Genomic DNA, 66,243 nt, shown 5'->3' with positions numbered 1-66,243 from the left:
TAAATAATTAGAATTGAGAAAGTAATCGAGCCACATTTTTCCAAAGACAAACAAAAAGTCTTAGACCATCCATTAATTCGATTTTTGCGAAATCAAATGAAAATTGGTAAAACTGAACAGGTGCCTGAGGAAACATCATATGTTACATTTGAAGGCTATTCATCAAAAATTGAGCGATTAATAGCAAAATCGGGGAAAGATATATATGGGAGCTATATCCAAATCTGTAATATGTTTGGGTGTCACCGTGGTGCAATGGTATGCACACCCGCTTTGTACGCTAAAGGTCGTGGATTCGATTCCCAGGCCAGGCAGCATCAAATTTTCAACGGTGGCAAAATACCCCTCAGTGATGTTGGCGACATTTCCTGAGTATTTCAGCCATGTAAAACTTCTCTACAAGTGGTGTCTAAGGACACTCCGTTCGGTCTCGGCAATAAACAATAAATCCCATATCATTGAGCTAATATGAATCGGGGTGCACTCATTGATATGAGAGAAGTCCCCCTTGTCCCATGTGGGATGTTTGTGGAACAATTATTATTATATCCAAATCTGAAATTATTTTTACGAAAATCTGTGAAACTACTCAGGGGCCTGAAGAAACATCTTACGTTAAATTTGAAGGCTATTCATTAAAAATTCATCACGAAAATCGGTGAAGCTACTCAGGGGCCTAAGGAAATATCACATATAAAATTTGAGGGCTATTCGATCAAAATTGAACGAGTTGTAGCAAAATCGGGAAAATATATATATGGGGGGCTATATCCAAATCTGAACCGATATGGACCAGAGTTGATATGGTTCATACCTGTGCCCTCATATCTACTTGAACTTTTGCTCATCAACCTAGGTCAACGCCTTCTATTTTTGTCCACTTTTGTATGGAAGCGGCAACACTGTGCTCCGTTCGGACTCGGCGATAAACAGTAGGTCCCATATCATTGAGCTAATATGAATCCGAGGTACACTCATTGATATGAGAGAAGTCTCCCTTATTCCTTGTGGGATGTTTGTGGAACAATTATTATATTATTTTATTGTGAATTGTTAAAGTCAAAATTTCGAATTTACCGTTTCGACAAAAATCTGCAAACAATTTTTAACAACATCTGTCTCGCTTAAAGAGAAGTTTTTATGTATTTAAAAAGCTCGACAAATATATGAAGGTCTATTCATTTTCGAGCTATCGTTGGCGCCGACTTCAAAAATATCATTTCGACAAAAACGCGTTTTAAGTTTCGCATCTACACACAAAACACAACGGGTTCTTCACTTTGAAGGTCATATCTCAGCCAATGTACATAGGCGTAACCCGTTTGGAGATTTTGGGTAGTCATTCAGAGCAGCAGCTTACTTACTTACTTAATTAGCTGGCCCATTACAGAACATTTGTTCCATAGGCCGAACTAAGAAAAGATCTCCAATTCTCTCTATTTGTTGCTTCGCACTCTGGAATACCGCGCCTTTTCATCTCATCATCCACTTGTTTGCGCCATCTATTCCTTAACCTGCGTGCACCGCCAATCGGTTCGTATTTATACGCCTCTTTAGCGGGTTCATCTTCGCCTATTCTTATGATATGGCCTAGCCAACGCAATCGCTGCATCTCGATACGTTTAACTATATTGATGTCGTTGTACGAGTATAGCAGATACAGCTCGTGGTTCAAACGACGTCGATATTCACCGTCAACGCAGATTGGTCCGTAGATCTATCGAAGAATTTTTCTCTCAAACACGCCAAGCACTGCCTTATCTGCTTGCGCAGGTACCCAGGCTTCGGAACCATACATCAGCACGGGTAGTGTCAGTGTTTTGTAAAGCGTTATTTTTGTTTGACGAGTTGTGGCTTTGTTTTTGAAGTGCTTACTTAAGCCAAAGTAGCATCTGTTGGTCAATACAATTCTTCTTTTTATTTCACAACTGATGTCGTTTGTTGTGTTTACGGCGGTGCCGAGGTACACGAAGTCTTTTACTACCTCAAAATTATAGGAAGCAACTTCAACAGTTAGTACGATCTCAATGGACGCATTGCGCGTCGGCACCATCAACTTGGTTTTGTCGCCGTTTACCGCCAGACCCACTTTAGCAGATTCTCCTTCGACCTTCATAAAGGTATCAGTCACTTCTTTTACTGATCGTCCCATGATGTCTGTATCATCAGCATAAGCAAGTAACATGTGGCTATTGGTGTAGATTGTGTCACTTCTTTTGACGTTTGCCTCTCGTATAACCTTTCCAGCAGGATGTTAAAGAGATCACACGAAAGGCTGTCTCCTTGTCTGAAACCTCTTTTGGTACCAAACTCTTCAGAGAGGTTCTTTCCTATTTTAACTGAAGAGCCGAATGAGCTTTGCGGGGATACCAAATTCAGACATGGCTTGAAATACCTTTGAACGTAGCGGGCTGTCAAAGGCTGCTTTATAATCAACAAAAAGGTGGTAGGTGTCGATCTGCATTTCTTAGGTCTTCTCCAGGATTTGCCGCAGGGTAAATATCTGGTCGATGATGGACTTGCCAGGTCTAAAGCCGCATTGGTAAGGTCCAATTATTTCGTTGACCATGGGCTTTAGTCGTTCGCACAATATCGCTGACACTATCTTGTAGGCGATAGGGAGAAGACTTATGCCCCTATAGTTGGAGCATAAAGTCTAATCTCCTTTCTTATGGACGGGACACAGGATGCTCAAGTTCCAATCGTCGGATAAGCGTTCTTCCTGCCAGATGGCGCTAACTGATGCATGCGCCTCATCAGCGTGTCGCCTCCGGGTTTAAACAGCTCGGCTGGTAGGCCATCAGCTCCTGCTGCCTTATTACTCTTCAGCCGGTTTATTGCTGTTTTTACCTCATCTTGACCGGGTGGTAAACATTCAGTACCATCTTCTGGGATTGGATCTGTGGTATCTTCGTCGACTTCGTTGCTACTGGATACCAACAGTTTGGGAAAATGCTCTTTCCATATCCTTTCCATATGGATATATAGGCGGATACTTAAAATTCCTTGGACTGCCCATGTTTCAAATGCTGAAGTATTGAGGAAAATGCATTGCGAAAGAGAGCTAATATCAAACATAAAAAGGAGAAAAACTGCGTATTTGGGACATATCATGAGGAACCAAAAATATAAATTATTACAAAACATAACCCGCATAAAAATTGAAGGAAACCCGATTAGAGGAAGGAAGGAGTTAACATGGCTTGATAACATCAAAGAATAGACTGGTATTCGAGATGAGACAAACTTATTCAGCATGGCGAGACACAGAGAAGGATTTGCGGATTTAATAAATAATTTATGAAATCAAATTATGTACAATTTTGAAATGTAACTAAATTGTATTGGTCGCTAATATTCGGAAAACGAATTTGAATAAAGAAGAAAGATATCCTTAGCACACTATCTGTATCAGTTACCAAATACCTTGCTGGTCTTTACAGGAGGATGTGCCAGTGCCATCAGTTTGATGTTTCACTCATTGGTAGAAGTTTTGGACTTCATTCTGTCTCTTGTACATCTCGATTTGTTCACACTCCCGCTTTTTCATCTCTCTCTTTTTCCTGCGGAATAGGCGTTTCTCCTCTGTCCTTTTCTCCCGATACCTCTCTCGTGCGCTACGCGTAGCTACTGATTGTAAAGTAGCGCTGTATGCCGCATTTTTCTCTTCGGTAGCAGCACAACACTACTGGCCATACCATGGATTCCTTAGTGGAGGTCTCTGGTATCCAAGTGTGGATTTTGCGCCTGTTTGAATGGAGTGGGCAATGTTTTGCCATTGTTCTGATATGTTATCGGGACGAGGAGTGCTTTGATTAAGCAATTGGGCCAGTTGAGTGGTATTGGGCCAGTTGAGTGGAATATACTGTGGCTATCTGTTGTGATTGCAGCTTACCTATGTTGAACTTCCGTGTTGTGTCTGTTCGCACTTTGTTTGCTACGTTTATTCTGGTACGTATCTTTGCTTCAACAAGGTAGTGGTCCGAGTCTATGTTTGTGCCTCGAAACGATCGTACATCCAACACGCTCGATGCATGTCTTCCATCTATCACAACGTGATCAATCTGATTTTTTGTTCTTTGATCTGGCGACAGCCACGTGCCCTTATGAATATCGAGATGCTTAAATCTGGTACTGCTAACCACCATGTTTTTTGCAGCTGTAAAGTCTATCAGCCTCATACCGTTGTCAAATGTTTCGCTGTGGAGACTGAATTTACCGACTGTTTAATGCCAAAATTGGAAAGTAGTATATCTTTGGATACTCCCTTCCAATTTTGGCATTAAAATCGCCTAGTATAATTTTAATGTCATGGGCAGGGCAACGGTCATATGTTTCTTCTAAGAGCTCGTAAAATATATCTTTGGTCTGTTCGTACTTGTCTTCAGTGGGAGCATGAGCGCAAATAAATTCATTCACTGGTGTAAAGCTGGAGACCAGGCGTTTTAACCTCCGATCAACTACAAATCCGCAACCAAACTCCTGCTTTATGTCATGGCAGCTATAATACAGTGCGTCACCTTTAGGTGTTGTTGTGACGCCTTTCCCATTCCATCGTATTTCCTGTATGGCAGTAATGTCGGCCTTGTACTTTTCAAGTACATCTGCCAATGCGTAAACTGCACCTTCTTTATAAAGAGTGCGAACATTCCAGGTGCAGATTCGCAGATCATGGTGCTTAAAACGTTTGCGGGGGTCGTCAACTTTTGAGGGATTTGTTTTTCTTTCCCTTTTGTTTTTTCATAGTAGGCTGCTTTTTCTAGGGGAGGGTTACTAACCCTGCGCCCAAACCCAAGCGTTCTTATGGGTGAACGCGCGGCACCTTAACTAAATTTAAATGAAAACCGCTTACACCAGAGATTAAATATCAATAAAAAATGACGAAACGTCGGGACCAATGAAATAAAATCAAATGGTATATTAAATTTTATCTACAAAAACTTAAGTCGAAAAAATAAAAATTAATTTCGATTCCAGCAAGATAATATCGTTGATATACTTTACATCAAGATATAATTAAAATAATTGAAATCAAATTTGAACTTCATAGTAATTTCAGGTTTCAGCTTTATAAGGTGCAAATATTTTTTTATTAATTTTACTTATTACTAATGATAAGAAAAATCCCAACCGCAAAACCACAATTTTAAGATTTGTAATACAAAAGTAAAATAAACAAGTAATTATAATAAATTGTAATAAGTAATAGCAATTTATTTATGGGAAATGTAAATATTGAAATCTCAACGAAAAGTTTGCAACACCTACATTTGCAAGGTTGAGAGTTTTCTTAGTATTTCCAATTAATTCCCATCCACATAAAAATAACTGCATGGAAATAAGCCACTAATTAGCAATTTTTTAAACTAAAACATGATACATTCTAAGTAATCAGATTTATTAAAATTATTATACATTACAGTATTGCTAACAATTAACACCTCTTCAGTGTAAATTATATGTAAATTAATTAATAAATTTTAATGCCACATATTCACAGAAATTCCTCTAATTCAATTGTACAGTAGAACATCGATAATTCGTAATCCAAGGGACCTGCAATTTTATACGAGTTATCGAGGATTTCGAATAAGAGAGGTTAAAATGCGAAAGTAATGGCTTCAATTGACCGACAGCTTATACGAATTTTTAGATTTTCGATTTATCTAGGTATCACGATTCTACTGTATTTGAAAATACCTTACACATTCTCTTCAACCCAAACGTCCTAATGATCCACGGGCACCAACAATACCAGGACCACGACTGCTGCCCAAACGACCAGTTAATCCTTGAGCACCGACTAGACCCAGACTGCCTCCACTTCCTCCTGAATTGAGTAAACGCTGGCCATTGCCTAACCAAATCAAGCAGCTTAGTAGCAGAAATAAACAAATAACGTAAAACTTCATGATAATATTGGGCTTGCTGTTGTTGTTGCTTCAATGTTTATGACTGAAATGTTAGTGTTTTCCATGAAAAGGGATACCTTTATATATCCTCTCTTAACTGTGCGTTAACCTATATTTGCATTGCTGTGTTTTTATTCTAACCTCTAATTAATTCCTAGGCCAATCTACAACAATTAGAATTAAAATAAATGTTTAAATGATGTAAAATCTACAACTATTTTGTGGTGGAGTGAATCTTTTCTAATCTAATTAGTGTTTAATAAAACAGACAACTTAATTTAATATTGAAAACATTTAAGAATCAATCATCAACTAACTAACTAAGTCTCAGGTGTTACATAATTCCCGCCTGGGAGGTTAAATAGGTTAACACACTGTAAACTGTTTTATTTTGTGAAACCTCGTTTTGGTATTGAAGGGTGCGGAGAGATTCTATGCAATTTTAACTACTGATGATTATTTGCAGTTATTGTTCAAAAGAGTTCAGATAAAATATGCAACATTTAGTTTTTTCAGACTTACCATTTCATTTGATTGTGGTTTTGTATATTTGTATCCAAAGTCAAATATTCTGCAACCTGGTTTGGCTGCGTCCATAAAGACTCAAGATCAGGTGAGTGGGTTTGGCTGGACAGCTAAACAAACGCAACGTACGTGCGTGCGATCCCAATCCACATGCACGGCATGTTTTAGGTATCGTGCCCTAGATTCGGGCCCAAATGTGAATTAAGGCGAATGCATCGTGCGGATTTTAACTGTGTTAGTAGCTGGCGTTCTTCTGCTGTGATGGATGCAGGAGGGTCTCTGAGTACAGCACTCATACTGTACCTTTGTACTGCCTGCGTAACTGGATGAGTATGAATGCTACTAGCCTGTCCAATAGGCTGGTTGATATCTTTTTCTCCGTAAATCACGAAGATCTCTCCTGACTTGCATGTGCACTATATCATGGCAGGTATGCTCATGGCGGTAACACCTTAGCAGGTAATGAATGGCAGGTTTGAATATTCTTCCACTGCATAGCGCTAACATTTGCATACCACCCTGACGCAGCATAGCTTACCACAGACCGGCCTATTGCTTTATAAGAGGTCAAAACGGTTTCTTTGTTAACACCTCAAGTGCTGTCGGCCAGCGAACCTTGTTCCTACTTCTGATCTTGTCGCACATAACTTTGGCTTGCGCGGACGACCTAACCATGCTGTGAAAAGTTACAACCAATATCTTGGGTAGTTAGTGGTCGGAATTAAGGCATATGTTCAATCATACGGGGTGACGTAGGGGATGAATGATACCAAGCAACGGTCTTGACCGGCTTTAACATGACAAAGCACAGGATTTATCTTGGTCCCTCTTTCATCTCAAGTGGACACTGACCTCCCCGTGGTGTCACCTGGGGAACTGCCTTTAACACCCGTTAAAGGTAGTGAGCTAACATGTGCCGCGCGTTCACCCATAAGAACGTTAAAAACTTGGGTTTGGGCGTCGGGTTAGTAACTCTCCCCTAGAAAAAACATCCTACTATGAAAAAACGAAAGAAAAGAAAAACAAATCCCTCTAAAGTTGACGAACCCCGCAAACGTTTTAAGGACCATGATCTGCGAATCTGCACCTGGAATGTTCGCACTCTTTATAGAGAAGGTGCAGTCTTCGCATTGGCCGACGTACTTGAAAAGTACAAGGCCGATATTACTGCCATACAGGAAATACGATGGATTGGGAAAGGCGTCACAACAACACCTAAAGGTGACACACTGTATTATAGCTGCCATGACGTAAAGCATGAGTTTGGTTGCGGATTCGTAGTTAGTCGGAGACTAAAACATCTAGTATCCAGCTTCACCCCAGTGAATGAAAGACTTGCTGCAATTCGAATAAAAGCTAAATTCTTCAACATCAGCTTTATTTGCGCTCATGCTCCCACTGAAGAAAAGGACGAACAGACCAAAGATATATTTTACGAGCGCTTAGAAGAAACATATGATTTTGGCCCAACAGTCGGGAAATTCAGTCTCCACAGTTTAACATCTGACAATGGTATGAGGCTGATAGACTTTGCAGCTGCAAAAAACATGGTAGCTAGCAGTACCAGATTTAATCATCTCGATATTCATAAGGGCATCTGGCTGTCTCCAGATCAAAGAACAAGTAATCAAATTGATCATGTTGTAATAGATGGAAGACATTCATCCAGCGTGTTGGATGTACGATCGTTCCGAGGCGCAAACATTGATTCGGACCACTACCTTGTTGCAGCAAAGGTACGTACCCGTCTAAACGTTGCAAATAAAGCACGAACAGACTCAGCGCGGAAGTTGGACATCGATAGGCTGCAAACACAACAGATAGCCACAGCATATTCCACTCAACTAACCCAATTGCTTAACGCGAGCACTCCTTGTCCCGATAACATAACAACACAATGACAACATATTGCCCACTCCATGCAAACAGCCGCAAAATCCATACTTGAATTCCAGAGACCTCCACAAAGGAATTCATGGTATGACCAGGAGTGTCGTGCTGCTACCGAAGAGAAAAATGCGGCATATAGAGATACTTTGCAATCAGTAGCAACGCTTAGCGCGCGAGAGAGATATCGGGAGAAAAGGAGAGAAGAGAAACGTCTTTTCCGCAAGAAAAAGAGAGAAATGGAAAAGCGGGAGTGTAAAAAAATCGAGATGTACAGGAGCCAGAATGAAGTCCGAAAATTCTACCAAAGAGTGAAACATCAAACAGATGGCTTTGGTACAGGCACATCCTCCTATAGAGACCAGCAAGGTAATCTGGTATTAGATACAGAAAGCGTGCTCAGGATATGGAAGGAACATTTCTCCAATCTGCTGGTTTTCAATAGTAGCGAAGACGATGATACCACAGATCCAATCCCAGAAGATGGTATAGAATGTATACCGCCCGGCCAAGATGAGGTAAAAACAGCAATCAACCGGCTGAAGAATAATAAAGCAGCAGGAGCCGATGGCTTACCAGCCGAGCTGTTTAAAACCGGAGGCGACGCGCTGATAAGGTGTATGCATCAGCTAGTTAGCACCATCTGGCAGGAAGAACGCGTACCCGACGATTGGAACCTGAGCATCCTATGTCCCGTCCACAAGAAAGGAGATAAGACTGTATGCTCAACCTATAGGGGCATAAGACTTCTCCCTATTGCCTTTAAGATAGTGTCAGGGATATTGTGCGAACGACTAAAGCCAATGGTCAACGAAATAATTGGACCATACCAATGTGGCTTTAGACCTGGCAAGTCCACCATTGTCCAGATATTTACCCTGCGGCAAATCCTAGAGAAGACCCAAGAGATGCAGATCGACATATTTCACCTTTTTGTCGATTATAAAGCAGCATTCGACAGTCCCCTCCGATCAAAGGTATTCCACGCAATGTCTGAATTTGGTATCCTTTGTAAGATGACTTTAACTGATACTAGGTCCTCAGTGAAAATTGGAAAGAACCTCTCCGAAGAATTTTGTACCAAAAGAGGTTTCAGACAAGGAGACAGCCTTTCGTGTGACCTATTCAACATTTTGCTGGAAAAGTTAATACGAGATGCAAATGTCAAAAGAAATGACACAATTTACACCAATAGCCACATGTTACTTGCCTATGCTGATGACATAGACATCATGGGACGATCAGTAAAGGAAGTAACTGATACCTTTAGTAAGGTCGAAGCAGAATCTGCGAAAGTGGGTCTGGCGGTAAACGGCGAAAAGACCAAATTGATGGTGTCAACGCGCAAAGCGTCCATAGAGCTCGGACCAACTGTGGAAGTTGGTACCTACAATTTTGAGGTAGTTAAAGACTTCGTCTACCTCGGCACTGCCATAAACACAACAAACAACATCAGTTGTAAAATAAGAAGAAGAATTGTATTGGCCAACAGATGCTACTATGGTCTAAGTAAGCAATTTAAAAACAAAGCCACATCTCGTCAAACAAAAATAACACTATACAAAACGCTGATACTACCCGTGCTAATGTATGGCTCCGAAGCATGGGTACTTGCGCAAGCAGATAAGGCAGTGCTTGGTGTGTTTGAGAGGAAAATTCTTCGAAAGATCTACGGGCCGATTTGCGTTGACGGTGAATATCGACGTCGTATGAACCACGAGCTATATAAGCTATACAAAGACATGAATATAGTTAAACGTATCGAGATGCAACGATTGCGTTGGCTAGGCCATATCATAAGAATGAGCGATGATGAACCCGCTAAAAAGGCGTATGAATACATGCCCCATGGCGGTGCACGCAGAATCGGCAGGCCTAAGCTTCGATGGAGCAAACAAGTGGATGAAGAAATGGAAAGGCGCGGTATTCCAAAAAGTCAAGCGAAAAACAGAGAGGAATGGAGATCTTTTCTTAGTTCGGTCTATGGAACAAATGTCCTGTAATGGGCCAACTAAGTAAGTAAGTAAGTAAGTTCAATCATACGTGTGCATTACGATCTCTATGTCGTCTGGAGCGTGTGGAATTTTAAAAAGGTAGAGGTTAAAGAGGATGTGGAATTTTAAAAAGGTAGAGGGTGACGTAGGTTATGGAAGATACCAAGAAACGGTCCTGACCAGCTTTAACATGGCAAAGCCCAGGATTTATCTTGGTCCCTCTTTCTTCTCGAATGAACACTGACCTCCCCGTGGTGTCACCTGGGGAGCTGCTTTTAACACTCGTTAAAGGTAGTAAGCTAACATGTGCCGCGCGTTCAACCATAAGAACTTTAAAAACTTGGGTTTGGGCGTCGGGTTAGTAACTCTCCCCTGAAAAACGAAAGAAAAGAAAAACAAACCCCTCTAAAGTTTACGAACCCCGCAAACGTCTTATAGAAAAGGTGCAGTTTACGCATTGGCAGATGTACTTGAAAAGTACAAGGCCGACATTACTGCCATACAGGAAATACGATGGATTGGGAAAGGCGTCACAATAACAGCTAAAGGTGCCGCACTGCCATGACACAAAGCATGAGTTTGGTTGCGGATTTGTAGTTGGTCGGAGGTTAAAAAATCTTGTCTCCAGCTTCACCCCAGTAAATGAAAGACTCGTTGCAATTCGATTAAAAGCAAAATTCTTCAACATCAGCTTTATTTGCGCTCATGCTCCCACTCAAGACAAGGACGAACAGACCAAAGGTATATTTTACGAGCGCTTAGAAGAAACTTATGACCGTTGCCCTGCCCATGACATTAAAATTATTCTAGGCGATTTTAATGCCAAAATTGGAAAGGAGAATATCTTTGGCCCAACAGTCGGGAAATTCAGTCTCCACAGTGAAACTTCTGCAAAAAACATGGTAGTTAGCAGTACCAGATTTAAGCATCTCGATATACATACATAAGGGCACCTGGCTGTCTACAGATCAAAGGACAGGTAATCAAATTAATCACGTTGTGATAGATGGAAGACATGAATCGAGCCTGTTGGAAGGTAAGCTGCAAACACAACAGATAGCCACAGCACATTCCACTCAATTAGCCCAATTGCTTAATGAAAGCACTCCTCGTCCCGATAACATATCAGCACAATGGCAAAATATTACCCACACCATGCAAACAGCCGCAAAATCCATACTTGGATACCAGAGACCTCCACCAAGGAATCCGTGGTATGACCAGGAGTGTCGTGCTGCTACCGAAGAGAAAAATGCTCCATATAGGGGTACTCTACAATCAGTAGCAACACGTAGCGCTCGAGAGTGGTATCGGGTGAAAAGGAGAGAGGTGAAACGTCTTTTCCGCAGCAAAAAGAGAGAAATAGAAAGACGGGAGTGCGAAAAAATCGAGTTGTACATGAGCCAGAATGAAGTCCGAAAATTCTACCAAAGAGTGAAACATCAAACTGATGGCTTTAGTACAGGCACATCCTCCTGTAGAGACCAGCAAGGGAATTTAGTAAGGAGCCGATGGCTTACCAGCCGAGCTGTTTAAAACCGGAGGCGACACGCTGATAAGCTGTATTTATCAGCTAGTTAGCACAGTCTGGCAGGAAGAACGAGTACCCGACGATTGGAACCTGAGCATCCTGTGCCCTGTCCACAAGAAAGGATATAAGACTGTATGCTCTAACTATAGGGGCTAAGTCTTCTTCCTATTGCTTACAAGATAGTGTCAGGGATAATGTGCGAACGATTAAAGCCTATGGTCAATGAAATAATTGGGCCATACCAATGCGGCTTTAGACCTGGCAAATCCTCCGCTGACCAGATATTTACCCTGCGGCAAATCCTGGAGAAGACCCAAGAGATGCAGATCCACACTTACCACCTTTTTGTTGATTACAAGGCAGCCTTCGACAGCCCCCACGTTCAAAGGTATTCCAAACCATGTCTGAATTTGGTATCTCTACAAAGCTCATCCGGCTTTGTAGAATGACATTAATTGATACTCGATCGTCAGTTTAAATAGGAAAGAACCTCTCAGAAGAGTTTGGTACCAAAAGAGGTTTCAGACAAGGTGATGGCCTCTCGTGTGATCTTTTGGAAAAGGTTATACGAGAAGGTGAAAAGAAGTGGCACAATATATACAAACAGCCATATCGCTCATTTACTCAAAGATTGGCATAACTCAAAAAATATGTTTTCCGAGTTAATAATTTCTATTTTTTCTACGACTTCTTCTTTACCTTGTATCAAATTTTCATGTTGATATCTCTAAAACTCAACGAGTTACAGCTCTTTTGCTACGAGTTTCGCATAATTAAATATAAAAGTTTTTTGAGTTTATGAAGCACCAAAATACTTCAAATCATGCTTGATCTTGCACAGACTTTCAACATTGATATCTGGCTAGCTGTTTGCAAAATATGGTCCAAGTAGTTACTTTGGTTTTTGTGTAATAATCTTTTTAATTTGGAAAGTCAAATTTCAATCGCCAACTTAAAACGCTTTTATCTCGAAAGTGGATTTTTTGAGATGTGTCACTCTTTGAGTAAATGAGCGATATGTTACTTGCTTATGCCGATGACATTGACATCATAGGTCAATCGGTAAAGGAAGTAACTGATACCTTTGAAAAAGTTATGAGGGAATCTGCTAAAGTGGGTCTGGCGGTAAACGGCGAGAAGACAAAGTTAATGGTGTCGTCGCACAATGCGTCCTTAGAGATCGGGCAACTGTTGACGTTGGTTTCTATAATTTTGAGGTAGTAAAGGACTTCGTCTACCTCGGCACCGCCGTAAACACAACCAACAACATCAATTGTGAAATACGAAGAAGAATAGTGTTGGCCAGAAGATGCTACTTCGGGCTGAGTAAGCAGTTTAGGAATAAAGCCACAACTCGTCAAACAAAAACAACGCTTTACAAAACACTGATACTAGCCGTGCTGATGTATGGTTCAGAAGCCTGGGTACTTGTGCAAGCAGACAAGGCAGTGCTTGGTGTGTTTGAGAGAAAAATTCTTCGAAAGATCTATGGACCAATCTGCGTTGACGGTGAATATCGACATCGCCTGCTATACAACGACATCAGTATAGATAAACGTATCGAGATGCAACGATTACGTTGGCTAGGCCAGATCATAAGAATGAGCGATGATGAACCCGCTAAAAGATCTATGGACCAATCTGCGTTGACGGTGAATATCGACATCGCCTGCTATACAACGACATCAGTATAGATAAACGTATCGAGATGCAACGATTACGTTGGCTAGGCCAGATCATAAGAATGAGCGATGATGAACCCGCTAAAAAGGCGTATAAATTCGGGCCGTATGGTGGTGCTCGCAGAATTGGCAGGCCAAAGAATAGATGGCGCAAAGTGGATGAAGAGATGACAAGGTGCGGTATTTCAGAAAGCGAAACACTAAACAGAGTGAGTTGGAGATCTTTTTTTAGTTCGGCTTATGGAACAAATGTTCTGTAATGGGCCAGCTAAGTAAGTAAGTAAGATGTTAAACAGTTCGCTCCACAGGGTTTGGACTTTTATTTCTATATACTATGAATGACTGACGTCATTTGGTTGATTATCCAACGTTTCAAACACGGCTGTAGGAAAGTCTTCTCTATATACTCGAACAGCTTGGTATGGTTGACGTATTCAGTCGCACGGCCTCCTCTGGTACAATCCTCGACTGATATGTGTGGATATGCCGTGTCATTCTATTGTCGTGATGTGCATTTTCCGGAATCTATGCTGATGTTGGGCAACTAGCAAACTGTTTTTCATCATGGGCAGGATTAGTGCCTATAGAATCTTTGTTAGTGGCATCAAAAGAGAGACCGGCCTGTACGATTCACCTCTGCTGGCATCCTTGCTGGCTTCAGTAGTGGTCCACCCTGTTAACTTTCCATGCGTCTGGTACAATATACGTGGATAACAATAGATTGACGATACTTGTTAAATTTTCAACCCCGGGTTCATCCAATTGTCTAAGCATTACGATTGAAATTCAGTGTGGGCACAACCCATTGATTTTGCGTTTCGAATGACATCTGCAACATGCTCAAACTGTGGTCGTAACTCCTCGACTGGGAGGTTAGTTATACGGACGGAATGCCAAAGCCAATGTCATCTATCACCAGAGCCAAAAGCGAACTAATGTCGGACATATAAGGCAAGGCACAGCAAATCTACCTTGGCAATTTTACACTTTATTGCTACTAAAGTCAGACTTAAGCGAACTAGGTATGTATTAAACAGACTGTTCTATAAGGAAGGCAAGTCATCCTCCGCTTCTTGTGCGATCCTTTCGCATCCACGTTGTAACATCCGCAACATTGCAAATTACAGGTAACGGTGAGCTTTGATTCCTGAATCGCGACGGCCATGCTGTTCCTCCGGCTCATAAAGTCTACGATTTCGCCGACTTTGTTCCGGTGATCGTTGCAATTGAATTTTCGGGTCGCTGAACAACAAGTGGTGGTAGATGCTGCGTTTATTATTTTTCTTATTGAGTGTCTAGGAGTGTCTCGTGTTCTGTCGATGACTTTGATTCTGACGGCGAAGTTGGGAGATGCGCTGCAGCAGCAAGCAACAACATAACTCCTTTCGCAGTATTCCTGGAAGCGTCTAAGACGCGATCAACCTTGGAAGTGCACTCATTCCATACATCCATTACATCTCACCGATGACGGCACGGACCAAAGAAGCACGGAACAGGCATTCCCGGATATATTGCCGCTCCCATGGAACAAAACCAGTTCGGGGAGGTACCTGAAGGAGTGGACCAATATGGCTTATCTTGGAACTTAAACTATGCTTGTACAAAATATTACGAAAGCCAAATTATGGATCGAATCGGTTGATCCGTTCGAGAGTTATAGTGCGCTCCAACCAGCCAGACAGACAGGTGGACAGACGGACGGATTGTTGACGGTTGATTTAGCCATTCAACGGCTAAAATTTATATAATATGGCAATTTTCTTTCTTTTTTCACTAAATAGCATTTATCTTCTCACAGTCTATGGCGTTTCTTTGCAACATTTCCCCTTACAAATCTTTTTCCAACTTACCAATACACCTATCAATTTCAAAGCAAAGCTAATCAATTTATGAATTTAAAATTAGCTTTCAAACAATTCCTAGAAATTGTATTAAACAAATGTGATTCCAAGGTGAAAAGATAATGTATGTATATGCATGTATGTTCTCAAGAAAACACAAATCACCTTCATTTGTACTGACTACCATATATATAGACCACAAAAGTTTCAATTGCTATTCATATTCGTTGCAATTGCAGGCACTCAATAGAGATAATATGAAATTTTACATCGTTGGCGCTGTCATTCTAGGCTGTTTAGCTTTGCTGGCTAATGGCCAATATCCCAATGGTGGTGGTGGCGGACCCTATGGCGGAGGCGGTGGTGGTGGAGGAGGACCATATGGCGGAGGCGGTGGTGGTGGAGGTCCTGTTGGTGGTGGCGGTGGAGGTCCATACCCTCAACGGGGTTAAGTTAACCTCTTGCTCACCTTAGATACATATTTTAAATGCATTTCAATTAACTTTTAATCCAGCTGATTTTATTGGCTGCCTTGTAATTATTTGTAAACGTTTGTTATTGTTTATTTTATTTGAAAATATGTGCTAATTGTTGTGTCATAAAATGTATCAAGTTAATTGTTTCAATAAAGAAAGTTATTATTTTTTACTTTGTAGAAAATTTCTAATTGATTTTGAAACAATGAATGTAATAGCCCGTTTAGACTAGTCATTTTAAATCGACTCGATTTCTAAATCCAACTTTCAAATCCTAGTTGTTTAGACTAGTCTAAAATGATATAAGATGCCAGTCAGCTGATCTTTGTTAACGTATACATTCGCAAATTTGCAAAAAGAATAGCTTGAAAATTAAAAATGTAATGTAATACTGCAAAAAATAATCTGACAAATTGCTATTAAATATGTTGTTTACAATTTATATTAAATTAAAGCTACATCCATTTTATTTTTATTTAATATTTTTTCTATTTTTCCGCTTCTGTTTGTTTTTGTGTGTTTGTTTTTACAGTTATTTGAAAAATGTAAATAATAGGGTTATGACTTTTTTACAACCTCACATCCCTGTGTCATATTTTGATGAGCTTTTGCATAAGATTAGACAAAATCTTAATTACAAGGTGATCCGATAGAAAAAAGCTCACGCACAAAAAGGTTTTAAATTTTTATAGATGAGCTTTTTGGAACAAATTTTGGAGTCACTTTAAGCACATAAATAACTCAAAACAATCGTTAAAGTCACACGACATATCCAGAATGCAATAAGCTTTTGTTTCTCACCAATTTCATCGCATATTATTACATATATATCATTTTATATCATATATAGCTTAATTCCATGTATCACATAAATTGAAAGTGCTTTGTGCGGGACCTTTTTCAATATTTAAATGGAATAAAAATTATTTTAGTCATTAATAGGCAAAATGTCACTTATTCGTTCAACAGGAAAAAAAATTTTGGAGCAAATTTTTAATAGGCAAAAGTTCATTCACTCTCGCTACAGGAAATCATTTTTGAGAAAAAAAGAAGGTCAAAAAGTCATAACCCTAGTAAATAAACGACACATGAACATAGTTGCCAATATTGGTACAGACTGCAATAGTTGCATTTTTAGGAGCAAAAAGCAGTGTTGTATATCAAAATATTTCGATTTAACATTTGATTTAAAACAAATCCAAGTTTTTAGTTGATTTAATTTTGTATGGTAAATCAGGTTGGATTTGGGTGGATTAAGCACTTAAATCGAGATAATGCCCTTAATCATCGTATAAGGGTATAGTCTAAACGGGCTATAAACAAACAAAACGATTCCCGTACCAATCACACAACGCCACGAACTTTTCAGCTTCCCTGAATCGTTTCATTCTCACAACCAAAACAAAACCACAAACTTTTCAATGTAAAAAGATGAAAACCGAACGATTGCTCAAATGTACTTCGGCTATGCTTTGCCGAGTTGTTTCATTCACCACCGAAACAAAAAGATTTTTTGGCCAACGTTTGCCGTGCGTTATGGTCAATGACACACACAGGCACACACACACACACATGTAATTGCATAACAACCCTATAAACCAGAGTGAGGCAGAGAAAATTTTTGGGTCTCTCTTGTGCTCTCAATGAGCGTAAATTTGTTGTTGTTCACAACGTGTTAGCATCTACACAGGCTGTGAGCGATAACAAATTTACACTCACTTAGAGCACATGGGATCTCTTGTGAGTCACAATTCCTACCCTTGCTATAAACCAACATCAACATACCACGGTGAATATTTTATAAACCACCAAACGTTTTTGACTTATTCACATATGTTTAGTACTATTTAGTTTTTTATCTGCTCTTGTGGAGTTGAGTACTTTTCGCTAATCGTTTTGTTCGCACTCGCGAATGTAAACAAAACGAAACTAAACAGCGAACTCCGCCAGCGTGGGTTATGTTTCGTTTTGTATTGTTACTATGGAAAATACGAAACGAAACGATTGGAAATGTTATTTAAAGTATTTTTACGTACGCTGTTTTGAAATCCCTTTGTTGTAGAAGTGCTATTTGAAATCTTGGGTAGTTTTATAATAGTGCTGTTCAATTAGGGGCACACGTGCTGTCGGTGTGTGTCAATTTGATCACTCACACAACTAAAAAAGAGAGCTTCTTTTGAAATGAAAATTTTCAACACACATTTTTTTCCATTACAAAAGACAACCCAACAAACCAACATTACTCGAAAAAACATTATATTAAAAAAATTATAAATTCCTGTGTAGCCACTGGAGAATAAACGAAACTTGATGCTCTTGTAAATAATGAATGTGTATGCTAATTATTAGCTTATCCGTGTAATTGTAGAATGTATTTATGCGAATTATTTTTCGTAAATTTTATGAAATCAAAGTGAATGGTATGTTGGGAAACTATGAAAATGTGTTTCAAAACCAACACAATAACAAAATATTTTTGTATTTGTATTAGCAGCCCTATTTTATAATCAGATCTAGCTTAGTTTAGGGTGAAAAGAGGGGTGCCACATACCCTAGTAGACATATACTTCAGCCTAGTCAGAACTTAGTAGCCGAAACCAAAGTTTGTTGGTATACATATGATGCACAAAAAGACTTCTAGATGAAATTTTGTCTAGTAAAGACCTCCAAAATAAATTCGTATTATATATCTTTACTTACTTACTTAGCTGACCCATTACAGAACATTTGTTCTATAGGCCGAACTAAGAAAAGATCTCCATTCCTCTCTATTTGTTGCTTCGCACTCTGGAATACCGCGCCTTTTCATCTCATCATCCACTTGTTTGCGCCATCTATTCCTTGGCCTGCCAATTCTGCGTGCACCGCCAAGCGGTCCGTATTTATACGCCTTTTTAGCGGGTTCATCATCGCTCATTCTTATGATATGGCCTAGCCAACGCAATCGCTGCATCTCGATACGTTTTACAATATTGATGTCGTTGTATAGCAGATACAGTTCGTGGTTCATGCGACGTCGATATTCACCGTCAACGCAAATTGGTTCGTAGATCTTTCGAAGAATTTTTCTCTCAAACACACCAAGCACTGCCATGTTTGCTTGCGCAAGTACCCAGGATTCGGAGCCATACATCCGCACGGGTAGTATCAGTGTTTTGTAGAGCGTAATTTTTGTTTGACGAGATGTGGCTTTGTTTTTAAACTGCTTACTTAAACCAAAGTAGCATCTGTTGGCCAATACAATTCTTCTTTTTAGTTCACAACTGATGTCGTTTGTTGTGTTTACGGAGGTGCCGAGGTAGACGAAGTCTTTTACTACCTCAATATTATAGGAAGCAACTTCCACAGTCGGTCCGAGCTTAATGGACGCATTGCGCGTCGACACCATCAACTTGGTCTTCTCACCGTTTACCGCCAGACCCACTTTAGCAGGTTCTCCTTCGACCTTCATAAAGGTATCAGTTACATCTTTTACTGATCGGCCTATGATGTATATATCATCAGCATAAGCAAGTAACATGTGACTATTGGTGTCGATTGTGCCACTTCTTTTGACGTTTGCCTCTCGTATAACCTTTTCCAGCAGGATTTTAAAGAGATCACACGAAAGGCTGTCTCCTTGTCTGAAACCTCTTTTGGTACCAAATTCTTCGGAGAGGTTCTTTCCTATTTCAACTGAGGACCTCGTGTCAGTTAAAGTCATTTTGCAAAGACGGATGAGCTTTGCGGGGATACCAAATTCAGACATGGCTTGGAATACCTTAGAACGCAGCGGGCTGTCGAAGGCTGCTTTATAATCGACAAAAAGGTGGTAGGTGTCGATCTGCATCTCTTGCGTCTTCTCCAGGATTTGCCGCAGGGTAAATATCTGGTCAATGGTGGACTTGCCAGGTCTAAAGCCGCATTGGTATGGTCCAATTATCTCGTTGACCATAGGCTTTAGTCGTTGGCACAATATCCCTGACACGATCTTGTAGGCAATAGGGAGTAGACTTATGCCCCAATAGTTAGAGCATACAGTCTTATCTCCCTTCTTGTGGACGGGGCACAGGATACTCAGGTTCCAATCGTCGGGTACTCGTTCTTCCTGCCAGATGGTGCTAACTAGCTGATGAATACTTCTTATCAGCGTGTCGCCTCCGGGTTTGAACAGCTCGGCTGGTAAGCCATCGGCTCCTGCTGCCTTATTATTCTTCAGCCGATTTATTGCTGTCTTTACCTCATCTTGGCTGGGCGGTATACATTCAATACCATCTTCTGGGATTGGGACTGTGGTATCTTCGTCGTCTTCGCTGCTATTGGATACCAACAGTTTTGAAAAATGTTCTTTCCATATCCTGAGTACACTATCTGTATCAGTTACCAAATTACCTTGGTGATCTCTACAGGAGGATGTGCCTGTACCAAAGCCATCAGTTTGATGCTTGACTCTTTGGTAGAATTTTCGGACTTCATTCTGGCTCCTGTACATCTCGATTTTTTCAGCCTCCCGCTTTTCTATTTCTCTCTTTTTCCTGCGGAAAAGACGTTTCTCCTCTCTCCTTTTCTCCCTGTATCTCTCTCGTGCGCTACGCGTTGCTACGGATTGTAAAGTAGCCCTAAAGTAGTCCTGATCATACCATGGATTCCTTGGTGGAGGCCTCTGGTATCCAAGTATGGATTTTGCGGCTGTTTGCATGGAGTGGGCAATGCTTTGCCATTGCGCTGATATGTTATCGGGATGAGGACTGCTTTGATTAAGCAATTGGGCTAGTTGGGTGGAATATGCTGTGGCTATCTGTTGTGATTGCAGCTTACCGATGTCTAACTTTCGTGTTGTGTCTGTTCGTACTTTGTTTGCTACGTTTAAGCGGGTGAGTACCTTTGCTGCAACAAGGTAGTGGTCCGAATCAATGTTTGCGCCTCGGAACGATCGTACATCCAACACGCTCGATGAATGTCTTCCATCTATCACAACATGATCAATTTGATTTCTTGTTTTCTGATCTGGAGACAGCCAGGTGCCCTTATGAATATTGAGTTGCTTAAATCTGGTACTGCTAACTACCATGTTTTTTGCAGCTGCAAAGTCTATCAGCCTCATACCATTGTCAGATGTTTCACTGTGGAGGCTGAATTTCCCGACTGTTGGGCCAAAGATATTCTTCTTTCCAATTTTGGCATTAAAATCGCCTAGAATGATTTTAATGTCATGGGCAGGGCAACTGTCATATGTTTCTTCTAAGCGCTCGTAAAATATATCTTTGGTCTGTTCGTCCTTTTCTTCAGTGGGAGCATGAGCGCAAATAAAGCTGATGTTGAAGAATTTAGCTTTTATTCGAATTGCAGCGAGTCTTTCATTCACTGGAGTGAAGCTGGATACCAGATGTTTTAGTCTCCGACTAACTACAAATCCGCAACCAAACTCATGCTTTACGTCATGGCAGCTATAATACAGTGCGTCACCTTTAGCTGTTGTTGTGACGCCTTTCCCAATCCATCGTATTTCCTGTATAGCGTAATATCTGCCTTGTACTTTTCAAGTACGTCTGCCAATGCGAAGACTGCACCTTCTCTATAAAGAGTGCGAACATTCCAGGTGCAGATTCGCAGATCATGGTCCTTAAAACGTTTGCGGGGTTCGTCAAATTTAGAGGGGGTTGTTTTTCTTTTCTTTCGTTTTTTCATAGTATGCTGTTTTTTCTAGGGGAGGGTTACTAGCCCTACGTCCAAACCCAAGTTTTTAACGTTTTTATGGGAGAACGCGCGGCACATGTTAGCTCACTACCTTTAACGGGTGTTAAAGGCAGTTCCCCAGGTGACACCACGGGGAGGTCAGTGTCCACTTGAGATGAAAGAGGGACCAAGATAAATCCTGGGCTTTGCCATGTTAAAACCGGTCAGGACCGTTGCTTGGTATCTTCCATCCCCTACGTCACCCCTTATATATATCTTTACGAATACAAAATGCTCCGCCTCGCATCATAGACTCCGAATACGCAGCCCTGTTTATATTGTGGAATATATATATTACTTTCATTTGACGTAGCACAGTGGTTCAGAAATCGGTTTTCCTGACCGAAACCCCAATTTTTTGTCGTCATCGATTGTTAATTTCTATATGGGATTCCATAGTAAACATATTGAAACAAAAATTAATTCAAACTATTGGAAGGCGTGGGTTCATAAAGATGACCATTTTATCGCAATTTTGGAAAATACGTAATTTTCGCACATTTCTGGAGAAAGAAATAGCTGTTTCTCGAAAATTATAATTAGGGTTTTGGGTAGGGAAATCCAGCACCGGGAATTCCCGGGATTTCTCGGGAAATCTATTTAGCACAACTGATATTCAATGAATGAATGAAAATTAAAACTAAATAAAACTGAAGAAAAGTTCTTCTACTGGCACCCTTTTCACGTGTGAAAATCTTTAAGTTTTGAACATAGCTTCAGGGTTTCGGAGTCGAGGTATTTTTGGCTCGACTGCAACTCCAGACGAGTTTTTTTCACGACTCCGACTCCGGGTCGGCTCCGAGAGTGAATTCCTATACCACTAAAAATGAAGAAAATGTGCACAATTTTTTTAACTTTTTCCCATATTTTGGCCTATATAGGCTAATGTGTTAGTTTTTACTTACATAATCGTTAGAAGGGCCATTCGTTCGAATACTTTCGAACATATCAATATTGCTTCTGCCGAATCTTACATGGAAAAGAAAGTTTTTGTCGGTTTTAATTTTTTTCAAGGAATTTTTTCGCGTGAGAAAATTTAAGCTTTCAAAATATGTGAAAATGAAGGGGCAATAAAAATCATTAGTGCCACATGCAATAAAAGTGATAAGCAATTCATGACCAAGTTTAAAACTGGATGTAAACCAACATGTTAGTGTGCTTAACCTTAAAAGGAGACCCCCAGTTGTAATGTTGAATAAAAGCCATTTTTCATAATTTTTTTGTTCGAGAAAACTACTTAACTTTTTGGCAGATTTTTTTCTTCATCTGAAAGAAAAAAATATTACGAAGTTTTGAGGTCGTCTACGAAACCCTGTTTTGCGGTGCCAACTCTATCTCGAAAACTAACCTAAAAGAAAACTAAACCAATTGTCATATATTTTTGTGACCGATTTCGAAAAAAAAAACAAGTAAAAAAGTATCAGTCGGCTTTGCCGACAGAGATATACCCTCAGCCTGTGCAAAATTAAACACTTTTTTCACAAAAAAACTTATGTATTTAGGGGGTTTCAAATTTTTAGCCGTATGAACCGACAAAAATGTTGATTAGGATTAAAGTTCAAAAATTTTGTGGAAAAGGTACTTAAAAGAATGGACCGACATAGACCATGGGGGTGCCATAGGGGGTTTTTACACCCTTCGGACTGTTTTCTCAAGAAGTATGGACTTGCCCCTGAAACAACTTTTACCATTGTAATTGAGGCAGCGAATGTAAGTTGCTTCAACAAAAATCAAAGTGATTCAATAGCAGGTCTTAAAGTGAACTTATCCAAAATTTTGTGTGGGAGGTACGGCATGAAGTGGACAAATATAGTCTATGTTCGAACCAGATCTATATCTGGTAGATATTATGAGAATGTGTAAGGTATGGACCAAATCGGTCACTCCCATCAAGAGTTATCGTGCACACAATTTTTCCGAATATTTTTGAACTTTTGTGGGGTAAGTACCTGATGGAGTGGACCGATATGGCTTATCTACGAACTTAAACTAAGTTTGGAAACAATATTACTAAGGCCAAATTTTGGCCGGAATCGGCATATCCGTTCGAGAATTATCTTACGGTTCCACCTATAAACATGGTGTCATAGGGTTTGTTTTTCAACTTTCAGGCTACTTTTTCAGGAAGTATGGACTTGCCCCTGAGGAAACTTGTACCTTCGTATAGGGGACAGTGAATACAAGATGTTACAACAAAAACCAAGGCGATTCGAGAGCAGGTCCTAAACTGAACTCTTCCGAAATTTTGTGTGGGAGGTACCAGAAGGAGTTTACCGATTGAGTCCATATTGGAACCTCATCTAAGTCTGGTAGAAATTTCATAATGTGCAAAGCATGGACCAAATCGGTTACTCCCTTCAAGAGTTATCGTACGCACAAATTTTCCGAACATTTTCGAACTTTTTTGGGGGAGGTACCGGAAGGAGTGGACCGATATAATCCATCTTTGAACTTGAACTAAGTTTGGACAAAATATTACGAAAGCCAAATTTTGGACCGAATCGGCAGATCCGTTCGAGAGTTATCTTGCGCTCCAACCACTACGCACGGTGTCATAGGGTTTTTTGTAACTTTCAGGCTATTTTCTCAGGAAGTATGGACTTGCCCCTAATAAAACTTACAGCGTCGTATAGAGGACAGCGAATACAACTTGCGTAAACAAAAATCAAAGCGATTCGAGACCAGGTCCTAAACTGAACTTTTCCGAAATTTTGTGTGGGAGGTACCCGAAGGAGTGGACCGATTGAGTCCATATTAAAACCTTATCTAAGTTTCGTAAAAATTACACGATGTGCAAAGTATGGACCAAAGCGGTTATTCCCTACAAGAGCTATCGTGCGCACAAATTTTGCGACAATTTTTGAACATTTGTGAGGGAGGTACCTGAAGGAGTGGACCTATATGGCCCATCTTCGAACTTAAATCGAATCTGGACAAAATATTTCGGTACCCAAAATTTGAACCGAATCGATTGATCCGTTCGAGAGTTATCGTGCGCACCAGCCAGCCAGACAGACAGACGGACGGACATTGCTAGATCTACTCAAAATTGTCTGAAACGGATATCGTACAAACATACTTGGGGTCTAAAACCATTATTTCGATGAGGCACATTTTTGGTCGTATCAAAGTGTAAATACCCTCTTTAGCCTAAAGGCTGAGGGTATAAAAACGCAGTTTATATGCTGCATACAAAATTAAATAAATTGTTCCCATCCAACGCTCATATAAGGCAATATGTTCCGATCGACTTAAAAATTTGAACACATATTCTATGCTGTTTATACTTTCTACTTTTTCTGAAATTTATACGTAAGGATCACCCCTTAAACTAAAATTCAGCGCTCACATTTTGAACTTTGGTGTGGAGTGGATAATTTTATTGAAATATTTGAGATATATTGTCTACACCACCCAGCACGTAGGCAGATGGATGTTTTCTGGAACTGAAAAATTAGCAATCGATGAAATTTCGTTCAAAAGTTACAGAGTTTTGACCAGGAAAAACGATTCTGAACCACTGTGCGTAGGGAGTGGAAACACGAAGCATAAACCTTCATCGGCTTTAACATTGCAAAGGTCATGACTTATAATGATTCCTCTTCTATTTTAAGCGGACACTGAACTCTCAAAATCTTTAAGTACACACATATCGAATACTAAATACCAATTTTGACAACATAACGTGACTAACATCATCAAAATACCGAAATTCAGGATGCACCGTTCTATGGCGACTATATCGAAACGTATGCCTGTAGCGACCAATATTTCCGGGAATGTTTTATAACCCCAACGTAGACCAAATACCAAATTCCAGGCATTTCGGTGAAATAATGGGACTAAATCTTTGGATATACTGGAAATCCGGAGGTACCGGAGGATACATCAAAACATAGACCGATATAGATCGTTCTCAATACCAAACATCCTAGGAGTAATTGAAACATCTGTACCAAATCATAAAGGTATATCTTAGATATTGCGAGGTGATTTTTGATTTCAACTGCCAGACGAAAGAACAGGCAGACAGACATCCTTATTTCGACTTAGAATTGTATGCTGATCAAAATATATATACTTTATAAAACATTTAAAGGATCATGATCTGCAAATATGTACCTGGAATATCCGGCATATTTGCGCACTGGCAAGAATTGTGATGGAATCGGGCTGCCATGCTGCGAAACATGAGCTAGGTGTTGGATTAATGGTAAATTGAAGACTTAAAAACCTGCTCTTCAGATTCACTTCGGTGATGAGAGAGAGTGAGAGTTTTATCACAAAAAAAAAAAACAAATGTTATTTAACATCAACCTCATAAAGTGGATGTCCCAACATGCAAAAAACCTGAAAGCATATCGATCATGTTGTGTTAAACGGAAGAACTTCTCCAGTTTTTTAGATGTCCGATCGATTCGAGGAGCGAACATCGATTCGGACCATTTCCTTATAGCATCCAAGGTACGCATTCGTCTAAATATTGCGATATAACACTGGATGGAAATACAACAACAGATATCACAAGTCTACTCCACTCAACTAACCCACAAACTAGAAAACGGCACAATTTTCCCCGGAGTGGCAAATATAGCCCAGATTCTGCAAACTGCCTCAAAATCTATTCTTTTTACTTAAAACGAGCGTGAAGAGCTTCATAGTACGAACCCTGAAGACTCAAAAGTTAGAGAACTTGCTCTGAAAGTCAATAAGCGGAAAAAGTGGCTAGACCACCTGAAGCAATGCAAATTGGCACAGGATAAAGTAAATTGTGGGCAGCGGTTAAATCAATCTCAAATCCGGAAAAAAAGAATAATAGAACAGCTGTTACTTTCAACAAAGTGACAGTGAAAGGTAGAAAGAGATACGAGTGTTATTTTAACCTGAAATTTTTAGAGCACCCCGAGAGTGATAACGTCTCAGACGATGATGTACCACCACAATTTACGAAGACCAATGTTGTTTATATCATCCAAACGGAAATTAGCCACCCATATTTTAACAGAAGCCTGGAGAGTTGGCGGGGAAGCTCATGATGAAAAGCTTTTTCCCATATCACTATGGATTCCGGAAAATCCACAGTTCCAAAACAGCATTACACATCATACCCACACATATCAGCCGATGACTGAACCAGAACTAGCTGAACACTCATGGTCGTGTCTATTGATCAATCGAAGATCTTCTATGCCGTCAACGCTGCCAATCTGTTTGAGGACATAGAGGAAACGTTGGATAATCAACAATCTGTGTGGATGCCAGTCGTTTCAGTGGAATTCAGATATAAGAAGTTGAAGACTCGTAGATTGAAGCAGAGAGTTTTAACGCAAGGCGGGTTGATATCTCCGGAACTGTTTAACCTGTACCTTTTGAAATTGATATCTCCGGAACTATTTAACCTGTACCTTTTGAAATTCCACACCCTCCAAACGGCATAGAGACAGCATGGTATACGTTCTTGGCTTCGGGTCCAATATATACATCGCTGGCATAGCAGAGTTCTTCCATCCAAGAAATAAGAAATGTATAATGCAAAAGACAGTTTATCTATTTAAATTAATTTTATAACGTTGCTAAAAGTTTTTATTTATTATTTATTTATTATTTTTATATATTATTTTTATTTGTTATTGATCATGGTGAGTATTTAAAAAGAAAAAAAAAATCTGGCAACGTTTGTTTACAATAAGAATAAAAGATCTGGTACATAATGAAAAACAACACAAAAAAACGATGAACAAACAAATGGGTCAACGGTAAATTACAACAAAACCGACCATAATTTGCAAAATTAAAAAATAATAAACGTAGAATGTGATCAGATAAAATAAACAAAACAATTCAGAGCTAATTTTATTTAATTTCACCTATCGCAAAGTTTTTATACGAAAAAAATGGGTCGCGCGAAACATTGCTCAGATGCTAGCGTTCTGTTATTAAAAATTTAAAGAAAAAAAGCAAAAGTCAACGGGAAATTGCAAAAACCATTGGCAGATCGCAAAATTTTGTTTTCAACGCATTAAGCCACTTACAAATTTTACAAAATCGAATATTTCTTTATGGGCTCATTTTAAAGTACAAGTAGAATATGTTTCGAGTCGATCAGACAAAAATTAGCTGAGATATAAACGTAAGAAAGAGAAAATTCATTGTGATTTGTATGTAACATCGAAGTTTGAAAAGGTTCGGTTTTTTCAAAATGGCATTTTGGAATTCGGTGCCCACTGTACCTCGAAAACGGATGATCCCAGCAAAATTTGAAGGAAGGGGTTCTATGCGATGACGTGATTTCATGTCATCTTTTGCATTGGTTCAAACCAAGACCTGCAAGATCCGATCTTTTCATTAGCATTTGAACCCATGTAAAGGAAGTCGTGAAAGATCCAATTTTTTCATTATCATTTGAACCCATGCAAAAGAACCCGTGAAAGATCCGATGTTTTCATCAGCATTTGAACCCATTCCATCGATCCAATAAAGATGATGTTTGTGTTTTTATTTACACACCTTTATATTTTCTTTTATGCTTAAAGCTATACAAGGTTTATTATTTACAATAGGCTTGATGTTGTCGGAGACTCGAAATCACGACCAAAGTTGTTATAATTCTCGTCGATATGTTGTCTTACATTTCTTGTATGTCATAAAAGTACGACTTCTAAACAATTGGTGTTGTACCTAGCTCGAAACTTCGTTCAGACACTGCAATAAAAAGTAAGTCCCAATCATCGAGCTAAAAATAGAATCAGACTGCACTCAGACTGGTGAGCGAGAGTAAATTTACGCTCACGTGAGTCACATTGCTCTAGAGATCCCTAAAAAGCAAGTCGATTTGTAGATCTCTACGTATCGATATCATTTCTTCCCGAAATAAAAGAGTACCTATAAATTTCCATTTTTATACTCTCAGCCTTTAGGCTAGAAAGGGTATATATATACTTTGATACGACCAAAAACGTGCCTCATCGCAATAACGGTTTTAGACCCCAAGTATGTGGATCAAGCGATTCGAACCAAATTTTTCACTTCGTAATATTTTTCTCAAACTTAGTTTAAGTTCGAAGATGGGCCATATCGGTCCACTCCTTCGGGTACCCTCCCCGCAAAAGTTCAAAATTTTTCTGTAAAATGGTGTGAACGATAACTCTCGAAGGGAGCAATCGATTGGGTCCAAACTTTGCACATCGTATTATTCCTTCCACGTATATATCGGGCTCGAATATGGACTATAGTGGTCCACTCCTTCGGGCACCACCCAACCACTACACACGGTGTCATAGGGATTTTTTACACCTTTCAGGCTATTTTCTCAGGATGTATGGACTTGCCCCTGATGAAACTTGTACCGTCGATCGTTGCAAAAAAAAATCAAAGCGATGAGAGCAGGTCCTAAACTGAACTTTTCCGAAATTTTATGTGGGAAGTACCCGAAGGAGTGGACCGATTGAGTGGAGTGGACCATATTGGAACCTCATCTAAGTCCGGTAGAAATTGTACGATGTGCTAAGTATGGATCAAATCGGTTACTCCCTTCAACAGTTATAGTGTGCATAATTTTTCCGAATATTTCGATAGTTATCGTGCGCTCCAGCCAGACAGACGGACGGACATGGCTAAATCAACTCCAAATTGTCTGAAACGGATTTCGTCCAAACACACTTGGGGTTTAAAACCACTATTTCGATGAGGCACATTTTGTCAGTATGAAAGTGTATATCAGGAAAAATGTCTAAAGTCGTCTTTTCCATTTCAAAAAAATCAAAAAAATTTTGATACTGCATCAATGATTTTTGGTACATAGATTAAGAAAAAATCGTAATTCCATAATCGTCATAATTAGAAAAAAATCTAAATAATCGCGGTTTAATATAGTAAGCTGTTATTATATTCTATTATTGTTAACTGAATTCGTACCCTTTGCGACGATGCAAAAACTTCCCAGGTGTAAACACCTTCCATTTAAAGTTGCTTTCGAAAATGACAAGTAGAAGTAACTACTTAAATCGTTATTGAATAATTTTTATAAACATTTGATCTCTTAATTTCCCATGATACCGAAAATTTACTTGCCACCAATATGATGGAGACTCCATATCATAGAGCTAACTATAGACTCAGGCATTTGAAAGAAGTACAATACTGAATTCTTAGAACTAAAAGTTCCACTTCAATTCAAGCATAACTCATGTCAATTATGGCTGAAAAATAATAGCTGATTTTTACTGCGGGTGACGTAGGGGATGGAAGATACCAAGGAACGGTCCTGACCGGTTTTAACATGGCAAAGCCCAGGATTTATCTTGGTCCCTCTTTCATCCCAAGTGGACACTGACCTCCCCGTGGTGTCACCTGGGGAACTGCCTTTAACACCCGTTAAAGGTAGTGAGCTAACATGTGCCGCGCGTTCACCCATAAGAACGTTAAAAACTTGGGTTTGGGCGTCGGGTTAGTAACCCTCCCCTAGAAAAAACAGCCTACTATGAAAAAACGAAAGAAAAGAAAAACAAACCCCTCTAAAGTTGACGAACCCCGCAAACGTTTTAAGGACCATGATCTGCGAATCTGCACCTGGAATGTTCGCACTCTTTATAGAGAAGGTGCAGTCTTCGCATTGGCAGACGTACTTGAAAAGTACAAGACCGATATTACTGCCATACAGGAAATACGATGGATTGGGAAAGGTGTCACAACAACACCTAAAGGTGACGCACTGTATTATAGCTGCCATGACGTAAAGCATGAGTTTGGTTGTGGATTCGTAGTTAGTCGGAGACTAAAACATCTTGTATCCAGCTTCACTCCAGTGAATGAAAGACTTGCTGCAATTCGAATAAAAGCTAAATTCTTCAACATCAGCTTTATTTGCGCTCATGCTCCCACTGAAGAAAAGGACAAACAGACCAAAGATATATTTTACGAGTGCTTAGAAGAAACATATGACCGTTGCCCTGCCCATGACATTAAAATCATTCTAGGCGATTTTAATGCCAAAATTGGAAAGGAGAATATCTTTGGCCCAACAGTCGGGAAATTCAGTCTCCACAGTGAAACATCTGACAATGGTATGAGACTGATAGACTTTGCAGCTGCAAAAAACATGGTAGTTAGCAGTACCAGATTTAATCATCTCAATATTCATAAGGGCACCTGGCTGTCTCCAGATCAGAAAACAAGAAACCAAATTGATCATGTTGTGATAGATGGAAGACATTCATCGAGCGTGTTGGATGTACGATCGTTCCGAGGCGCAAACATTGATTCGGACCACTACCTTGTTGCAGCAAAGGTACGCACCCGCTTAAACGTAGCAAACAAAGTACGAGCAGACACAACACGAAAGTTAGACATCGGTAAGCTGCAATCACAACAGATAGCCACAGCATATGCCACTCAACTAGCCCAATTGCTTAATCAAAGCCCTCCTCATCCCGATAACATATCAGCGCAATGGCAAAGCATTGCCCACTCCATGCAAACAGCCGCAAAATCCATACTTGGATATCAGAGACCTCCACCAAGGAATCCATGGTATGATGAGAAGTGTCGTGCTGCCACCGAAGAGAAAAATGCGGCATATAAGGCTACTTTACAATCCGTAGCAACGCGTAGCGCACGAGAGAGATACAGGGAGAAAAGAAGAGAGGAGAAACGTCTTTTCCGCAAGAAAAAAAGAAAAATGGAAAAGCGGGAGTGTGAAAAAATCGAGATGTACAGGATCCAGAATGAAGTCCGAAAATTCTACCAAAGAGTGAAACATCAAACTGATGGCTTTGGTACAGGCACATCCTCCTGTAGAGACCAGCAAGGTAATTTGGTAACTGATACAGATAGTATACTCAGGATATGGAAAGAACATTTTTCAAATCTGTTGGTATCCAATAGCAGCGAAGAAGACGAAGATACCACAGTCCCAATCCCAGAAGATGGTATTGAATGTATACTGCCCAGCCAAGATGAGGTAAAGACAGCAATAAATCGGCTGAAGAATAATAAGGCAGCAGGGGCCGATGGCTTACCAGCCGAGCTGTTCAAAACCGGAGGCGACACGCTGATAAGGTGTATTCATCAGCTAGTTAGCACCATCTGGCAGGAAGAACGAGTACCCGACGATTGGAACCTGAGTATACTGTGCCCCGTCCACAAGAAGGGAGATAAGACTGTATGCTCTAACTATAGGGGCATAAGTCTACTCCCTATTGCCTACAAGATCGTGTCAGGGATATTGTGCGAACGACTAAAGCCAATGGTCAACGAGATTATTGGACCATACCAATGCGGCTTTAGACCTGGCAAGTCCACCATTGACCAGATATTTACCCTGCGGCAAATCCTGGAGAAGACCCAAGAGATGCAGATCGACACCTACCACCTCTTTGTCGATTATAAAGCAGCCTTCGACAGTCCGCTGCGCTCAAAGGTATTCCAAGCCATGTCTGAATTTGGTATTCCCGCAAAGCTCATCCGGCTTTGTAAAATGACTTTAACTGACACGAGGTCCTCAGTTAAAATAGGAAAGAACCTCTCCGAAGAGTTTGGTACCAAAAGAGGTTTCAGACAAGGAGACAGCCTTTCGTGTGACCTCTTCAACATCCTGCTAGAAAAGGTTATACGAGAGGCAAACGTCAAAAGAAGTGGCACAATCTACACCAATAGTCACATGTTACTTGCTTCTGCTGATGATATAGACATCATGGGTCGATCAGTAAAAGAAGTAACTGATACCTTTATAAAGGTCGAAGGAGAATCTGCTAAAGTGGGTCTGGCGGTAAACGGTGAGAAGACCAAGTTGATAGTGTCGACGCGCAATGCGTCCATTGAGCTCGGACCGACTGTGGAAGTTGGTTCCTATAATATTGAGGTAGTAAAAGACTTCGTCTACCTCGGCACCTCCGTCAACACAACAAACGACATCAGTTGTGAAATAAAAAGAAGAATTGTATTGGCCAACAGATGCTACTTTGGATTAAGTAAGCAGTTTAAAAACAAAGCCACATCTCGTCAAACAAAAATAACGCTCTACAAAACACTGATACTACCCGTACTGATGTATGGCTCCGAAGCCTGGGTACTTGCGCAAGCAGACATGGCAGTGCTTGGTGTGTTTGAGAGAAAAATTCTTCGAAAGATCTACGGACCAATCTGCGTTGACGGTGAATATCGACGTCGCATGAACCACGAGCTGTATCTGCTATACAACGACATCAATATTGTTAAACGTATCGAGATGCAGCGATTGCGTTGGCTAGGCCATATCATAAGAATGAGCGATGATGAACCCGCTAAAAAGGCGTATGAATACATGCCACATGGCGGTGCACGCAGAATTGGCAGGCCAAGGAATAGATGGCGCAAACAAGTGGATATTGAGATGAAAAGGCGCGGTATTCCAGAGTGCAAAGCAACAAATAGAGAGGAATGGAGATCTCTTCTTAGTTCGGCCTATAGAACAAATGTTCTGTAATGGGCCAGCTAAGTAAGTAAGTAAGTAAGATTTTTACTGCGACATAAAGACATATATTTATTTTTCCAGAAAAGGGGAATTTCTTTCAATGACATCTAAGTTTGAATTGTCATTAAGTGAAACTAGTAGTTTTAATTAATTTATTTCATTGATTAGTGACTTGATATCATCTCAATAATAGTTTTCAATTTTCATATAAATACGTTGTAAATAACAATTTACACCATCATTTGATAAAATGAAATTATACACTTTATTTGCATTTGTTTTGGCCTTGTTGGCTTTGACCATGGGTAAGTTGGAAGATTTGTGCCGCATTTTGTGTCAATGAAGTGATTTGTAAATGATTTTTTATAGCTAATCCCAATCCAAATCCTCATTCTGAACCCAAACCATTGCCAGGTGGTGGTGGAGGCGGCGGAGGAGGAGGTGGTGGTTTCTATAGTGGAGGCGGCGGTGGTGGTGGTGGCAAGTAAATTTGCCATGAACTTGGTAACCTTACAGATGAAATGTTTATAAAAAAATGATTCAATATAGACTAAAAAGCATAAACTAAATGTTTTAATATGAAATATTTTTAAATTAAGAATATGGGGGAAGTGCGTTATGTTATGTTATGTTTAAAAATCTAGAAAAAAAAATCATATGAACATCTCTGAATGGACAAGGAAAGAGATTTCTTGACTGCAGCTCGATTCTATTTTAGCTGAATGTTAAGCGAAGACATGCCAAACTAGGCATGTTACCACGTACAGATATGTTTATAAGGAGTATTCCGTTTGGTCGAAAGTTTGCAAATAGTAATATTTCTCCCACCCAACATCAAGTTTCCAAGAAAGTCTATGTAGGGCAACTCCTTCGGTTACCTCCCTCACAAAGTTCGAAATGTTTGCTTAGGTTATATTCAAGGCTTGTTCAATGATCTTTTGAAATTTTAGCCGAAGGTAGTCTTTTTCTTATTGATTACAACGATATATTTTTTTCGTGAACCATTCCATGCTTCTTGGCATAATTGCCCGAAAGCTCTAAACAATCATCCAACGTTGACCAATTTAGACAGCTGGTGGAAACAATAACTATCGTTAATAGTATACGGAAAAAAATGCATTCAATTTATGAATAGTGCTCAAAAATTATTTCCAATGTTAAAATTTTATGAACCTTATTGAAATGTTATGAACCTAATTCATAAATCAATAAATACTGGGTTCTTTTTCGAATGAAACATAAGCATGGGATATATGTTTATTCGTCGTAGACCCCCCATGTGGTATACCAAAATTCATATCTCGACAAAATAAAGCGATTTTGTGATGTGTGTCCGTCCGTCCGTCCCTCCGTCTGTCCGTCCATTAAAAATTGTGCGCACGCAACAGGCCGCAATTATGGACCAATCTTCACAAAATTTTGTATGGAGGTCGGGTTCAGACCAGAATAGATGATCGTAGGGGGTGAAATTGACAAAAAAACAAAATTGTTATCCAATTTTGTAGCGGCTCTGTAGGTCGCAATGGTATTTTGATCGGCGCGAAATTTTATCTAAGGTTTGGGTTTACGACAGAGAAGTAGCTTGCAATTTAACGTGATGATCAGATAATATTTGGCGGGTTAAATTTACCATAACTTTTGTGTGAAAATTGGTAAAGTTGTTAGTGAAATGGCTATTTCTTTATTCCTGGAAACTATGTTAAACTAATGTAAGCCATATTTAGAAGAGGAACGCTTGACCTTTCCACTGATGCTAATTATGTTGATGTACGTGGTCAGATAACAGAGTTACAGCCTAGTATATGCAGGGATCCCGCAGTTTTAATTGTGGGTAGTGTACTGACAAATGTTTGCACGAGGTAATAGTTTTGGTCAAGGATAATTGTTGATAATGACCAGATCCCAGCAAAAATCCTCATTACAAACCTCCTTTCCCACCCATTATATTAACAAGGGCATGTCGCGCGAAATATCTGGTTATTTTGTAACCACTGAAATAGGTAGATGGTAACCACTGAAATAAGTAGATACTGAGTGGATTCTGACTTCTTATTTGAGTGGTTACATAATAACCAGATATTTCGCGCGACATGCCCTTGTTAAAATAATGGGTGGGAAATGAGGTTTGTAATGAGGATTTTTGCTGGGATAGTATTTAGCGTGTAATATTTACCATAACTTTTGTGGTAAAAATAACAAAATTTAATTTTTTTTTAATCAGTACTTTAAATTCTGTGGGCATTTTCGGACAACTTATGAAAACTAAACTTGAAAACCAACTCTTGACCTCTCACTTGATGCAAATCATATCAATGTAGCGATTAGATAAAGGAATTGCTGTTTAACATCACGGTGCGCCTGAACCTGAACTTTATATGGAAGGTGCTTACACCTGGGAAGTTTTTGCAGATTCTAAATTTACATGTTCTTTGGTGAAAAAAATAAAAAACCAAAAAAATCGACAAAGGGATTTTTAAATAAATCGCGGTCAAAGTTAATATTTTTAGGGGTTTTTAGGTTTTCACGATTTTGCTAGGAAAGAGAAGTCCTATTGAAACGGGACTTGAGCAAATTTTGTAGCTCTGAAAATTCTCTACAAGATTGATCTGCTCAATATTTTCGTAGGTTTTACCATTTTTGAGATAAGAAGTTCAAATTGGAACAATGCAATGACTGTAGCACCTCCTTATAAAACAACGTCATGTACGATGCGCCCTAACTAGGTCCCATTTCGATAGGACTTGCGGTTTCCAAGAAAAATCCTGAAAACCAATAAAACCCTAAAAATTTGACTTTTGACCGCGATTTATTTCAAAATCCCTTCGTCGATTTTTGGGTTTTTTTATTTTTCCCATTCAGATTCTGCAAAAACTTCCTATGTGTAAGCACCTTCCACTCAAAGTTAGTTATGGCGCACCGTGCATGAAATTGTTTTGTAAGGAGGCGACCCAGTCAATTCATTGTCCCAGATTCAATTTCTATATCTCAAGAGCGGTAAAGCCTAGGAAAAAGTCATAAATGTCAATCTTGTAGAGACTTTTTACAGCTACAACACTCGCTTTAATCCCATTTCAATAAGACTTGCGGTTTCCTAGCAAACTCGTGAAACCCCAAAAAACCTAAAAATGTGAACTTTGATCGCGTTTAATTTAAAAAGCGCTCCTGCTATTTTTTTTCATTTTTCTCATCTATGAACATTGTAGTTTCAGAATCCGCAAAAACTTCCTAGCTATAAGCACCTACCATTTACAGTTGGTTCAGGCGCACCGTGATACATATATATGTAAGTCTGTTTTCTTTTATAGTTTTGGTTTGTTTATAAAGAACTACGTTTAACTTCCATGCTACAAAATTTCGCATCTGGAATTCCCAGTTTTTTTAATTGATGCAAATTTTAAATATGGTAGGAGTATATGACAAAGAAGTAGCTTGCAATTTGAGATGCCGATCAAATAATATTTGGAGGGTTGAATGGACCAGAACTTTTGTGTGAAAATTGTGAAAAATTTTAATACACAGCTTATATCCATGTTCCTGAAAGACACATTCTTCCCTCGTGAGTTATATTTGGAAGACGATTTCTTGACCTTTGCACTGATGTCGATTACGTTAATGTACGTGATCAGATAACAGAGTTACAGCGTAATATATCCAGTTGTTTGTTTGTAGTGTAGTAATTAACACTATAGAGGTCGCAATTAAAACTCAATAGTCACGAAATTTTGCACGAGGTAAGAGTTTAGGTAGAAGAAAATGCCTATAATTTTGCATGATGATCTGATATTATTTAGCGGGTGACATCGACTGTTACTTTTGTATGAATAATATACAATTTTTATTTTTGGTCCATATTTTAATTCCTGGAGGCATATACCGGCAAAGTAGCCTACATATGGAATAATAACTACTAACCTTTCCCGTGATGCAAATTGCAATAATGTGTCTGCTAGATAACGGGCCTACTGCCTAATATATAATGGGTTTTGTGTAGAGAACCAGAATTTCCTACCATGCTACAAATTGTCCCTATCATGACAGAGAAATTTTCAGTTAAGTTGTCAAATTGGTTTTTTATACAAATAATGCAGCATGGGGTCGCTTCGCCACCTATTTTATACCTCAGGATTTAGGGTAAAGGGGATACAAAGAAAATACGACCAAAGATGTGTCTCATCGAAATATTGGTTTTATATTGTGTGAACGATAACTGGCGAAGTGATTTGCTCCAAACTTTCCATATATTATTCTTCCTTCCAGATATAGATCGGATAAGACTAGATCGGTCCACACCTTAGGGTACCTCCCACACAAAATTCGGAAAAGAGAAATTTAAGAGTCTTCTCGAATCGTTTTGAATTTTTTAGCAGATTGTACTTGCGCCGCAAATCCGCAAGATAACTCTCAAGTGGATTTTCTGATTGGTCGAAACTTTACACATCGTATTATTTCATCCAGTCATGTATCGGGTTGGAATATGGACTATATCGGTCCACCCTTCGAGTACCTCCCACACAAAATTTGGGAAAAGGGCAGTTTGAGAACCCGTATCGGATCTATTTGATTATTTTTTTTTTTTTTGAAAAAGGTTCTTTTCGCGGTCCCTATTCTGGTCCCTTTGCCGGGGTAAATCATACATCCTGAGATAATAGTCCAGAAGTTCCAAAAACCCCTGCCGGCTCCAACTAAAATTACAAATCTGAAAAAATAATTCTCAATCTTTTCCAAAACTCAGAAGTTAGCTTACTAAAATTGATTTGGTATAGCCCCATATTACGATACCTACAGATTCCACGTATTATGAAGCAAACTCGTGTTACAAAATTAATATATTTTTATACGGCAGAGACTGAGGGTATATCACCCGAAAGAACAAGGGGACTTCGCAATCATGTAAATAAATTCCGCGGGAAAACTAGTGCCAGGGGAAGTGGTGTAGGGTATCAGATGGTCGGCCCGTCCGACTATAACCCTGATTTACTTGTTTTTTTGTTTATTTTATTTTGTAATTATTGTTCTTTAAACGTTTCTTCCAATGATTTTTCCTAATAAGTTATCTATATGTATGTACATAAGTATTAAGACCATCAGCACTAGCTTGTGTTATTAGAAGTTGCATTTATATGAAAGAAATTAAAAAATTGTATATGCGAACTATATGTGATTGATATAGTGATTGTCTTCCGACAACAAACGACATCTATACGTGTTCGGTTTGTTAGTGGTGTTTTTTTAGCGTAAAGCGTTTAACTTTATTTCAATCACGTTGCTGTGTTTGTTGATACAGAGTCAATGTGCGAGTATCTACTCGATGGAGGGGAGGAAAGACAAAAACAATAGAAGCACCACGTACCACAACATCTTTATAGCAGTGCTCACCAGCGAGCCCTTACTAAGAGCAAATGAGCATACATTATTGTATGATTTACATTGAAAGTTACGCTCACTTGCTCTCAGTAGGAATCGCTGGTGAAGATTGCTTTATAGCGGTGCTGCTCAAAATATTTCGCGCATTAGTCTCTCTGAACGATTATTTCCTTTGCTAAAACACGGTAGATAAGAATAAAGAGAACGAATGTTGTTGTTGCAGTCACGTTAACGTATATGGATGATCTTGGCTGCTTTATAGGCAAAGCACAAAAACCGGTTTTTGAATGAAAAGAGAATATCGAGAGAGAGAGAGAGTACAAAAACAGAGAGCAAATAATGGGAAAAGTAGGGGAAATTAGAAAATTTATTTTTGTATGTTAGAAAATCATTCATATTTTTGAATTTGTCCATTAACTTTAAAAGAGGTGCATTAAAATTATGAACGGAATTAGTAAAAAATTCATAATTTTGTTTTTTTTTTTTTTTTTGTTTTCAGTGTAAGTCCAAAAAGTAAATGCTGTTTGCATAGAGTTCCCACACAGAGACTTTGACTACCTATTTTTCAAGGAAATTTTATTCTCTATTCCCTTTATAGGTTTTGATGTAGTGCTTTCCTCGGAATATTTTCTCCACAGAGATTCTCATCTAAAAGTTATATTGTAATATGGGTGTCGCGCAAAGCTAAATATTGGATCTTTATTCTCAAATAATAAACTACATTTTACAATAGTCACAATTTTCCCTTTTCTACAAATTCTATTTTAAATATTTTTCAAACCGGCTGCATTAAATTTTTCCAAAATACACATAGTGGCCTTGTGAGAACGTTCACAACGATCTGTTTCACCGGCAATGGATCCATTACAATTCGCAATGATCTCTTTCAAGTGATTAATTTCAATGGCATTATTAAAGAGATAAGTGAAGAATGGTATTACAGCTGTCTCATCCAGAGAATTATCTTCGGAGAACTATAAGAAGAATAGATTCATTTAGATAATATAAATTGAGTATAATTTCTGTGTTTACATGCTTACCAATTCATGCTTCTTCATAATACAATAACGAATACATTTGGCATTGCGCACAGCATCACGAGATCCCTTTACAATGTCCTGGAAGCCATCTACAAGAAAATGAGAAATGGTAAGGAAATTTTATGGAAAATTTGATACTTCTCGTTAAACAATGGTGAAAATTTATGAATTGTATAGGACTAGGCTATGATTATCTACTAACAAAACTGTGGCATCAGAGGCTAATAAAGTGCACTTTTCCCAAATTTTGCGTGGGTGGTACCCGAAAATATAGTGCATATTCCGACCTGATACATGACTACATGACATAATACGATATGCAAAGATTGGACCAATCAGAATCTCCCTGCGAGAGTAATCTTGCGGATTTGCCATTTTAGTTGGTGCTGTCATGGTTTCTTGGGCGTTTTAGGCCATTATCACAGGAAATATGGACTTGTGCCCGAAAAAATTGCACCGTCGCAAAGAAAGCTGCAGAGAAAACCTGCTGAAAAATTTCAAAACGATGCGGGAGGAGCTCTTAAACTTCATTTTATCCGAGTTTTGTGTGGGAGGTACGCGAAGGAGTGGACCGATATAGTCCATATTCGAACGCAATCTTGAAGAAATAATACGATGTGCAAAGTTTGGACCAAATTGATTGCTTCCTTCGAGAGTTATCGTTCACACAATTTTACAGAAAAATTATGAACTTTTGGGGGGAGGCACCCGAAGTAGTGGACCGATATAGACCGTCTTCGAAATTAAACTAAGTTTGGACAAAATATTACTATACCCAAAATATGGTTCGAATTGGTTGATCCGTTCAAGCGTTATCGTGCGCAACAGCAAGCCAGCCAGACAAACGGACGGGGCTAAATCGACTCAAAATTGGATGAAACAAATTTGGTCCAAACATACTTGTGGTCTAACACCGTAATTTCAATTAAGTACATTTTTGGTCGTATCAAAGTGTATATACCCTCGTTAGCCTTAAGGCTGAGGGTATAATAAGTAAAAAAGTATTAGTCGACTTTGCCGGCAGAAGTATACCCGCAGTTAGTGGGAATTGAAATACCTTTTTCCCAAAAACCGTATGTGTGAACTTGCAGACAAAAATATGGATTAGGATAAAATCTCAAAAGTATTGCGGGGGAGGTACCTAAAGGAATGGACCGACATAGTCCATTTTGGGAGTCATTCCTCTCGATACGAGGAAATCCACGCCTTGAAGGGCGAAGTAAAAATATTCTTTAATAAATGCACGCCTTGAAGGGCCAAGTAAAAATATTCTTTAATAAATGCACGCCTTGAAGGGCCAAGTAAAAATATTCTTTAATAAATCCACGTATTGAAGGGCCAAGTAAAAATATTCTTTAATAAATGCACGCCTTGAAGGGCCAAGTAAAAATATTCTTTAATAAATCCACGCCTTGAAGGGCCAAGTAAAAATATTCTTCAGTAAATCCACGCCTTGAAGGGCCAAGTAAAAATATTCTTTAATAAATCTACGCCTTGAAGGGCCAAGTAAAAATATTCTTTATTAAATCTACCCCTTGAAGGGCCAAGTAAAAATATTCTTTAATAAATGCACGCCTTGAAGGGCCAAGTAAAAATATTCTTTAATAAATCCACGCCTTGAAGGGCCAAGTAAAAATATTCTTTAATAAACCTACGCCATGAAGGGCCAAGTAAAAATATTATTTAATAAATCCATGCCTTGAAGGGCCAAGTAAAAATATTCTTTAATAAATCCACGTATTGAAGGGCCAAGTAAAAATATTCTTCAGTAAATCCACGCCTTGAAGGGCCAAGTAAAAATATTCTTTAATAAATCTACGCCTTGAAGGGCCAAGTAAAAATATTCTTTATTAAATCTACGCCTTGAAGGGCCAAATAAAAATATTCTTTAATAAATTCACGCCTTGAAGGGCCAAGTAAAAATATTCTTTAATAAATCCACGCCTTGAAGGGCCAAGTAAAAATATTCTTTAATAAATCTACGCCTTGAAGGGCCAAGAAAAAATATATTCTGTAATAAATCCACGCCTTGAAGGGCCAAGAAAAAATATATTCTGTAATAAATCCACGCCTTGAAGGGCCAAGAAAAAATATATTCTGTAATAAATCCACGCCTTGAAGGGCCAAGAAAAAATATATTCTGTAATAAATCCACGCCTTGAAGGGCCAAGAAAAAATATATTCTGTAATAAATCCACGCCTTGAAGGGCCAAGAAAAAATATATTCTGTAATAAATCCACGCCTTGAAGGGCCAAGAAAAAATATATTCTGTAATAAATCCACGCCTTGAAGGGCCAAGAAAAAATATATTCTGTAATAAATCCACGCCTTGAAGGGCCAAGAAAAAATATATTCTGTAATAAATCCACGCCTTGAAGGGCCAAGAAAAAATATATTCTGTAATAAATCCACGCCTTGAAGGGCCAAGAAAAAATATATTCTGTAATAAATCCACGCCTTGAAGGGCCAAGAAAAAATATATTCTGTAATAAATCCACGCCTTGAAGGGCCAAGAAAAAATATATTCTGTAATAAATCCACGCCTTGAAGGGCCAAGAAAAAATATATTCTGTAATAAATCCACGCCTTGAAGGGCCAAGAAAAAATATATTCTGTAATAAATCCACGCCTTGAAGGGCCAAGAAAAAATATATTCTGTAATAAATCCACGCCTTGAAGGGCCAAGAAAAAAAATATATTCTGTAATAAATCCACGCCTTGAAGGGCCAAGCAAAAGTATATTCTTTAATAAAACCACGCCTTGAAGGGCCAAGCAAAAGTATATTCTTTAATAAAACCACGCCTTAAAGGGCCAAGAAAAAATATTCTTTACTAAATCCACGCCTTGAAGGGCCAAGTACAAATATTCTTTAATAAATCCACGCCTTGAAGGGCCAAAAAAATATTCTTTAATATATGCACGCCTTGAAGGGCCAAGTAAAAATATTCTTTAATAGATGCACGCCTTGAAGGGCCAAGTTAAAATATTCTTTAATAAATCCACGCCTTGAAGGGCGAAGCAAAAATATTCTTCAATAAATCCAAGCCTTGAAGGGCGAAGTAAAAATATTCTTTAATAAATCCAAAAATATTCTTCAATAAATCCACGCCTTTAAGGGCGAAGCAAAAAATATTCTTCAATAAATGCAAGCCTTGAAGGGCGAAGGAAAAATATTCTTCAATAAATCCAAGCCTTGAAGGGCGAAGCAAAAATATTCTTTAATAAATCCAAAAATATTCTTCAATAAATCCAAGCCTTGAAGGGCGAAGCAAAAAATATTCTTCAATAAATGCAAGCCTTGAAGGGCGAAGCAAAAATATTCTTCAATAAATCCAAGCCTTGAAGGGCGAAGCAAAAATATTCTTTAATAAATCCACACCTTGAAGGGCCAAGTAAAAATATTCTTTAATAAATTAACGCCTTGAAGGGCCAAGTAAAAATATTCTTTAATAAATGCACGCCTTGAAGGGCCAAGTAAAAATATTCTTTAATAAATCCACGCCTTAAAGGGCCAATTAAAAATATTCTTCAGTAAATCCACGCCTTGAAGGGCCAAGTAAAAATATTCTTTAATAAATCTACGCCTTGAAGGGCCAAGTAAAAATATTCTTTATTAAATCTACCCCTTGAAGGGCCAAGTAAAAATATTCTTTAATAAATGCACGCCTTGAAGGGCCAAGTAAAAATATTCTTTAATAAATCCACGCCTTGAAGGGCCAAGTAAAAATATTCTTTAATAAATCCACGCCTTGAAGGGCCAAGTAAAAATATTATTTAATAAATCCATGCCTTGAAGGGCCAAGTAAAAATATTCTTTAATAAATCCACGTATTGAAGGGCCAAGTAAAAATATTCTTTAATAAATCCACGTATTGAAGGGCCAAGTAAAAATATTCTTCAGTAAATCCACGCCTTGAAGGGCCAAGTAAAAATATTCTTTAATAAATCTACGCCATGAAGGGCCAAGTAAAAATATTCGTTAATAAATCCACGCCTTGAAGGGCCAAGTAAAATTATTCTTTAATGAATCCACGCCTTGAAGGGCCAAGTAAAAATATTCTTTAATGAATCCACGCCTTGAAGGGCCAAGTAAAAATATTCTTTAATGAATCCACGCCTTGAAGGGCCAAGTAAAAATATTCTTTAATGAATCCACGCCTTGAAGGGCCAAGTAAAAATATTCTTTAATGAATCCACGCCTTGAAGGGCCAAGTAAAAATATTCTTTAATGAATCCACGCCTTGAAGGGCCAAGTAAAAATATTCTTTAATGAATCCACGCCTTGAAGGGCCAAGTAAAAATATTCTTTAATGAATCCACGCCTTGAAGGGCCAAGTAAAAATATTCTTTAATGAATCCACGCCTTGAAGGGCCAAGTAAAAATATTCTTTAATGAATCCACGCCTTGAAGGGCCAAGTAAAAATATTCTTTAATGAATCCACGCCTTGAAGGGCCAAGTAAAAATATTCTTTAATGAATCCACGCCTTGAAGGGCCAAGTAAAAATATTCTTTAATGAATCCACGCCTTGAAGGGCCAAGTAAAAATATTCTTTAATAAATGCACGCCTTGAAGGGCCAAGTAAAAATATTCTTTAATGAATCCACGCCTTGAAGGGCCAAGTAAAAATATTCTTTAATGAATCCACGCCTTGAAGGGCCAAGTAAAAATATTCTTTAATGAATCCACGCCTTGAAGGGCCAAGTAAAAATATTCTTTAATGAATCCACGCCTTGAAGGGCCAAGTAAAAATATTCTTTAATGAATCCACGCCTTGAAGGGCCAAGTAAAAATATTCTTTAATAAATCTACGCCATGAAGGGCCAAGTAAAAATATTCGTTAATAAATCCACGCCTTGAAGGGCCAAGTAAAAATATTCTTTAATGAATCCACGCCTTGAAGGGCCAAGTAAAAATATTCTTTAATGAATCCACGCCTTGAAGGGCCAAGTAAAAATATTCTTTAATGAATCCACGCCTTGAAGGGCCAAGTAAAAATATTCTTTAATGAATCCACGCCTTGAAGGGCCAAGTAAAAATATTCTTTAATGAATCCACGCCTTGAAGGGCCAAGTAAAAATATTCTTTAATGAATCCACGCCTTGAAGGGCCAAGTAAAAATATTCTTTAATGAATCCACGCCTTGAAGGGCCAAGTAAAAATATTCTTTAATGAATCCACGCCTTGAAGGGCCAAGTAAAAATATTCTTTAATAAATCTACGCCATGAAGGGCCAAGTAAAAATATTCGTTAATAAATCCACGCCTTGAAGGGCCAAGTAAAAATATTCTTTAATGAATCCACGCCTTGAAGGGCCAAGTAAAAATATTCTTTAATGAATCCACGCCTTGAAGGGCCAAGTAAAAATATTCTTTAATGAATCCACGCCTTGAAGGGCCAAGTAAAAATATTCTTTAATGAATCCACGCCTTGAAGGGCCAAGTAAAAATATTCTTTAATGAATCCACGCCTTGAAGGGCCAAGTAAAAATATTCTTTAATGAATCCACGCCTTGAAGGGCCAAGTAAAAATATTCTTTAATGAATCCACGCCTTGAAGGGCCAAGTAAAAATATTCTTTAATGAATCCACGCCTTGAAGGGCCAAGTAAAAATATTCTTTAATAAATCTACGCCATGAAGGGCCAAGTAAAAATATTCGTTAATAAATCCACGCCTTGAAGGGCCAAGTAAAAATATTCTTTAATGAATCCACGCCTTGAAGGGCCAAGTAAAAATATTCTTTAATGAATCCACGCCTTGAAGGGCCAAGTAAAAATATTCTTTAATGAATCCACGCCTTGAAGGGCCAAGTAAAAATATTCTTTAATGAATCCACGCCTTGAAGGGCCAAGTAAAAATATTCTTTAATGAATCCACGCCTTGAAGGGCCAAGTAAAAATATTCTTTAATGAATCCACGCCTTGAAGGGCCAAGTAAAAATATTCTTTAATGAATCCACGCCTTGAAGGGCCAAGTAAAAATATTCTTTAATGAATCCACGCCTTGAAGGGCCAAGTAAAAATATTCTTTAATGAATCCACGCCTTGAAGGGCCAAGTAAAAATATTCTTTAATGAATCCACGCCTTGAAGGGCCAAGTAAAAATATTCTTTAATGAATCCACGCCTTGAAGGGCCAAGTAAAAATATTCTTTAATGAATCCACGCCTTGAAGGGCCAAGTAAAAATATTCTTTAATGAATCCACGCCTTGAAGGGCCAAGTAAAAATATTCTTTAATGAATCCACGCCTTGAAGGGCCAAGTAAAAATATTCTTTAATGAATCCAAAAATATTCTTCAATCCAAGCCACGCCTTGAAGGGCGAAGCAAAAATATTCTTCAATAAATCCACGCCTTGAAGGGCGAAGCAAAAATATTCTTCAATAAATCCAAGCCTTAAATCCAATATAATAAATCCAAGCCTTGAAGGGCGAAGTAAAAACATTCTTTAATAAATCCACGCCTTGAAGGGCGAAGTAAAAATATTCTTTAATAATTGCCCACGAAAAACATGATATCGATTTTTCCTTCGGTAAAAATTTTCAAAGGATAAAAATTTTGATCATTTCGAGAGATACCGCGCTCCATCCACAACACATGGTACCATAGCGTGTTTCTACAGCTTTTAGGCTATTTTCTCAGCAAGTATGGGCTTGCTCCTGGAAAAACATGCACCATCGTAATGGGGGCAGTGAATACGCGTTATTGCAACAAAAATCAATAGGATTCTAGAGGAGGTCTTAAACTGCACTTTTCCGAAATTTTGTGTGGGGGGTACCCGAAGGAATGAATCGATTTAGTCCATGTTCGAACTTTATATATGCCTGGTAGAAATATTACGATGTGCAAAGTATGGAACAAATCGGTAACTCTCGAAGGGGAGTGGGCCGATATGGCCCATCTTCGAACTCAAACTAAGTTTGGATAAAGTATTACGAAATTTTGCAGCAATTGGTTAATATGTTCCAGAGTTATCGTGCGCACCAACCAGACATACAGATGGACGGACATGGCTAAATCGACTCCAAATTGGCTGAAACGAATTCCGTCCAAACATACTTGGGGTCTAAAACCATTATTTCGATTAGGTAAATTTTTGGTCGTATCAAAGTATATATACCCTCGTTAGCATAAATGCTGAGAGTATAAAAATTAAAATACTATTATTCTGCCAGGTATTACGGCAATTTCTCGAGAACCTATCATTGACAAAATAACTGTTTAGCAAAATTCTTGACATGAATTTTAATGTGCCGAATGTAGACATAGTTTCGTGTTTACAATTTAAATTTAAAATAAATAAATTAAATTATAGTTTAACATACCATCTGTGATTTCAATTTTCTTTGTTTTCGCATCATCTTCATAGCAATCTTCTACAGACATTTTAGCCATTTCTAGTAAAGCATTGGAGGAATCAGGTTGCTAAAACACACAAAAAAGTGCCGACATGGGTCATTAAACTTATTTTACAATTTTGAAAAAAAAAACAAAAATTTTGTATTTGTTTATCATCATCAATTTTCCAACATAGAAAAAATTTATATTTAAACTTACCTGTAGGGTCTCCTTAATGCACAACATTATTACAATAAATATAAACTTTTCCATATTTTCAATGAATTTTTTCGATTAGCTGAACTTAACTTCACAAGCCGCACAGAATACTAAACAGTTTTTCTGCTGTTTTCAAGTATTAAAAATCTATGAATTGAATGAAAAGTTACAAATGTTTCTCATGATTTCATTTAAATTCAATGCAAATTATTTTGGGAAGTTCATTTCAGAATTGTATTTATCCCACATCCGATTCAGAAAGTTCGATTGTCTTAAAGCCAAAGTAGTGTGAAATTTTTGTAAATTTTTTCCCTACGAAATTTTATAATGAACTAAATTTACTTTGGATTAGAAATTGAACGCATATTTGTCAATCATTTTTGGCGAAACATTGTTAGTAATATAAAGTCCATAATCTATCGATTAGCGTAAACAACGTTTTGAATGGCATATAACAAACTTTATAGGTAGACTTGACATACATACAAGGCATGTTTGGTTTATCAAACTCATCAATTCAGCCGACAATATATAAGGGTGCTATATTTGGCAAATTTTTTTCTAGACCAAACGCGGTCGCACATTCCAAATTTCATTGAAATTGGACAGAGAATCGACCGGAAATATATATGGAAGCTATATCCAAATCTGAACATATTTCAATAAATTTTAGCAAATTTATTTCTAGACCAAAATGCTTCATAGATATTTGCATACAAAATCTAAATTTTTGTGGGTACCTAAGATTCTGATGCTATAACTCCAGATCAGAGCGGAATTATTTTATAGATATAGCTATGGTTATGTCATTTAACTCTCAGACGTATGGCTAATGATAATATAATGGTCAAAATGTGCCTCATCAGAATGATGGTTTTAGACAACTGCTTGGAGCTGACTAAAGAAAATATTTATATTTTTGACTAGATTTATTAGTAATATTATATAGAACATCTTTGCCAAAAGTTAGAGAAATATCTGTTGGAATAAAATAGTTATGGAGAATTTCTTAAAAATATAATTTTCTCGAATTGTTCCATATCCACACTTATGACACAAGTGCAAAATATTGTAAATCAAATGGAACAAAGTGAGAAATGAATTTTGCCATCTTTGCCTCAATAAATTCAAACCTTCTAAATCGAAAAATAAAACTAAAACAAGTAAGAACGGTGTTAGGTTCGGCCGGGCCGAACCTGTTATACCCTCCACCATGAGTTGTATTGAAGTAAAATAGAATGAATAGTTTCCTTTCGTGTATGACTTAATACCAAATTTCAGCAATGTCGGTAAAACAATGTGAGGCACGTCGATCTATACCGACAAATTTCTGAAAGAAAGTTTTTAACCTCAAAGAAGACTAAATACCAAATATTTCAGTAAGAGAATGTGGCTACAACTTAAAAAATACCGCAAGTCAAGAAGTACGCTTCTATGGGGATATAGGAAGACCTGGACCTATACTGATAATACTGTTCTGGAATATTTTATATCCTCTTGGAAGACTAAATAACGAATTTCAGTCATTTCGGTGGGATATTGATCGAAACGTGGACCTATACCGACGGATTTTAAACGGGCATGGGGCAATATGAAGGCGTGGACCTGTACAGACATATACCTGGGGAACAGTTTTATATCACCATTTCGTTGGAATATTGAGGCCACAACATTCAAAATACCGAAAATCGGGAGGTATCGTTCTATAGGACTATATGAAGGCGTGGACCTATACCGACAAATGTAAAGGGGAAAATTGAGTACCCCCAACGAAGTTTCAATACCAAATTTCAGCTATTTTGGGGTAATATTTAGGCCACATCCCTTCAAAATACCGAAAATCCTGAGGTACAGTTCTATGGGGGCTACAAGAAGACGTGGACCTATACCGACAAATTTATTTAAAAAAATGAAGAAAAAATAACAGGATAATTCATACCATTTTTCTTTTCCTCTTCGGTTGCTACGTTGGTTAACAACAACAAAACAAGAAACACACGTGTTTGACGCATACACGCCACCACTTCTTCGCTTCTACGTCTTCTATTATAACATAAACACAGCTCTTTCTTATAAAACAGCATTCCGCAGCCGCGAGAGCACTGTTGTTACTCTCTTTGACAAACATCCTCTCCCCACGCATAAAAAATATGTTCTAACGTAAAAAATATGTTGGTACCCAAACAAATAAAATTGAGATATGTTACAAAATGTTGCAAACATATATTTGTTTGGACACAAACAAGAAAAGGTTTCAAACTTTTGAACGAGAAGGACGTGTTTTTTGTCAAAAAATAAAATATAAAAATTAATTTTTTTCATTGAATTTTTGTTCTGAGCAAATTTTCATTGGGATTGGGAAATGAGTATTTACCCTTTGGGCAAGGACGCTCGCGTTCTTGCAGAGAATATTCCTCCCGATAAAGCTAGCCAAAAGGCGAAATCGAAGTCAACTATTGGCAAGCTCTTGCACGATGCTTGTTTTAATGATAATGAATCGGATGATCGGATTCCGGGATATCGCGTCGAAGACATTGTTCGGCCAGACTCATCACCTATGGCTTCAAAAAGCAACGATGCAAAACCCACTACCCTTGTAACCAATATTGAAGAATTGCCTTCCATTGATGTCACCAATCTAATGAATGCTAATTCGGAGCAAATCCATGCAATACCTACATCAGCAGAAACGGTGAGCAATATGGATCAAGAGGAATGTCTCCCGACTGAAGACGAAGATTTCCAACTTGTGCAAAAGAAAAGAAAAATTGCAACTAGTTCCAGAAAAGCTAAGGTAGATATGTCCAATTTTGGACGTCATGTTCCAAAAAATGCATCCGATCAGTTGGTCCCGTCAAGCAACAGATTTGCGATTTTAGGTGATTTGGATATTAAATCTGACAAAGCGTATAATAGGCCTGCTCCTTTGAAAGAAGTAGTAGATAAACCTGATAGGAATAGAAAATCTTTCTGTCCCCCTATTTTTCTTTTTGGCGTAGACTTGCATAGTTTGTTAAATGATTTAAAGGCCAGGAACATCGAATTTAGAATTATTAATAAAAGCAGACACAAAAGTAAACTTTATCTACAAGATCCAAATGTACACACCGAATTAATGAGCCTTCTACGAGAAAAAAAGTTGGACTCGTATTCTTATACTCCAAAAGAGTTGAAACGACAAACCATAGTTCTGCGCGGACTTCTACATGAAACTCAAATTGAAGATATTAAGTCAGATCTAGATATGTTAGTTCCGGATACCGTGCAAGGCGTCTCTAAATTCACCACTTCTTACTCTAGAAAAAACGATATTGATACAGGGCTTTATCTTGTAACTCTACAGTCGGGCAAATCGGTATCAGAATTGAAGTCACTGAGGTATGTATTGAAGCAAAGAGTCTATTGGGAATTGCCGAGAAGAAACATGGGAGATGTCCAATGCTGGAGATGCCAGAAATGGGGCCATATGTCGCAAAATTGCAATAGAGAATCTGTTTGTGTCAAATGTGGTGAAAACCACGCCAAAGGCGAATGTAAAATCGTACAGGGTGATGGGAACCTACCCTACTGTATCAACTGTGGGAATCGTGGTCATCCCGCAAGTTTTAGGGGTTGACCTGAATATAAAAAGTATGTTGAACTGAAGAAAAGAGCTAAAACAGTTGCTTTGGAAAGAAAATCGAAAGTGAATAACAATGTTTTTAATGCTTTATCCTCTGTTATACAGCCGAATATCTCTTATTCAGATGCATCCCGTAAGTGTACCACTAGCCTAACTCCAGCCTCTTCTCCGAGGCCGAGACTTATCGAAGATTTTTTAAAAATCGCTAAAGAAATTTGTCCCCCTAAGACAATTTCATTAGAAGATAAAATTTCAAATTTCTTAAGAGATTATAAAACAATGTCAAAGGATGAGGCGATACAACAATGTGTTAGTCTCTTGCGCGAAGTTAATCAAACTTATGGTCCGTAATATGTTAAATCTCATCACATTTAATGTTAGGTCATTAATTGAATATGGCCGTAAATACGAATTGTACAAGTTAGTCAACACCCATGATATTGACGTTGCATTCATTCAAGAAACGCACTTGCGATCTGGTGCAAATATTAATTTTGAGGGCTGTCAATTTCTCAGAGACAATAGCTCACAAGGGGTAGCTATTCTGCTAAGGAAAAATTACAAGTTCAAAAAAGAGGTTATTTCGGGTTTTAGTTTCCCTAGTTTATTTATCTCGATTGAAGTTTATATTAATGGCGCTCGTAGAAAAGTTTTGCTTGGCTCGATTTACTTACCGGGAAATTCTGATCAGTCGCAGATTTCACGTTCTCTGATTTGTTTAGGTCACTATTCCAGGGATTTTGATTTTACCTTTGTTGGTGGCGACTTTAATGCCAGACATGTTTCATGGGGGGATTTCATGAATAACATAAATGGGAATTGTTTTTATGATCACCTCCAACAACATCCACATTTCTTTACCAGAATATCTTCATCTTGTCCTACTTTTCCTAATGGTTCATCATATTTGGATCATTTTCTTATCAGTTCTAATGCCATAGACTTGCCCAATCCAATTTATTCTACTTCGTGCTTACCAAGTTTTTCAGACCACTATCCTCTCAAGCTTAGCGTCATTCTTCCAAGTATCGAAATTATTTTAAAGCCCCTACCTAGTTTTATAAGTTACGAAAATACGAATTGGAATGATTTCAAATATGATGTAACCCAAGGTATTTTGGACCATTATCCGATTACTGATAGAAATTTGACTAACGATGAAATCGATCAATATGTAGATGACTTCACTTCCGTGGTTAATTCGGTCTCTGAATTTCATTCTGAAAAAATTGACTTGCGAAAAAGACAATTTACAGTATCAGACAGAATAAAACAGCTATTCAAAATTAAATATAATTGGCAAAAGGAGCTTAAACGGATTTACCGTATCTCTAATAACAGGCGCAGTCCGGAATATCTGAGATTATCGAAACAGATCCAATTATTAAGTATAATGATAAAAAGACAGGTAGAACTTGAGCAAATTTCGACTTTCCAAGATAAACTTAGAAAAACGTTGGCAACCCTATGCCTGAGTAGACGTGTGTTTGTTTGCAGCTGATCGCAAATTAACTTTTTTGAACACAAATATCAACATATGTCTTTTATTGACATTTAACTTCATTCGCGAATAAATTGCTTTTAATAATAAATTAAAATTAATCGAAGTTTCCTGTTAATTGTTGTGTTTTCTGATTTAAAACCAACACTTATTACGCAATTGACATTGTTTGTTATTCTTGCTGTTTCTCCTTTGACTGGAAGTACATTACTCGCTGATTTTGTTGCTGTTTTTGCCGCATATTGTTCCTGCATTTTGTTAGTTGCTGTTGTTGGTAAACAAATTAATTATGCCTTCCACAAAGAAACAGGATCTGTGTCCCTCCTGTAACAAATCTGTTACTAAATCCAAAGGATCGATTAAATGCAGGGTTTGTTCAAATTGGTTCCATGGATCGTGCGTCAATTTATCTGAAAAGGATCTGGCTGCTCTGAAGGCTATTCCAATCAGTGCATTTATTTGTGTTAATTGTGAAACCAATCTTAATAACAGCAACAGCTGTACAGCTGATAATTTTAAAGATCTCACAAAGAAACTGGATTCTTTTGTTACCACCCATCAAGAAGAGCTGAGTTCAATTAAAAAGTCTATTGATAACATGAATGCACAAATGACATCTTGTCTTGCTGAATTAAAGGCTGATATGTTAAGAAGCAACGAACGAGTTACTAATATTGAAAAGTCTGTGGCTGTGTTGGAAGAGGAGAATAAAGGGCTTAGAGCTGAAAACAATGCCTTGCATCGGCGATTAAATCGTGCGGACTTTTTAATTACTGGTCTACCTGATGGCTTGAATGATTTGGTTGCCGTTGTTATTTCTGTTGCTTCCTTTTTCAATGTGGTACTTGAACGCCGTGATGTGGGCTTAGCCTGTTACATTAACAACAAAAAACATGTTTTGGTAAAGTTAAATTGTGCTGAACTACGCGACGAAATAATGCGACAATACTTTAAAAGTCGATCACTTACAATTGCTGATGTTTTGTCCGGTGCAGGTGGAGATATCACGAGAAGGGTTTACTTAAACGACCATTTTTCCCCTGATGCTAGCAGTTTGAATGCCATTTGCAACAAGCTACGTCGACAGAACATTATTACAAAATATCGGATAATTAATGGGGATAAAGCCAAAGCGAAAATAGTGTTGCCTGATGGAAAACAGATCGAACGAGATGTTAGTGGCTGTTCTTATTTACTGACAGCACAGAATGGAGTAACTATCTAATTGATATTGTTTCTTTTATATTACTTTTTTTATACATTTGCTTATATTTTTTCTTGCAATATGTCTAACCTGGATACAACTGTCACATTTTTGGAATTTATAATATATGTATAACCTCTATGAGGTGCCTAATAACCTTTTTCTGTTGTATCTCGGTTAAGTCATGTCCTTTTTTTATTTTGATCTCTTTATATGTAGGTTGATATTTTATTTGATCTCACTGCCTATAATTCGCATTTGCGATTAGCTGTAATTTAAATGAATTGTTGTTAAAATGAATTGTTTTTATCTCTCGCGATTATTCTTCTTGATCTGGCTCCCCATCTATACTATTGTCAATTTTGATGTCTTCTAATGATAATCTGGGTCCAATAGTGAGTGGTAACTCGTATCTTAAAAGACTTTTACTTCCATATAAAAATAATCTGAAAATTGCCCATTTAAATTGTAGAAGCATTAAAACTCCTACTAAACTGGATGAAATAAAATCCATTCTAGAAGGCAATACATTTGATATTTTTGCTGTTTCAGAGACTTGGCTCACTAGTGACATACTTGATTCTGCGGTTTCCATTCCGGGCTTCTGTCTTTGTCGAAATGATCGTCAGATACCTGGTAGAGGTGGTGGTGTCATGATTTACGTTTCTAGAGGAATTCGATACAAATGCATTCATAAAACATCGATAGCTCATTGTGAATCCATGTTTTTAGAACTACAATTTGGTGGAAATAAACTGCTTTTTGGATGCGTATATCTGCCTTCGGGAAATATTCATTTGTTTGAAAGTCTTCATCATGAACTTTTTGCTCAATATGAGAACATAATGGTTACCGGTGATTTTAATTGCAATCTGTTCAATTCCTCTAAAGCGTACTTGTTTCGATCACTCTGTACTAGGTTGAACCTTAACATTGTGCATAATTTTATGCCTACTCATTTTGGTATAGCTAATCATTCTACGTCTCTGATAGATTTCATGTTGATTAGTAACAACTCTCTTTTGATTCATTCTGATCAGGTTCAGTGTCCCGCAATTTCAGATCATGCACTTATTTTTGCATCTCTATCTCTTAGACACAGTGTCTCTCCCCATTTTGTTGAATATCGAGATTACAATCAAATTGACTGGAATTCATTATTTTCTTTTCTCAACACTTTTGACCCCAGTTTGGTCTTTGAGAGTATGGATGTTGATACTAAATGCTCTTATATCTCTTATATTCTTGATTCTCTATTTACTTTTGTTCCTATAGTTAGAAAGGAAATAAAGTACTCTGCTAATTCTTGGATGAATTCTAATGAAGTAAGGTTTGCTGTATCGATAAGAGACTTAGCGTACTTGGAATTCTTAAGGGATAAATCTCAAGAAAAATGGAAATTATACTGCAAATATAGGAATAAAGCTAAGTCGGTTATTCGTAGGACAAGAAGACGTCATTATATTAGGACCTTCAGTGGAATGGATTCTGCAAGGCTTTGGAAGTTCCTAAAAAATTCTGGTTGCTCGGGGAATGATCAGGAAGTGATTGACATTGATGTCAACTGCATTAATGATTACTTTGTTAATTCTTCTTTCGGAAATAATGCTTCTCGGATTGATGTTGATAACTTCACTGATTTGGATTCATCTTTCTCTTTTCATTGTGTTGATGAAGTAGAACTCTTTGAAGCAATGTGTAAAGTGCATTCTAAATCTGTAGGTGTTGATGGCATACCAATAACCTTTATCAAACTCGTTTTTCCATACATTTCTCCTCTTATAATGGACCTTGTTAATAGCATTTTAACTACGTCGACGTTCCCTGCTATGTGGAAGACTGCTCGAGTGGTGCCTATTCCCAAGTGTCGCTCAGTTCGTGATTCTGATGATCTCAGGCCTATATCTATATTACCGGCTTTATCTAAGATATTAGAATATATAATTAAAGCTCAAATGCTTCAGACTTGTGAGCGCATGATCGATGAGTCGCAATATGCCTTTCGGAAAGGATTTAATACTACACATTTGCTTTTAAAACTTACAGACTCCATTCGTGAAAACATTAATAAGAGTAGGCTGAGTGTGCTAATTTCCTTGGATTTGTCTAAAGCTTTCAACAGTATTGATCATTCGTTACTGATTTTAAAGCTGAGGAACGATTTTCACTTCTCAAAATCTGCCTGTAAATTGATTCTTTCCTATTTATGTGACAGAAATCAATTTGTCGAGTTAAATGGTTGTAGGTCTAATTGTCAGAATTTATTGTCTGGGGTACCACAAGGGTCTGTCCTTGGGCCTCTCTTATTCATTCTATATTTGAATGATCTTCCGCGTCTCTTAAATTCTACGACTTGCTCCACTTATATATTCGCAGATGACATATTTTTGCTTTTCAATGGCAATCGTCATTTTCCAAACTTACTTGAAATTAACATTAATTCTCATTTAAATACATTTGTTCAATTTGCAACACAAAACTCATTAAAAGTCAATTCGTCGAAAACTAAAGCGTTGAACTTTGGCATTACTAACCGTGTTTTACCTTCATTTGATCTCTTCATAGGTAATGATAGTATAGAATTTGTGCAACAACATAGATGCTTAGGCATAATAATCGATTCTGAACTATCTTTTAAGAGTCATATAGATACTTTAACCGGCAAAGTATGGGGTTCATTACGTAGAATTTATGGTGCCAATTTATATTTACCCTATCGAATCAAGATAACACTGGCAAATTCTCTTTTGTTTTCACAAATATTGTATGGTCTCGAAGTTTACTCGGGGTCTACTGCCATGAATATTATTAGATTGAAGCGTATCGTAAATACTATCACGCGCTTCATATACAATTTAAGTCGTGATAGTCATGTTTCTTCCTACGTTATAAACTTCCTTGGTTGTTCTTTTGATATGTTCATAAAATTCCGTTGCCTTTTTTCGTTTTACAAAATGATAAAAAGTGAAAACCCTCCAGCATTAAGAAGAACCTTCGTCTTTACGCGTTCTTCTAGAAATCCTCAAATATTCATTCCTATGATTTGGAAGAATATTTTTGCAAAATCATTTATCGTCAGAGTAGCTCGTTGCTGGAATTTTTTACCGCTAGAACTGCGAATTTTCTCTCACAGCAATAATGCATTTCGCTTAAAAATTTTGAGGCATTTCCATTCCCTATCTCAAAACTAATTTTGTTTTTATTATTATATTACATAAATCGAGTTATAGCTCATTGGACAAAATTTATCTTGTTCTAAGATTTTTTTTTGGCTGGGGAGCCAAGATTACGAGAGTATTTCGTGTAAATTGAAAGAATTGTTAGAAAATTTATTATTTGATATAAGTTTTGAATTATATAATATATAAACTCAGGTAGTCTTTGTCATGTATACAAATTATTTGGCCTTTAAGGCTTTATGTTATACAAATATGAATAAATAAATAAATAAATAAATAAAAAAAAAAAATTAAGCCAGGACCAAAGGCACATAAGGAAGTTTTTAATATTATTGGTCATCGGAGAACCCGTCCGATAGATAAACTTGCCGTTGATGGTACTGTAATAAGTAATGATTCTGAATGCCTCACGCGTTTAAAATCATTTTTTTATAATATTTATAATGACGCTGCTAGCCTTTCTTCCGTAAGTGAAGATTTTGTAAACGGGTATATTGCAAACGTTCCACAAAACTGCCACGTATTTTCCACTGATTCAGATGCTAGAAATCAAAGAGGGTGTGCAAATCTAACAAATTTAAATGAAATTTTAGCCGTTGCTACCACTATTAAAAATAAGAAATCATCCGGGCTTGACACACTTTCTAATTTCATAATTCTTAAACTTCCAACAAAGGCCTTTGAATTTCTAACCATTATCTTTAATAACTGTATTTCAAACGGTTATTTCCCAGAATCTTGGAAAGTCTCTAAAATTGTTCCAATAAAGAAAAAACCCAATAATGATGACATATCTAATTTGAGACCTATATCCTTGTTATCTAATGTTGGTAAACTTTTTGAAATGATTGTACGTATTAAAATGGATGTCGGAGTCACTTTACCGTATATACCTAGTTCACAGTTCGGGTTTCAAAAAGGACATTCCACAGTTGATGCAATGACAAAATTCACTAATGACATCGTTCTGAACCTAAGAGAAAAGAAATGTACCGTTGCAGTTTCCCTAGATGTAGAAAAGGCCTTTGATCATGCCTCCCACTATGGAATATTGACCAAAATGATAAGGATTGGATTCAGCCCTGAGGTTATTAAACTATTTAAGAGCTTTTTAACGAACAGAAAATTTTGCGTTCTATATAAAAACCAGGTGTCCGAGCTGTCAAATATAAGCTCTGGTGTCCCGCAGGGATCTGTGTTAGCGCCGCACTTATACAACATCTTAATGTACGATTTCCCTCATAACCAGGAAAACGCTTCGGGTATTTTGTACGCTGACGACTCCCTTTTGTACTCGCACCACGAGTCACCAATGTGTGCTACTGACAATATCTCACAATACCTACATAATGTTAAACAATTTTACGATGAGTGGGGAATAAAAATTAACACTTCCAAGAGCGAAGCAATTTGCATTAGAAATGCATCTGGAAAATGTAAGCGTTCTGTAGTTCCTGAGAGTAAGGATTTAAAACTAGTTTTAAATGGCATTGAAATTCCCTTTAAAGACAAAATTACGTACCTGGGTGTAGAGTTCAACAAACTTTTTAAATTTAATTCACATGCTAGAAAGGCATTAAATAAGGCCCGAGGAGTTTTTATTTTGTTTTTGAAAATTCTAAACAACAAAGCTTTGCCAGCAAGTATAAAATTAATGTTGTACAAGACATGTATAAGGCCTGTTATTTTGTACGCCTTTCCTATCTGGTTTAGCATATCACCTACTGTTGTGAAAGAGCTAGAGGTTTTTGAGAGAAAAATTTTGAGACTTTGCATCGGAAAAAATTTTATGTGCATCAATAAGAGGTATTCGAATAATTTTATTTATGCAAATTCAAAATTGCAACGCATGGGTATCTATATCTGTACGATCCTAGATAAGTTTAATACAAGATTAGAGTTTCATGAAAATGTGCATATGAATGAAGCACGTAATAGTCAAGCGAACATTGGTTGGTATAACACAAATTATCTATCTCCCATAGGGTATAAATACGAGTCTGAAGCGGGTATTACCGAGTTTTATGAGAAGGCACTGGCCGGTACACATCGTGGGTAGTTATTGATTTACCTACTTTTTTGTCTGTTCATTGTTTTGTTTTGTTTCCTTTTTGTTTTGTATCATTAGTTTTAAGTTCATAAACCCTGGATAAATTATCCCTTCTTATTGTATTAGTCTCGGGAGCAAAGACGTATGTAACTTTAAATGATGTATACCCACATTTTATGTCCCCTTTCATGTAAAAGCTAGGTGCTGCAATTTCTGACATGGCATTACGATAATACATTATAGTCATAAGTTCCTCATATTATGTATCTAATTCATATATTTACAATGTTTAAAAAAAAGACTCAATAAATATAAACATAAACTTAAACTTGGACACAAACAAATTATGTTTGGATCCAAACATATATTTGTTTGCAACCAGTCCCAAACAAATATTTGTTTGGATCCAAACATATTTCTAACATATATTTTTCTGCGTGTAGATAATGGTCTAGCATTTCTAAGAAAACCCTACCGGTACCAACAAAAATAACTGAACCGATTTACACCTTTGTCAGATGTAATTCGAATTATTTTAACTGTAATTCGAGAATTTTATTTGTAATTCGTAACATTTCATTTGTAATTCGAATTATTCCATTTGCAATTCGAATTATTCCATTTGTAATTCGAATCATTCCATTTGTAATTCGAATTATTCCATTTGTAATTCGAATTATTCCATTTGTAATTTGAATTTATTTGTAATTTGTCTCACAAAAATTGAAAAACTCTCGATTAAGTGCAGTTTAAGGGCTGTTAGAAAAACTAAATTCTAAGAGATATTTTTAGTTTTTGCGAAGGAGTTTACTACATCAGTCGATAACTGAACCATTTTGGAATTTAATCTAAGTTTCTAAACGCACTAGCGATTTTAGGTGGTGGCCTTGGTGTTTTTGGGCTTCTTTGCTATTTATTATCTTCCACGAACAAAATTATATTATTGTAATCAAAACCACAAGAGCTATATTGGATCAGATTTCAAAAGTACGCTCGAACAGGCTAAAAACCGAGTACACGTATCTCTCATTTACTCAAAGAGTGGCATAATGCAAAAAATGGGTTTTTTGAGTTAGCAAATTCTATTTTTTCCTTACTTACTTTGTCAAATTTTCATCTCTATAACTCATTGAGTTAGAACTCGTTTACTAGAAGGTTGACATAAATAAAAAAAAATGGTGGATCTTGCGCATTGATATCTCTCTAGCTCTTTTCGAAATATGGCCGAAGTAGTTATTTTTATTTTTGTGTAAAAATCTTTTTAATTTGGGAAGTCAAATTTCAATCGCCTACATAAAACGCGTTTTCTCGAAACTGGCTTTTTTGAGATGTGTCACTCCTTGAGTAAATAAGGTAAAGAGGTAAAGTTTTTTCATCGATTGCTCGATAACACTGTGCGACAACAAAAAAAAAATGATGAGGAAAATCGACTAGGTTATGAAAGTAGAGCTAAAAATATGAGACACGTGTATCGGCGTTTTAAAAGTTTACGTCGGAAAGTAACCAAAATAGGCGGGGCAAGTTCCGCCCATTTTTAATTTTTTCGAAATATTCGAGTTAAGATTAAGATATCTTTGAATCCTTGCATTTCAGGTATATAGTGTCTATGGCAACTTTACAGAGGAGTATGTGGGCAATATTTTTGTTAAAAATTTTAACCCTCATGTGGTTCATCAAAGGGGACTTTCTTGTCCTTTTTTCAAAAATCTTTCAAAAACTCCTTAAAAATGTGATTGTATCAAATCCAAATATTCTACAAAATTGTTCGCCATAAAATTTTACTATAGGTCTCAGAATACACCAAATCTGTAACTCGTGTCTAATCGCCAGGAATCACTAAAAACGAAAAACACGTTTTAGGGTTAAAGTCGGACTTCATCTGAGTTTATTCAAAATTGTCCAACAAAACATAATTTTAGAGGGATGACGTCAAAGACAAAAATATTCTCCGTCAAATTTTACTATAGGTCACCAAAGAAATGAAATGCCTATTTACATTACATATCATAAAAATATCAGTATCTATTTTGCTGAAAAAACATGAAAATATTTCCCAATCTTTTTGATGAAAAATTGTTCCTTCTTTTTTCGAGTTTATACATTAAAGTAATATAAAACTTGGTTATAATTGAAAAGTGTCAAAAGATGACAAATTCTACACAAAATTTCACTATGAGTTTCAGAATAAACCATATATCTAGCTATACTATCTCCTTAAAAAAATTAGATTCCAAATTTATATATATTTGGATGAAATTATATGTTTTAATTTTGGACTGTTAATTTTACATAATTCCATACTGGATCAAAATCTAGCAAAATCCTTTACTTTTTGGGAATATTGTTAAAGAAAGAAATGTTCCAAATGAAATTTCATTATGGGTCTCTGAATAAAACAAATCTGTAACCATAGTATATAACATTCTTTGCAGCACTTGTTTTTGATATATATGTTTTAGGGCCATATTTCCCAATTTTCATACAGTTTGTCGTTGTGATTGGATACCGTAAATATCATATTGATGGTTTTTCGTTGTGGATTCATACAGAAGATGTTGTGCGTTCCATTCATAATGTTCTTGAAATATTTGTGGTGCATATATATTTGGAATATAAAAAACCCACATTGGACCTGCCCAAATTGGGTATTTTTAGTACTTTCAACTTAAATTCCGTAGTTTGGATAAGCTTATATTGTAAGTGAAAATACATACATGTTATATGGGCTCTCACATGCCCAATTTGGATAAGCTTATATTGTAAGTGAAAATACATACATGTCATATGGGCTCTCACATGCCCAATTTGTTTTATTCAGAGACCCATAATGAAATTTCATTTGGAACATTTCTTTCTTTAACAATATTCCCAAAAAGTAAAGGATTTTGCTAGATTTTGATCCAGTATGGAATTATGTAAAATTAACAGTCCAAAATTAAAACATATAATTTCATCCAAATATATATAAATTTGGAATCTAATTTTTTTAAGGAGATAGTATAGCTAGATATATGGTTTATTCTGAAACTCATAGTGAAATTTTGTGTAGAATTTTTCATCTTTTGACACTTTTCAATTATAACCAAGATTTATATTACTTTAATGTATAAACTCGAAAAAAGAAGGAACAATTTTTCATCAAAAAGATTGGGAAATATTTTCATGTTTTTTCAGCAAAATTGATACTGATATTTTTATGATATGTAATGTAAATAGGCATTTCATTTCTTTGGTGACCTATAGTAAAATTTGACGGAGAATATTTTTGTCTTTGAAGTCATCCCTCTAAAATTATGTTTTGTTGGACAATTTTGAATAAACTCAGATGAAGTCCGACTTTAACCCTAAAACGTGTTTTTCGTTTTTAGTGATTCCTGGCGATTAGACAAGAGTTACAGATTTGGTGTATTCTGAGACCTATAGTAAAATTTTATGGCGAAAAATTTTGTAGAATATTTGGATTTGATACAATCACATTTTTAAGGAGTTTTTGAAAGATTTTTGAAAAAAGGACAAAAAAGACCCCTTTGATGAACCGCATGAGGGTTAAAATTTTTAACAAAAATATTTCCCACATACTCCTCTGTAAAGTTGCCATAGACACTATATACCTGAAATGCAAGGATTCAAAGATATCTTAACTCGAATATTTCGAAAAAATTAAAAATGGGCGGAACTTGCCCCGCCTATTTTGGTTACTTTCCGACGTAAACTTTTAAAACGCCGATACACGTGTCTCATATTTTTAGCTCTATTTTCATAATCTAATCGATTTTTCCCATCATTTTGAAAAAAAATTGAATTTTGTTGCACAGTGTAATTGCGGCCTTTAAAGAATTACCCTGCAAATGCACCTTTGGCCCATACAAATCACTATGGAAACAAAGAGCGCACGGGTTCAGGAGGGTAGCCGTTGCAATAACAAAATTATTTTTTGGGTCACTCTAATGTACATAAGTTGCGAAAGTAGAGTTGATATTTTTACCACATTTATTCGTTCCACGGGCCCTGATAGATGCGAAAATCTATTCGTATAGCCTCCACCATAGTATAGAAGGTATATTAAGTTTGTTTTTGAGTTTGTAACGCATTGAAATAATCATTTGGGACCCTATAAAGTATATGTGTTCATGATCAGTGTCAAATTCTGAGTCGATCTATACCCCCACCAAAATAGATATAGGAATCTGACATTTCGACAAGATGGGTCTTTGCAGGCAGGTCAAGTTCGAAAATGAGCTATATATGTCCACGTTTTGGTATAGCCCCCATATAACTGTACCCGCAAATTTGAGATATTTTGGCGTTTCCAGACCGAATTAGCTATATATAATGTTTTGGTGTACCGCCCGATTTCAGGTATTCTGTCGTTTGTTTCCACATTTTCTGATCGAATTAGCTATAATTTGGCATTTAGGGTCATACAACTTCTCCAACTTCAAGTGGTCACAAAACTTCTCCACCAAAAATTTTGGATATAGGTTGTTTTGAATAGCCCTCATATAACATTACCAATTTTGAGTATTTCGGCTAACTAGTTCGAGTATTAAGGTTTGAAATGGTTAAATGATGGTGGTCCATGTTTTGGAATAGCTCCCATATAACGGTAAAACCCGAGTTGAGGAATTCCCACGTTTTCAGGTATTTAGAAATTATTGTCTACATTTGCGGCCTAAATTGAATGTAATATGGCATTTCACTTCTCCACTAAAAGTTGTGGGCACACGTTGTAGTGTAGTGAAAAACAAATAATTCAGGTTATTTAAATTTTTTAGCAGACCGCATTAGCTAAAATTAGGTATTTGGGGTCCCAGGGGTAAAAAAAATTCTCCATCTAAAATTGCTGGCATTTGTACATTCGTAATAAAATATAGACCACGCCCACTTTTTTCAATTTTAAATTTTAATCATTTTTAAAAAAAACTACTGAACTGACTTACCGGAAATTTTCAGGGAATGTACAGCGATGGCCCCCAGTAAAAATAGGATACATATTTTGTCGAATTTCGTTCGTTGGTAATGGCATCAGTTGAGAACGGCTGGGCAGATTTGGATGGAGTGCCGGCATTAAACGAAGTACAAGATAAGACGTGTAGCATTGTCCGCAGACACTTGAACCGAATCTAGCAACAGCCTTCGGCCCTGCGATTTGTTCGCTTCTGTTGATCCGTTCGCTCCTGCCAATTCGTTCGCTCCTGTCGATCCGTTCGCTCCTTGCGATTTGTTCCCTCCTGCCGATTCGTTCGCTCCTGTCGATCCGTTCGCTACTTGCGATTTGTTCGCTTCTGCCGATTCGTTTGCTCCTGTCGATTCGTTCGCTCCTGTCGATTTGTTTGCTCCTGTAGATTCGTTCGCTCCTGTCGATTCGTTCGCTCCTGCCGATTCGTTCGCTCCTTGCGACTCGTTCGCTCTCTGCGGCTCGTTCGCTCCGTTGTCTAACTATATCCGACTCTTTTCTTTACAGAACGGCAATCCGAACAGGAACGAACCGAACTCAACCCCCAAAGACTACCGAGCCGAACTCAACACCCGAAGACTACCGATCCGACAGCAATCCGAATAACACCGAGCCGGCGATACCCTAACAACGGGAACTACCGACCCATTGCCAATCCGAGTATTGCCGTGCGAGGGCTGACGAAAAAAAGATTGCCGATTTCACTATTGCCGTGTCGAGTGTTATCGACCGCCTGTCAACGACCAACCCCATCTTGTATCCGCCGATAACCACCTACTTTATACCGACCAATTCGAAGCGATTCCACCCGAGGCTGTTCCCCAATTTTACCAATATATACTACAACATCAATTAACCTCCATACTATCTGAAACTTATGTTTACGAAATTATATAAATAAAACTCTGAAGCACAGTCTCATCTTACTTAAGGTTTGAATCGACCCTGGCAGCGGCTGAACTAACCTCAGCCTTTGGTAAAACCACTCGTTTTTTTTTAAATGTTCGTCATAACGCAACTTTTTATACAAATAAAATTTTACCACGCCCACTTTTTTCAATTTTAATTTTTTTCTACAAAAACTACTGAACTGATTTTCCTGAAATTGTCATGGAATGTACAGGGATGGCCCCCGGTGAAAATTGGCTGCAAATTTAGTTTCGGATGGGGCGAAGAAATTCTCCTATACCCTATTTCTTAAAAATGATACATTTAAAATAATTACGAATGTATCGTTTTGGAAATTAATTTGCGAGACAATTGTGATTGTGTCTCCGACCTTACCTACTTTTTTAGGACCCAAAGACTTGACCATGCCCATTTTTTAAAGTATGTTACATATACAAAACTACTGAAGCGATTTTCCTCCTGTGTAAATAGGATGCATATTTTCATGAATTTCGAAGGCGGCGGGTACTTCCCTTTGCCATATTAAAAAAAACGCCATATCTTTATGAATAAAAATCAAATGCCGTCATAACCCAACTTAGGCCATGTTTATATTATAGCCTTTTGCCGGGTTAACCTTCTTAATGAGGATTTATTTGACGTATACGCAAAGGAGTTGACATTTGAAACCCAGTGGGTTTTTTAAATCCGGTTATATATAAACGTACTATTAGGTTCTTATGGAAAGAAACTTTTTCCGCGCACACTTTTTTCAATTTTCATTTCAATTTAAATTCCAATTTTTAATTTAAAGTTTTCCTGCAAAAACTACTGAACCGATTTTCTTAAAATTGTCAGGGAATGTACAGGGATGGCCCCCGAAAACAGGCTACATATTCTATTGAATTCCAGAGGGGGCGGAGTACCTCCCCTATGCGATACTTAAAAAAAAACGCTATATTTGAAAAATTTACTCATGTATCGGTTTAAAAATATACGGATTAATCTACAATGTAGTACCTCTTTGGGACCTAAAGACCCGACCACACCTGTTTTTTAATGTTATATCTCCAATACTACTGAATTGATTTCCATCAATTTTGCAGAAAAAGCTCAATGTTTACCGTTATGTTATGTATATTTTATGAATTTCGGAGGAGGTGGGGTACCTTCCCCACGCCCTTATTTAAAACGCTATTTGTATAAGCCAAACATATGATTATATCGGTTTCACTATAAATTTTGGGAGGCAATGGGGTTGTGTGTACTTTAGTTATATATTTGGAGCCAAAATGCCGGACCACCCTAACTTTTTATAAATACGCCCACTCTTTTCAATACATTATTTTTCCAAAACTACTGAACCTAATTTCATTAAATTTTCAGAATATTTTCAAGAATATCCCGTTGTCCATTTGTAGACGAATTTCGAGAGCCTATTGTTTTATAATCGCTATATTTGCTAAACTTATGAGTGCATCGCTTTGCAAATTAATTTTCGAGACAACGGTGGTTGCGCCCCCGATCAGGAAAAACGATATGTTTACAATTTTCCTGCTAGTTTATAAATAAACAAGTAAGCAAAAGCTATAGTCGGACGGGACCGACCATGTGATACCCTACACCACAACCTCTAGGAATCAGCTATGTGCAACCGCCTTGCACGCTGAATCGAAGTTTTAACGGTGGCAAAATACCCCTTGATAATGTTGGCGATATTTCCTGAGTATTTCAGCCATGAAAAACGTCTCTACAAGTGGCAGCTTAGGACACGCCGTTCGGACTCGGCGATAAAAACTTGGTCACATATCAATAACATAATATGAATCCATTGATATAAGATGTTTGTTGAAAATATATTCAAAAA

At 37.6% G+C, this 66,243-nt stretch overlaps 1 protein-coding gene across 1 annotated transcript; it reads right to left on the bottom strand.

Annotated features, from left to right (window-relative positions):
- Window positions 1-39,042: 39,042 nt before the first annotated feature.
- On the bottom strand, window positions 39,043-47,129 carry LOC141397398 (uncharacterized). The gene is made up of 4 exons (XM_073973545.1): window positions 46,976-47,129; window positions 46,744-46,843; window positions 39,417-39,505; window positions 39,043-39,350 (listed from the first exon to the last, which is right to left on the bottom strand). Exons 1-4 carry the CDS (start codon window positions 47,027-47,029, stop codon window positions 39,141-39,143), a joined length of 453 nt encoding a protein of 150 aa, XP_073829646.1. The 5' UTR covers window positions 47,030-47,129; the 3' UTR covers window positions 39,043-39,140.
- Between the last annotated feature and the right edge of the window lie 19,114 nt (window positions 47,130-66,243).

The sequence above is a fragment of the Musca autumnalis genome, unplaced genomic scaffold, assembly GCF_047663935.1.
Source record: "Musca autumnalis isolate F117 unplaced genomic scaffold, ASM4766393v1 scaffold_3, whole genome shotgun sequence".
NCBI classification, from domain to species: Eukaryota; Metazoa; Arthropoda; class Insecta; order Diptera; family Muscidae; genus Musca; species Musca autumnalis.
The sequence above is the reverse complement of the archived record's forward strand: the minus strand, read 5'-3'. Positions and strand labels throughout refer to the sequence as shown.

Coding starts and splice junctions, on each gene's coding strand:
- LOC141397398 (XM_073973545.1), bottom strand. CDS start 47,029: ATGGAAAAGTTTATATTTATTGTAATAATGTTGTGCATTAAGGAGACC. Junction 46,844..46,975: donor GCATTAAGGAGACCCTACAG/GTAAGTTTAAAT, acceptor TGTGTGTTTTAG/CAACCTGATTCCTCCAATGC. Junction 39,506..46,743: donor GAAAATTGAAATCACAGATG/GTATGTTAAACT, acceptor ATTTTCTTGTAG/ATGGCTTCCAGGACATTGTA.